This window comes from Notolabrus celidotus, chromosome 15 (genome assembly GCF_009762535.1).
Source record: "Notolabrus celidotus isolate fNotCel1 chromosome 15, fNotCel1.pri, whole genome shotgun sequence".
NCBI classification, from domain to species: domain Eukaryota; kingdom Metazoa; phylum Chordata; class Actinopteri; order Labriformes; family Labridae; genus Notolabrus; species Notolabrus celidotus.
Genome location: NC_048286.1, coordinates 6,408,357 through 6,480,445, shown reverse-complemented (window position 1 = coordinate 6,480,445; position 72,089 = coordinate 6,408,357).

Here is a 72,089-nt window from a genome sequence, read left to right as displayed (position 1 = left end):
CAGCCCTTAGGCTGCTAATTGAATAGACCATGTATACAGTGTTTACTAAACACAACTGTCTGTAATCTGTCAATCATGTTATTGATGATTTGCACCACGGACAGGTTTCATGAAAGACATAATTTTAAGGACCGGCGGGCGGTTGCGGGTTTAAAATAAAACTATACACAGAGCATGATAAACACAAAGTGCATTATAGGACCACTCAACAATAATGGAGAATCAGTGGGAACCCTGAGCTTGTTTCTCTGCAACATGACGGTCCCACCTCAGAGTGATGGAAGACAATGACACAAGAAGTGTGTTCCTTATGTCCAGTCCACTCCATAACTCTGTTCTGGTTGCCGTCACTGCAGAACAACAAGCTTCACAAAGATAGGATGTTGGAAATGGAAGCAGTGTTTTTATTGCTTTTGTGGCAACCTCTGGATATTCTGCCTTGATTTTAATCCAAAACGCTGGCAGGTTTGAAGTTGACTCAAACATACTTTGAAGGCCACCGTCATTTGCAATCTCCAACAGCTGATCCTCTTCCTGCATGGACATGCCTGATGCGGGTTGCGGACCCACTCCTTCCTATTACATGGATCATTTGTGGTTAGGAAGTAACGCTCAAACTCTTTTGAAAGCTGGGATAGGTGATCTTGCATCAGGTGGGAGAATGGGGGGCCAGGCTCAGTCTCTTCCAAAACCCCTGCTAATATTTGAAACATGTCAAATGTCCCTTTGTTAACTCGCCGCCCCCACAGCTCCACTTTGGCTTTGAATGCAGCCACTTTATCCGCCAACTTGAGGACAGTTGTCATTCTCCCCTGAAGTGACAGATTAGGTCCATTGAGCAGGATGAATATGTCACACAAGTAAGCAAGTTTTGCGATCCACTCCTCGTCACTGAATTGTGCTACCAGACGTGACTTTTTTTCTGAAAAAATCTCTGCAGTGGCTCTCGTAATTCAAACAGTGGCACGCAATCTCCTCTTAGAACTTTTTTAGTATCACGTGACTGAAAAATGTACGTGACAAGCACGTCAACAGGAACAGATGGAAGTTATTAAAGAGCATCCGTTTTTTCAAAATGAAACATATTTCAGCGTAAAACGGAAATAAAATAAATTCTTTATTCTTCCTGTGTGGCCCGGTGCCAAATTGGCACAGTGGTTGGGGACCACTGCTATATACAACCAAAGTAAACAAGAAAATCAGTGAGAAGATCAGCTATCTCTAGGGGTGCAACGGATCAAAAAAACGGATCATTTTTCAGATCAGCAAAAAAAAAAAGAAAAAAAGAAAGAAGACAACACAAATACAACTTTGTCCTCAATTTATTTTGTAAAACACTTTTAAACTTTTGCCTATTAAATAAAAACAACATTCAACTCAAAATTTACTGCATGTGCAAAGCACCCCATCTGTGGGCCCAGTCCTGCCTCATTCACTGCATTTCATGGCATGGCAAGTGAAGGAGCAGAGGAACTTCAAAAGTTTCACTCCATTCTTCTTTCAATCGCTGATTTTCCCCATCCACTTTTCTTTGAGCTGCAAACTTGGAACATACCGTTTTGGTGCATTCTAGGGTCCTACAGCTGGCAAAGTGCCAATATGTGAACTGCTCCATAAACGAAAGTGAAAGTTAAACATTGCACTTGCAGCATTGGACTCTAAGTGACCCAGTAACAGCCTGTCTGCGTATCATTGACATGGAGACAAGTCCCGGTAAACACACGGTGACCCGACTAAAACACAGGGTGAAGGAATAACAGTTCGGGGGCCACAAATAGGCGGCCGGATGCGGCCCACTAGCCGCCTATTGAGCGCCTCTGGTCTAGTGGGTGCGCGACGGAATTTCATAACGTGGCTCAAGGACATTCAGCATTCACTGTATTTCACAGGGAAACCAAAATGCTCCCATACATGTGACTTACAAGATGCAGGAGGTTTTTCAAGTTCCTCTGCTCCTTCACTTGCCATGACTACCGCTGCACTTGACGAGTGAGTGTGGATTGAACATGCGGTCATCACGTGAACACGCGCAACTTTTTTTTTTCATCAACCGATCCGCGGACCACGTCCATGCCGAACCGTGGAGAGGCATCCGTACGGGTCACGGATCAACGATGATCCGTTGCACCACTAGCTATCTCCATGAAGTAATTTTTGATTCCTGTAACCACTGCTAACTGGGCTGGTGTCTGATGAGGCTATTCACTGCAAGCTGCCAAACCGTGTCCTTTACATTTCCCCCTGTAAAGATGTACAGCCAGTGATACATTTGACTGTTAAAATAAGCATAAACATGTTGTGTTTCAATTCTTAGATATCATGTGCATAATTTCTCAGATGACGCACTGCTGAAATATAAGCTTAATTCAAACTGAAGCTTACCCCGCTCTGTGGTTGAGATAGCAGTGTTTCTATACTTGTGAGGACCCTGATCAACATATTGTATTAGTCTGACCCTAACCATCTTACCCCCCAACCTGTACCCTAAACTAAATGTAAACCTCTTTTGTACCTTGACCTTAAAACCAAGTCTCCTCTGCAGACATAAAAGAAGCCCATGTTCAATTATGTTAACACAGACCAGCAATTACCCCGCCACCATTGTTATATGATGTAATGCAGTGCAATACATTCACTTTCCAATTAAGAGTGAATCGGTCTCACGGCGGCTACATAAACTAATGTGTTTGGAGACCAGCGGCGGTCTGACAGCAGCAATCGAGGGCAGGTCACTTTAAATCTCCCTGTCCTTTGTGTGGGGATGAGGTGTTGTAGCATCTCCAAGCTATGTCGAGATAGCAGGAAAACGCATGTTATGTGGTCTTAGCTCAGCCCTCATTATTCCACATTATACTTTTATGTCTTTCCTGTGTAGTAAGGATGCTTCTGATAGTTTTTTAAAGTCAATTTGGGCTAAATTGAACTCTGTACCTCTGTTAGAATGGGAAACCCAGCCGGTTTTTAGCATCCATATGACTCACCCAATGAAACTTTGATATGATTAACTCATCCGTCATGATGTCATGGAGTGGGCCACAGAATTTACTCACCTTAAGAGCCTGGGCTCTATAAAAATCCACATGGCTTACCATGTTACACACACACAGTATTCACAGTATTCATCTTGCACAAAAATCACAGTTCAGAACGAAAGAGAAACACACGTACACACACAGAAAGCGGCTGCATGATGATGTCACCCTGCACACTTAATTTCCAGTGGCTTTAAATCCACTCCAGGCCAAGTGGAAATGACTGTGAACATGGAGGAGCATAAGTGGCTTTGTCAAATTGGAGCAGGGAGCAATATGAGCGGAACAACACTCCACTAAACAATATCTGGCACTCCAGAATTATTACAGTAATGTGCCTGTAAAAAGCCACTAGATATTACCTGCTTATTTCAGTGTGTCTGCGAGGAGACAGATAGCAGGCCCTATTGAACGGCTGTGGAACCACCAGGCCTCCATAAACGACCAGCAGCTGGGTAGTTAAACAGGCGCCGTATGGAGGAAATTTTCATCCTGTGTTTATGATCAAGACGGCTCCATAAAGACATTTTTCAAAATTAACTTGGTGTCTGTCAGAGCTCTCCAAACTTCTTCCAGTAACTATCATATTGTGTCAATCTTGCCAACCCGTGTGGATAAAGCTGTCTTGTCTTTTTGATGACCTGTACCTGTAAATAATATTCCTGTGTAATTTATTTTAAGTGTGTTAAGCGTAGAAAATATGATGTGACTGTTCAACTTGGTGCAGTTAATCACTTCATCTGACTCTGATCTGTTGACTGCAGTAATTAAAGGAGACCTGTTTTCCACTTTCATTAATGTCTTAATGGGACATCTATAGAGTAGCGTTGCGTGATTTGCAGCTAAAAATAACTCCTTATCTATCTTTTACAGGCATCCATGAAAACCTTCATTTCAGCACTTTGCGGCCTCAGCCTGAAAAGCTTTGTTTTGTCTGCTTTTCCAGCGATATGGAGTCAGACCAAGTGGCAACCTCCGGTCTCAAAATATGAAGCTGCAGTTCATCGAGGGTCCGCTTGAGCCTGGCTGCAGAAACACCGGCAACCACATACACTCCCATTCATAAAAGACAGTCTTTACAGCAGAAATAAACATGTTTACAGCCGGGTGCAATAAACAGTTTAGGTCTGAGTAGCTAATTTATCTATCGCGGCAGTTCAGGAGATATAATTTTTACGAGTTTGCCCATTTAAAGACATAGCTGACTGGATTGACAGGCGGGCATCCTGTTCTGTTAGCGAGGAGGCTAAAGGCCCGCCTCTTTACCTCACACTAGCTCTGACGAAGTTTGGTTGTGTTGAGCATTTCCAAAATGGCACCTCTTGATGATTGGCTTCAAAACAGCACTTCAGAAACAGATGGGTGACGTCACGGATACTACATCCATTTTTTATACAGTTTGAGTCAGACACATTTTATGTAACCTTTGTTTAACCAGGAAGTCCCATTGAGATTAAAATCTCTTTTTCAAAGAGAGATCTAGCCAAGGTAGCAGCCTCAGAGTTGTTCTCTTCAGCCTTGTTAGTATTCCTGCTGTCCTGTGTCACTGCTGAAGCTGACTGCACACTGGATCAATTATTCCCCTTTCAAGTTTAAGCGTGCAGTAATTCATGCACACCAGATTCATGTGTCTTGTTTATTTAATGTATTTAAATGTATTTAACCAGGAAAACCACACTGAGATTAAGAATCTCTTTTACAAGTGTGTCCTGGTCAAGATCGGCAGCAGCACGTTCCAGTAAAGTTACAGACAAACAACCCAGAATTCTAAATCATGACAACATATCATGGATTTCATTACAGAAAGTCATCAGTCAAAGCTGATGCATCTTCCTCAAATGCCTCCAATCTGCTTTTAAAAACATTTAAAGGGACAAGCTCCCTCAAACCCAGGCTCTCCTGCAGCAGGTTCCAACATTGCCTGCTGTTAAGATGTTACTTACAGCTTGTGGTTCTTAGACTTCTAAATAAATGCTCTTCAAACATGCAAACGTTATATCATCCCTGCAACCTCAAGTTAGGCCACCAAAAGCCAAAAACACTAGACACGCCCCTGTCTGTCTCAAGGTAACCTTTAGTATCTGTCTGTTTCCTCTTATTATTAAGCAATGCTGACAGTAAATTATTAGTTGATTTGCTTATGTTAAGAAGATTCTTTTAGAGAAATGTTTGCAGATATATGGGGCCAGTGAAAGCGCTCATCTTAACGTTCTTTGAAAAAATATGAGTAATGCAGCTCTGACTGTGAGCCATGTATGAAGTAATGCCAAATCAAATGGACAATAAAGGCATCTTAAGTTCCCCTTAATTCAAATGTTTCTGTCATACTCCGCCTGCCTTCTCCCCATTACACACAGAGATGATATTATTGAGTGATGCTTTACCGATAATCTCATCTCAAGGGTTGATTGGAGAAGAAAAGGGCCGAATGCGTATACCTCCACTTTAACAAAGGACATAAAAAGTGGGTCATGTAATCACGCCACTTGATCCAACAGAAGGCCTGATTTAATACGTTCAGCCGGTTATCGACAAAATGTAATATGATCATCAGAAATTCTACATGGTGCAACGTCTGCGAAATCTCATTACTGTCTCGTGTTTCGCCCGGGCTCCCCTCCCCCTCGCTGAAAGACCAACGCAAAAGGGTAATGCCAATAAGAATGAGATAAATTGGATGGTAAAAAAGAAGAAAAATCCATGCGTCCATTAACTCTGAGAGGGAGGGGTGGATGGGTAGTTTTTTTTATATTCTTGGTATAGTGTGGGTGCTGAGCAAGGCTGCAGGGTCATTATCCATATCCTCCCTGAGCTAATTTCTCTCTGCTCACATCGGCGAGCTGCAGCCTCCTCACAGCCATTCACAAAGGTCACATGACCCGGTGGATGCTGCTGGACTTCACACCGCCTCAGAGCTGTGAGTGGAGGTCAATACCAAAATCTTTCACAGTCTGTTTAACATCCTTTGTAATTTTTATCATCATCATTGCTTCAGTTACACATCATAATTTTGCCTCAGGACTTCACCATGTTTATCAAACCAATGAAGTTGCTTTTAGCTGTCCCCACATGAAGTCAAATTCAATTATATTGCAGATTTAATCCGATTCAGACTCCAAGTGTTTCTGAATATTTTCCATGCATTTTCAGGGGGAGCTGCATGTGTGAATGAAAATGGTTTTCGGATGCAATTTTGAATCAATGCAGTGACTTCTACTCCAGAGTCATGTCCGTTTTTAATGCAGTGCCGTCTTGGTTTTCAGCCTTGTCCCTTTTTTTCCCAGAGATTTCTCCAGCTTCTTTGAATCTTTTAATTGTATTATACATTGCAGATGATGAAATACAAATGTAATTCTTATTTTGCAACATTATCCTGAAATTGTTGAACTATTTGCTCACACAGTCTCTCACAGAGTGGTAAACATTGTCCCATCCTTGCCTCAGAAGGACTCAACCTCTCTGGAGTGTCCTTTTTATACCCAGTCATGTTACTAACCTGTTGCAAATTAACCTCATTAGTTTGAAGATGTTCCTCCAGGTGTTTTCTTTTAGCATTTTGCAGCTTTTTCATTGTTTTGTTGTCCTGGTCGCAACGAATTTGAAACCGTTGCTGGCATCAAATTTAAGGTCAAAAGTTTGGACACACCTCATACAATGGTTTTTATGTCTATTAGTTATTTTCAACACTGTAGATTAATACTAAAGACATCAAACTATGAAATAATCTGGTTTTGCCATAATCTGGATTACAACAGTAGTCAAATAGGGCTATCCATTGTGTACTAACCCTACCTCTGAACAACACAACTGATGGTCTCAAACACATTAAGAAGGCAAGTCATTCTAAAATTGAACCCTTGACAAGGCTCATGTTAATTAGAAACCATTCCAGGAGACCACTTCATGAAGCAGACTGAGAGAATACCAAGAGTGTGCAAAGCTGTCATGAAGGAAAAAGGGGGCTACTTTACAGAATCTAAAATATAAAACATATTCTGTTTTGTTTAACACTTTTTGTTCATTAAATAATTCCATATATATTCTTTCATAGTTTTGATGCCTTCAGTATTAATCTACAGTGTTTCAAATAATTAAAATAAAGACCATTGAATGAGGAGGTGTGTCCAAACTTTGGCCTTGCACTGTATTTTTCATAAAACAATAACATTTTTAGTTTCCCCATTTGATGTGTTGTGTTTGCACTATTTTAATTAAACATGGGCTTCAAATTGTTTGAAAACCATCTAAATCTGAAGTGGGGGTCTTATAAACTATGTTGTTATTGCTACTCTCTTTGTTTGCTTGTGGAATTATTCTTTAATAAATAAAAAAATCGGCCCTATGGCGTACCCTGCTTCTTGCCCAATGGCAGCTGGGAATGGCTCAAGCCCCCATATAGGATGGGTGTGACAGACAGTGGATGGATAGATACAATTATTGATATGACAAGAAAAGTATTCAAATCCATCCTTTGTTTACTGGAAGCTGATGAAGTTAGTCGTGTTTGAACTTTTTGATTTCAGTGAACTCTCCAGCTGCTGCATTCTGAATAAGCAGAATTTTATGTACTATCTGCTAAGTCTCTCATTCACTCTGCTGCAATTAAATGAATGAACTAACTTTTCAGGCTGTGACTGTGGCAGGCTGCGTCTTACTTTAGGATAAAAAACATCCTTTGAGATTTGAGACAGTATGTGCTTCTGGAAGTTCTGGAAATTTCTCACAGCTCTAAGCTTACTAAACTTTTGGACGAGGGTTTTCTTCCCAGGCAGGCTGTCTTAACCAGCTGCTCTGTGGAGGTATGGGGATGATGAGCAATTTGAAGGGAGGATATTTGGACACTAAGCTGAGTTGAATTTGGCTTCCAACTCAAACTTCCAACTTCATATTTTCCAGGAAAAAAATACCTACCTTGAAGGTTTTTAAAGCTTGATCTTGTCTTGGTCAAAGACTCTTTGAGAACTATGATGACCTGGATGATTTGGAATCTTTAGGGATGAGAATCATGCTAATAAAGATGTGATCAACCACGATTAACTATTGAACTTGATCGCTATTAAAAGAGGTAATAGTTTGACAGCTCTTGTTAACAATGAAAAATAAATAAAAATGTTGCCCTCTCCTTCCCATATCATCCCTCTGTGGGTTTAAACTCTCATCCAGAGCTCCTCAAAATGAGTGAAAACCAGAATACGATTAATTTCCTGGATCACTGACATTACAAGCAACCAATAGCCATGGGGTCAAAGGTCAGAGTGGCAGCACCCAGACAATACAAAGAAGAAATCCTCCATGCCTGGAATGATTAGTCTCTGTGTTGATCTATAATACTGCTCATTGATAGAAAGGACTCAAATATGCACATAAGGAATTACCTTCTTTCTTCATGTTTGATCCTTTTTTAATTGGAAATGAATTTGTTGTTTCACAGTAGCTACAATAGGTGATACACTCCCATCTGCTCCCACACCGGTCCTGCTCAGATACTAGTTATTTACCACTTTAAAAGGAAGTAATCAAAGCACATAACCTTGAAATAAACAAGCACTCGAGGAGAGTGAAAACCCAGCATTTCTAAGAGGTGTGTACACCTTTTGGAAAAAACTTAATCACATATCTATTTGAAGGAAAACTTAGTGCTAATTTGTTTTTGAATACAGATTTTTCTCTTATAGTTTATTCCACTTTTCTCAAGGGTTTGTAATCAGTAAACTTTCACAGGTTCTTCTGTAAATAAAAACTTGATTGTATAAATTACCTCAGGAAAGTCATTACACACACATACAGATACTTCTTTTATTAGGTTTTTCCACAGAACTGAGCCAATAGCTGCAATTATAATGTTTGATACAGAAACTGTACACCTTTTATGAAATTACCAGTAATGTGGCAAACAAAAAGAGTGAGAAACTGTATATTAATCCTCAAACAGCACAGATATTCTGCAGCAAAGAGAGCCAGTCTGCAGACGTGTGAGCTGCTCACTGAAATGAGAGGTGAGAGCATGCAAAGCAATGTCCACACAGCGTCTTACCTCCAGCCTCCCCTGATATGACTCCCCTGACAATGGCAATGAAAGTGGGCCACAGTGAGCAAACAGATCAGCCTACATCAAACACCCCCTCATATATTACAGACATAAAAAGTCATTATCCTCAGTGGAAATCGATAGCCGGCGTGGTCAAGATGAAGAGACCCCCGTCTGGTTTTCGGGGTCAGCTTACGAAGGAGCACTGCAGCAAATGATATCATTTTTCTATCATTAACTGGCCTCCAGGTCGATGACCATGTTTAAAACCGAGGTATAACGTTACTTATAATGCCTGGTAATGAATGGCGTGCTGGTCGGGATGTGTTCAACATTGATTGAACATGTGGACCGGCCGGAGGAGCAGCAGGGCTCAATAAAGACTGAGGTTTCTATGCCTCTATGTTTCCATTGCATAGCTGCAATATTGAGGTGTGGACACGGCTCCTGAAGTGTGCGCTGTGCTTTATTTGGAGATCTTATTAAAGGTCTCTGTTATTGTTTGTCCAGACTAGCTGTATTTGTCTGCAGTCTAGCCTCCATCAGGAATCAAAACATCAGTTTCTGTCTTTATTGTGAAGCTGCTGAATCTCACTGGGAACTCTCTGTTTCTGCAGATAAAACAAAAAATACTGCTGGTTTATTAGTGGTTAAAAGAAGCCTCATATTTAGAATCGTGACCTTGCATCATAACAATGTATTCACGACACTCCTGGACATTGAAGGTTCATGCTTCACGTGTTAAATTTCTCCCAAAACTTTACACCCACTCTCCTGAGAGTCCTGACTTCTTACCCACAAAAATCTATGTGCGTAAAATATGACAACGGTTTTAATCTTGAGCAGATTTTACCATCAGGGCCTTCTGAAGTTGACACAATTTGTTTTGGTAATAGAAGCAGCTGCTCTGAATTAATAGACATATCTGATGAACATGAAGGGGGCAGTGACTGGATGACAGGTGTTGACGGACGTGATCAGTGCACGATAAGCAACTGGCTGATCTACGGTCAGTAACATGTTTTGAAGCTAATCTACATCACTTACTTTAACTCTCCCTGTCACATTAAAGTTACTAACCATAGACCCTCCTGGAGTCCCTGAGCTCCCTTGTCTCTATTCGTCTCTTCACTATCATCGCTCTCTCTCTCTTATTCTCCTCTATCCCTCTTTCCAACCCCAACTCAGTCTCAGCAGATGTGTGTCTAACATGAGTCTGGTCCTGCTGGAGGTTTCTGCCTGTTAAAGGAAGTTTGTCCTTGCCACTGTAACTTGCTAAATGCTGCAAAGTGCTCTGCTCATGGTGGATTAAGATGAGATAATATCAAGTCCTGTCAGTATGGGGGGACTGGATCTTATCCTGTTTTGATGTTGGGTCTTTGTTAATAATATAACAGTACGGTTTAGACCTGCTCTGTGTGTAAAAGCGTCTTGAGATAACGTTCGCTGTGATTTGGCGCTTTACAAATAAAGATTGTTTGATTGATAAATTGATTGAAATAGAGAAGTAACATCGCTGCATGGAGAGAACATCCTGCTCAGGATAAACCAAATTAGTTGTAAATACAGGATGTCCCAGCTAATACAGGACGACTGGCAACCCTGCATGTGCATCCAGTCTGTTCTGGGTATGTCTGTTTACACTTAACATTAATTCAAAGAGTCTGTTTCATCTGCCATCGTGGATATCTTATTAACAATACATAGTGACTACTGCAGTGTCCTCTTGCCTCAAATCCACAGTGAGGGACATGCTTATAATATTAAGAACAGGCTGTGCTGAAATGTTCTACTAATTTTTAAATGCTCAGCTCATGATTCATCACAGTCCATAGCTGTGTGTGTAAAATACAACTTCACAGACAGACACTGGTGATTACAGTACAGTTTGATAGGATAATATAATTTCACTTGCTCTTTGGTATCTGATTTTGAAAGACCCCAAACACCCAATGATCACATGATTCGCAGCTGCGTTGAAATGCACTTGAGGGTGTTTTTCCAAATCAAGCATACGAAATTACTAAACTGAAGGGGAAGTCCACAAGTTTACATAAGAGGTTCTTTTTACAGCTTTGCTTTCTTTGTGAGAAAAAGGAAAAGGAGCTGCACAAAGTCTGATGAATGTCCTGAGTCTTTAGAGATCAGCTGGGCATAGAGACGACAGAAACAAGTGGTTGGGAACCTCTGTCCCCTGCTCCTCGCCTCTGCTTGAGGTAGGAGCTCCACTGTGGCCTGTATGAGAATAAGCTGACAGATTTTATTTTAAAATTTGGGAAAAAAAACAACAACCAGGGAGCAAAGTGCTTCCAGATGAAGTGACTTAATTTGTGTACTGAGTATTAGTTCTTTATTGACAGAACAGTATTAGGGCCTGTGTACACTGATAGCATGTATTGCTCCGGCAGTGTGCACAACCTCTTCCTCAGAGCGCTTCTCACCAGCACTTACTATTATTAGGTTATGAAAGTTGTCCTGTGGCACTTCCGCTTCCTTTAGTAACCATTGAGTTCCTTTTAAGAATGCTCTGTATGCTTCATATTTGCTTTTATTCAATGAAATTCCAAAGAGAAAATAAATACAACTGATGGAAATCGTGTAGTAGCATGAGCATTAGCAGCCGCTCTACACCTGAAAAAAAAAACAATAGTTGTTCGTTTCTCCTCCGTATTGACCACTGCTACTGTTGTTGACAAAATTGATGCCAGAAGTCCGACCCCTCGGTTTTGATTGGTGCGGCAACAAAAAAAAAACATTTGATGATGATGAGGGCTGAAAACGCCCAACTGCATTGGTTTAATAAAAAATAGGCACTGCTAGTTTAAAATATGCAGTTAATGGACACAGGCCCTTACTATTATACGACAACTGCTACAACATCTTCTGCTGTTATTCCCACTAATGTCAGCATTAGAGCTGTCAGCATTAATATGTTGATCAGGATTAAGGTTAGAATATAACATGTTTATTTTTCTATTTGCACATCATACTTAAGCCGCTGCACTGCTTCTTGCTTCCAGCTGCTGCCATGACAGAAAATAGACACCACTGTTCTTTTGATTGACATATTTCACTTTAAGAAACTCCCAGATGGCTCTGTTAAAAAGTGTGTCTGAATCTAAATATCAACAAGTCTGTGTTGGGCTTTGAGTTTGATCTACCACCTATGAGCTAAGCATACAGGTGCAGCTAACCATACCGATATCAGCAGGCAACTATGTGAGAAAAGCCTGCAGGGCAATATTTTGGAGAGTGGTTGTTTTCTCTGATCGATTCAGTTTCATGCACAGGTCTGTGGCAATTCACAAACTGGAACTCCTGAAAAGTGCTAATGATTTGGCATTGACCAGGGATCACTGGACTTCAGCCAGTTATGAAAATAGTCTTGGAATAATAGCACATCGTACTGATGCTTTCCTACAATGCTGGTGTGACAGTGCTGCATTTGTTTTAATAGTAAATCCAAAAGTCAAGATCATAAAGTAGATTTCATTGCATTTGTTGGATTTCCAAATCAAGACACTCTTAAATTTGCTTTACAAAGTTAATTTGGACTTAAAAACAAGAAAACAGAAAGAAATGTATGATAGGCATAAATATGCATGCACACAGTTGGAGTGAGACAGCAAAGAGTCTACTGTGGAGTTTCTGGAGAAAGGAAAATTACATTCTGTTTCATTGTCCTTTTCATGATGAGCTGAGAAATAATCTTCACAGTAAATTGACTTTCATTTCTTCTCAATTAAACGATTATGAAAAAATCCTGAAAGATGCTTCACTCTGAAGTGGATTCTTTGTGACACAATAAATCTGCAAAACAAAAGCAATACCAAAAGTGGCTGCTGGCTGTAATTGGACAGTACAAAACGTACATTTATCACCACTTAATATGATTGCTTTCCATCAGGGGATTGATCAAAAACGTATTATATCATCAACGCTAAATTTAAACTGTTCGTCATGTGTGGCCTTACAAGATAAGGAGGCAGAACCACTGTACTGGTCCCATGTGCCGAATAAAGGAAAACAAAAACATCACAGGGCGTCTCTTCTTGTGGCACACACACACAGATATATATACACACACAAATAAGCCTGTGGCTGGTGCATCGGCTGACACAAGAGGCCCATATCCGGCCTGCTCTTTGACACAATACATCCATTGCTTCAGTGGAACCGTTCAAAAGGGGCAGAATGGGAAAAAAAAACAAGCCACAGAATGACTTAGCACAACGACACAAGGCGACATGCACTCACTGCTCCATTCTGGCTCGGTGTGTATCATCTCCAAAATTACCCTGAGCGCTGCTGAAAGAAAGCGGTGGCTCGTGAAGATGTATTTCATCAAAATTGCATGGTTTCAGACCCCGTTTTGCCACTTTAGGTACTTTTGTTTGGTGTTTGGAGGGCACAGAGTTTAACCCACTCAGTCCTGAACACAGATGAGAGCACATGTACAGCCTTGAGACATCTCATAATAGCACTTGTGTTCTCTTGTCAGGGGGGATACACAACAAGGTTAAACCAATACTTAAAATGGGTTATGGCATGATGAAGGAATGCTAGGGCGACAAAATATCAGCTGTTTCAACCCAGCAACACCTGAGGTGGGTCCAGGTTATTTGTTCACACTGCAGATGTATCTTCCCTGGTGGTTACTAAGTGCTTAGATTAACAGAAAGACGAGGAGCATGTTTACTTACGCTGCAACTGAACTGCATCCATCATAACCTCTGATGGACATCTGCAAACGGGACAAACTATGCATCTTGTACTCAGATATTACTGCTAATGTCATGGTTTGATTAGTTTAGTTTTTTCCTTGTGTTTCATGCCTTGGTTCCTTAACGGGTTTATTCTGTATTAGTTATCCTTTTTTGCCTCCCTTGTGTGTTTAGTGCTCGGAGGTCCTGACAATAAAAGTTTCTGCCCGGAGGTCCTGCCGACACCATGTTCCATTCTGAGGTCCTGCTGACACCAGTTTCCGCTCGGAGGTCCTGCCGACACCAGTTTCCGCTCGGAGGTCCTGTTGACACCAGTTTCCGCTCGGAGGTCTTTCCAACAGCAGTTTTCGCTTGGGGGTCCCACCCCGTCTCTGGTACCAGATTCCCTGTCTGCTCCCACCCCGACTCTGGCTCCAGGTTCTCCGTCGGCTCCCAGGCAGACACCCCGGTTTCCTCCTTCCGGACCCCCTCCTCCCACCAGACTTTGTGTTCCCCTGTTGACTTGTTTGGTTGGTACCTTTTGTTTATTAAAACCTTTTTATTCTGAAATCTGCACTTGGGTCCTCCTTAAGTCTCTTCCCCATCGTGACAGCTAATGAACTGAGGCAAAGTGTTGAAAAATATTCATGGCCTGCAGAGGACAAGAAAAACACAATAACATAACCTCGACTTTTCTCCATCTAACACTTTGCAGGACGTTAGTTATAAACCAATTTCCTCCGCTGAACAGGGGTTTGGTTATCTCCCTCACCAGTAATGTTTTGAAGCTCCTTCTAGGGGATCTGTGTTCTCCATCTGGCCACCTGGTTGTGTCTGGACAACAATCAAAGAAAGGCACCCAGGGTTATCCTGATCAGATGCCCAAAACACCTCAGTTGGCTTCTTTTAATGCAAAGTAGCAGTGGCTCTAGTCCCAGGTCCCTCAGGAGGTCCAGGGGCTTCGGGTCCCCTCTCGAAGGATGAGTATGCAACCCAGCAGATGAAAGTGATTTCAGGTGCTTGTATGTAAGATCTCATTATTTTTGGTCTGGATGAAATAAATGCATCTTTCTTTACAAACTGGAAGTCACAATTTGAAGAACAGAATCACATCATCTGCAAACAAAAGTGCATGATTGTAAAAAATTAGCATGCTAAGCTAAGATCAGTTAGCTCAGTCTCTCACGCACTCATATGCTGATAGAGACTAAAGCTAACATGCTTACTGTATGAATTCACATAACTGTGCAAAGATCTGTTTCATGACATGTTCATGATCATCCGATGGGTTGAATTTATACATCACATGATGCATTAAAGCTCGGTCCTGAGGGTTTGACTGCATTAAAGTTCTAGCAGCAGCTTTCACAGCAGCCTCAATGAACCAGCCCAGACAGACAAACACTTGGGTTAGTTCAAACAGCTCCAGACACGTGAAGAGAAAGCATCCTTTAAAAGCAAAAATCTAACTCCTATTAACACCATACAGATCTGTTTTTATCTGTCTCCTTATTCTCTCTTTCACACACACACACACACACACACACACACACACACACACACACACACACACACACACACACACACACACACACACACACACACACACACACACACATTTGGTCACACCACGCTCAAACTAGAAAGAATCCATTTAACAGTCTTGTGTCTCACACACAGATTGTTTTGTCTGTACGTGTCATCCAGTTCAGAGGGCGCATTCTTACAGAAAGACACAGCGAGACTTCACTCAGCAGCCCAGTCCTCCTCCTCCTCTCTCTTTCCTTCACACATCCTCCTTCACTCCTCTTTTCTAATCCTACTATCTTCATCTTTCCTCATTTTCTCAACTCTATTATCCTCTACCCATGCAGCTGGACAAATTTGCAACTGTCTCTCTCATGATTTTCTTTACAACCCCCCTCCGTCCTGCGTCGTTTGGTTCACTTCTCCTTCTGGTTGCATGAGAACCCAAGAGGTCAAGAGGTGAGTGATGAATTTTGGCACAGGGCTGTGAAAAGCTTTAAAAGTCAGTGGTGAAATTTCAAAATCAATACTCTAAGGGCAAGGTGGCTGTAGCTGAGGGTTTATGTTTGCATCTCTTGATCTCGGTAAGAACTGGAGCAGCAGCTGGAGCCAGCAGCAGTAACCTTGATTAATTCCTGAGAAAAGTGTATTACTTCACACTCCATCCACATGTTTTTTATGCATGATTTGATTTGCAAATCAAAAAGCACAAACCCCCCAATGCAGGACTTTGCAAAAGAGAGCAAATATTGCGTACTTAAATGTGCCTAAAACTACATTGCATGACAAAATAAAAGCATGTGCAAACGTGGTTTTCATAATGTGTGATTTGCTCAGGCATTGCAGAGCGATTGCAATCACTGCGTCAGTAGCAGCAGTTGGGAGTTTATTTGCAGTGATGATTTTTATATCTGGTGTAGCCACACATGCTGTCACACTCTGAAATAAAGCAGCACAGAAATTTAAATGACTTCCATTTTCTATCTTGGAACATATCTGACACATGACACAAGCATTTCATTCACGCCTCAAAGCTCCCGTCCACATTACATCCTTTTGTCAGAGAAGCAGTCAGACTGTGCAGCCATTGTAGGTCCCCGCTACCCACCCCCTCCCTCTCCCTCTCCACAAGGGCCTGTACAATTTCAGGCAGTGCTTGCAGAAAAATGCCCCCACCATCCTAAATGAAATCACTCTCTCTCTTTCTTTCAGTCTGTGATCCAGCTAACAACTCAGCTCTGCCAGGAAGAGACAGAAAGAGATAAGAAAGACAGACAGGAAGAGAAAGAGGAATAAAAGCCTCAGATGCCCTTCACCCCTCCTCAGCCTGCCAAACACCCCCCCTTTGAAGATCTCCAAACTGTGTTGTGAGTCAGTAACAATCAGAACATTCACAAACGTGGTTGTGCTGCCATCTCTTTCCACTAAGATCTATGATTTGCCAAGCGCTCCCTCTGAGAGCTGCTGCTAGTGGAGCCAAAAACCCCCCTCCTGCCACCTCCTCCCCAACCACTGAGAACACCCCCGGAGTGCTGAGAAATTGCCCCTGCCGTGTCCCCTTCAGATGCGTGTGAATTCCAAATAATGTTCCACAGCCAAATAGCAGTTGGCACAAAGCCTGGATGAAGGGCTGGAGAGGGGCTCGCTCCCACGGAGAGCAGGGAGAGAGGGAGATAGTGCAGAGGACGACACGGGGAGTTAGGATGAGGATTCAACCAAACGCTTTGTTGGACGAGTTTAAACGCACCCCTCAAATCAGTGTTAATCAGGTAGTGCACTGCAGCAGACTCGCTGGATTCTCGTCTGCTCGGTCTGTGCAGGGGTCCAGCAGCCTTTTAACAACCTGCCTCCTCACTCACCTTCAGAGCTCTGTGTTCGAACATAATACGAGTGCTCATGTTCAGAGGTAGACAGCAATAATCTCCAAAGAGGGGGTGAAATAAAAAGCTTCACACCTTCAGTCTAGGAGGTTATAAATGATAATAAAGTATAGTGATTAAAAATGACAGAGGGTAAGAAACAGACGGATAAAATATTACATACGTGATTTTTAATGATCAAAACTCACAGCAGCTGCACTGACGGCTTGAATGAAATCCTGTAATTCCAATCACAAGTGTAAAAATATTAGATTAGCTGCATAAATGCTGCCTTGAATCATTACATACATATTTAACACTGACTTTTAACTTCACTGGTGGCATTAGGTTTAATGAGTGGAGCAGTGAGGCCTGTTTTCAACACAAAATACTAAATGCTAATACAATCAACTTCACAGATTCAAGAGGCGCTGATTTGACTCAGGCAGGCAACACCCTAGACAACTTTTAGATCTGAACCTTGGTAAGCGGGAGTGGATTTAGCCTAGTGGTTAAATCACGCACCCATAAAGTGGACGGTCCAGGTTATACCAGCCTATGCCCCCCTTCCTGCATGTCATTTCCTCACTCTCTCTCACAGTATCCAGTTCTATCCATTGCCCTCTCCTCTCTTAAAAAAGGTGTAAAAGCCCCAAAAATATAACTTAAAAAAACATTTAAAAAAAACTTTGGAGTACACCAAGTGGCAACCTCTGGTTTTAAAATATGAAGCCCATGCGGGAGTGCCATAAACTGCAGTTCATCGAGCGTCCACTTGAGGCTGGCTGCAGAAACCACATACACCTATTCAAAAAAGACAATCTTTACAGCAATAATAAACATGTTTACAGCCTGGTTCAAAAAACCGGTTTAGGTCTAAATAGCTAATAACTCTATCAGCACACACTGGGGTGAATTTTGGGCGCCCTGTAGTTGTTAGCGAAAAGGTCAACTTTTCCTCACACTAGCTCGGATGAAGTTAGGTCGTAACTTCCACGCAGGCCACACACATAAGGACAACTCCGACCATTTTCTCCCAACACAATCCTCTGAGCACGCTATATTATTTCATATGACCACACAACCCAATGATTCCACTGACATCAGGTCTTAGAGAAACTTTTGTGATCACACGTGACTTTAGAAGACAAGCAAACATGGAGAAAGATTGATGCCGTTAGCTGGCTGTCCATGTGTGTTCATGTTTGTGAGCCATGTGAGTATACGACATCTGGTCGATGGTGCTTCCCAATCTGCTCCTCTCATTGGTCATTGCCGGTATCCCATCAGAGGAAGTCCAACCTGGGACTCAAACATGTTTGATATGTATGTCTGGGGGCTTTGACACAGTCAGGAGCAGTAAAATAGTCACGATCACACCATGAACCTGAGGATTATTTTGATAAATAATTATGACAAGCCTTGAATCAGGCCACACTCCATCACATGCATTGAAGAACATCTGGCACTAAATTGGGCCCAAACCTATCCCGTGTCTGTCTCATGTAGAGGCCAGTCATCTTCACGCTGGTTGCTGGTTGGACCCATGGCCTTGACCCTTTGCTGCATGTCTTCCCCACATTTCCCATCTCTCCTCAGCTGTCCTGAAGGAACTGCACTCAGTTCTTTCCATCTTTGTCTCATCACGTTAAGTTATGTTGATATTTCATAATAAAGGTAGCAGTGCTGCAGCCAGAGAAGAAGAGGAAAACCAGTCGTATTGGTGATATTCCAACCAAACATCATTTACTGGCCTTGAATTTATAACAGTCCACTGCCAAAGAGCATTGTGCTGAAGAAATAATAAACAGCCTGTTTGCATTCTGGGTAAGTCTACATCATTGTTGGACTCTATCAAACCCTGAGGGGCTTTGCTCTCCATAGTTCTGAGAGTTAACAGTTTTCGAAGCAGCACTTACCTTAGCTGGAGGGAACACCTAAGGCAGATGTGCAGAGGCCACGTTAGATAACCGTCTGAATGTAAGCAGTAGCGCCTTTTTGACACCGTCAGTTCAGGATGAAGAAGAAAACGGTAAGTCAAATTCAAACAGTATGAACACCCTCTACCCTGATAGCAGCAGACTCACTGACATCAGATGTGGTCTGTGTTTGCTGTGTTTGGTTCAGAGCATCAGGGAGAGCAGGGCTGGTAAACACGAACACGCTGTGTGCAGTTTACTGATGTAATGTAACAGGATTTGGTGACCTCTCCGTCTGGCAGCTGGAGCTGTCAGTATGTGAACGAGAATGCGGCTTGCTGTGATATTCGAGACTCCGGACATAGATCACAAAAATGTCTTCAATATATGACTGCATGAAGTGAAACTTGAAGTGAGGATCTGAAGCCAATCTGTTGACGTTGAACGAGCAGAAACGCCAAACAAGTCATACATTTTTTATTTTATACAAGATTATTTTTAGCTTCAGTCTACATAAAAATATAGATAATCGATAGGAACATATCTTTGGATTTTGAGATGTTAGTTGGTCTTAATCCAACAATTTGAAAAGTACATATTAAGTTAAAGGTACGGATGTGTGCATTAAGTCCATAACACAATTAATCCCGTCACCCTCGCCAGTTGACACCAGAATTACTACTCAATTAAACAGTTTCTATATATATAATAACAATGTTGGCTTATAATTGGGGTATATGTTGTGTCTGAGCTCTCTTGGCACAGCCTCCACTAGTTGGAGCTGTAGCGCCAGTTGATGACAATCACTACCAGTTGATGACAACCACTACCAGTTGTAAACATCACAGTTGACAGGAGGCTTCATGTAACAGCAGGGTTTGTCGTGTTTTGATTTAGAAAATAAAGATAAAGTTGAACGCACCGCTCCGATTGGTTAATTCAACTGGAGCGATGCGTAACAAACACAGGTATGTGGACCTCAACGTGCAGGAGGACTGAAGACTGGTGCTGCTCGCTCTGCTAGCTTTAGCCACATTCAGCAAACCTGTTGGCCAGACACAGGACCACAGAGTCAATGATGCCATGAGATATGAATTATGAATTTTTTTATTTTTTTTCTCTACATTGTTCTTTCTCATGTTTAAACTCGTCAGCTAGTCTGAATTTTAATTTCCAAGTAAAGCTAGGGTTGGTTGTCACGGAAACTAGCATGGATTTGAATGAAGCATGTCCTCAGGACTCCGTCTAAACCGGTCCTCAGCACATCATTTGTGTTTTGCACTACGTCAACTCATGTCTCACTCAGCGGTAAGAAAACACCAAAACATTCTCATAGTGAAAGTTAAAAACACAAACAAACATGAAATGTACGCTTTGCAGGAGGCGGGCAGAACGGCAGGACGGGATTTGATTGGTTTCATAATTTGGCTTCTGATGGCAGGGATTGGTTGGTGTTTTCCCAGGTTTACTCCGGCTGTAGATAGAGGCTTTTTTTCACTCTTTTTTAAGAACATTATGTATTGATTGCCATCAGGACATAAAGATCATTTTAACCAGTATAACTAAAAGTGTATCTAAATCTGACTTCCAACCCCAGCTTTAAACTACTTACAAATTAGTTGCTCCAGAACATCATCTTTGTTTGTTCACTGAGGGCTTCTATACATAATGTAGATAAAATGTTCTCAAAAACAACCATAAATTCTATTTATTCCATTTTACAGTGAAAACAAGTTCATTTAAGTTCTCTTATTGCTTTAAGAAGTTCTCAACCCACCAAACTCTAGAACAAAACTTTTCAGCTTTAGCAGCAAAAGGGTCAGATAGGATCATCACTGGGGATTCCCTTTAATACTGAATATATTGTCGGCTAAAAATAGCTCTTACATCTGTTGGTTTATTTCTTGTAGCAGCTGGCAAGGGAATATTTTGAATTGAAAATATTTGAACAAATGCATTAAAAAAGCATTGCTCTGTTTCCAGTCGGCTGACTTCTACACCACAAAATTGAACTATGAGTGACATTTTGCCCCAACAACAGAACCCAACAACTACATACCTGGCCTCTGGTAGAGGGCCTGAGCTTGAAGGAGACACAAGACCTACAAAATCAATCCTGATGATAGGATGAAGACAACAGTGTCTCTTAGTCTGGCAGGTTTTGACTGAACTTCAATTGAGAAATGATGAAGTACCATTGGTCCATGTAACAAAAGCAAAAAGAAAACTCTCTGGGTATATAATCGTCGTGTTAAGCAGAGCTGACACGTCAAGGCTGATTACAGAGCTTTGTTTGTCTGAGTTATGCGAAATGACAGACAACATTTTCTCATTTTAACTTTCAAAAAGAGAGACATGGAAGCAGCTGTGGATTTAAGATGTGAACTAACCTAACCACCAGTTTCTGCTTTTGTCTCAAATTTCTGCGACTATAATGTAATTCAGAACATTTACTTGTTTTGAATGGTCTCCCTCCTGAGGGCATGCAGCTAAAATGAACCCAAATGTGCATGAAACAAGATGCAACTGCTTTCAGAATTCAATAAACATGTTGTAATAAACCACCCATTGTAGCACTGACTCCCGCGGGGGAACGTCTGCACTGCAGAGAAAGTATAGTGTCCCAAACTCATGTGATGTTTAGGAAACTGCGACTTGCAGCGGTTGAACTCTCACATTGAATTATCTCGGGACATATCGTGTGACTTCCTTGTGGCATTAAAAGGTTGAAAATTGATGCTGACTTATTAATGCAATCGAACAGTCAAGCTGGGGAAAGTGTGTGCGCTGGACTTTGTGTGTTTGTGAGGTGAAAAGTAAAACAGTAAGTGGATTAATCATTGTCACCTGCATTTATCTGTGGTGCTGAGATTTGAATGCAAAGTGCAGTTCTGCAGCCATAGATCTTTTGTTGGAGCAGCTTGGAAGGACCACACAAAGTCCACTTATGACAAATAGGATTCATACATTAACTGTAATTTTATTCACTGCCAAGATTAGAGGAACAGCCACGCTGCTTTAGAGGCTCAGCAGGAGGGACAAATTGCTCATAGATCTTTGGAGCTGTTAAAAAGAGAGGTCGATTTTCTTTTGGCTCAGCATAATTTGGTGCTTTTTTATTTGCTTTGAAAGGAGGGCGACATTTTTAGCTCACACACATTCCTCACATTTAAAAAATTGCTTGTTTATCCAGCAGGGCAGAGCTAGAGGTGGTATTGTGCTCAAGAGAAGACACAGAAAAGTGTTCATTGCAGACTCAAATATCTGTAACAGAAGATTTGACTAACCTTTCATGCTGATCCAGTCATTTTCAAAGCTGCAGGTTATCTATTGTACAAACATTTGTGGTCATAATTTCTGACAAGCCTTTTATATTCCCATTGCGAGTAGTGCCAACAATGCTCTGACAATAAAATGAAATGACTCTGGGCGGATGTATCACTGCCCTGCAGCTGCCACAGACACTGATTGTACGATGTACCTGCCAATCAAGACTCTACCTGCCTGTATTCTACTTGTGTGACTGTGCAATGTTTGCCTGCTCTTTCTCTGCCATTGTTGTCCAACTTTCAATTGTTAATTTCAAAGTGTCATTTTTTTTACATTAATCAACTGTGTTCATGTCAAACAGTCGATTACTATTCAAATGTACTGTATTTCTACCAAGCAGCAACCTCCGATCTAAAAATATGAGGCCAATGCAGAAGGGCTAAAAATGGCAGTTCAATCAGGAGAGACACAATTTGAAGATTAAATGTTATTTATTACAACTTAATGAATAATTAAACTTGACAGAATTCTTTGGCGCAAGGACTCTATGGGGATAAAGTTGTGAGCGTAGGATGTGTGAATTTGGCTGTAGAAGAAATCCCCCTAGAGTCCAGACACTGCTGGTGGTGGTTGATGAATTCCAGGAATTGAAGACTTGTGGAGACGGGGAGGTGGAGGGGTGCGCACCATCAGTGCAAGAAGAAACTAGCTGGAGAGAGAGAAACATTTAAAAAGACAGCAGAAAGTTGATAGGCTGACGATAATGGCGTGCCACTGAGCTATTGGATGACAGTCGCCGCTGATCAACCAATGACAGCTCCGGAGCATGCAGCTGGAAGCGGGTGAGCTATTGAACAAGGGAGAGGAGAGTTAAACAACCGCTGGGATTGCTTTTATAGTCTTCCTGTCTGAACTTTCGCTAGAGCTACATTTCATTGAGGATCCACTTGAGGCTGGCCCCGGAAGTACCGGAAACCACATACACACCAATTCAAAAAAGAGGATCTTTACAGCAGAAATAAACATGTTTACAGCCTGGTACAAAGGACGAGTGTAGTCTGGATAGCTCATTTCTCTATCAGCACACACTGTACGGGGGGTGAATTTTTTTCTAACGCAGCAATTTCGAAGATATTAAGATTAAGAGTTTTCCATTATGAGAGGCACAGCTGACTTGACTGACAGGTGGGAACACTGTAGCTGTTGGCGAGGAGGCTCAAAGCCCGCCTCTTTACCTCACACTAGCTCAGCAGAAGTTATGTTGACATCAACATTTCCAGTATGCTTGCCACAGACGATTGGCCTTAAAACAGCACTTCAGAAACAGATGGGTGATGTCACGGATACTATGTCCATTATTCATACAGTCTATGATTTTTACAGAAATTTGTTCCAGTGTAGTGTAGCACTCTGCCTCACCTGTCATCCTCCATGACTGTGGATACTTCCAAACAAATGTAGCACCGTTTCAAATCAAATCCACTTTAATTGAGTGTGATTTTTCTCTCTCTTCCTCTATTTATATAGCACTTCACACACAGGAAACAGAGTAGTGAAAAAGCAATACAATGAAATTCATACTAACAACGACTGCATCATTAAGAAGAATAATGGACACTGCAATGACCACGGTCAAAGTAATAGTACGCCAACAGTAACAGCAATAGCAATGATATCATCATCATTCCACATCCATCCGTTATCTATACTGGGGGCGCTGGAGCCGATCCCAGCTGTCATTGGGCGGGAGGCAGGAGGTGGGACTCCCTCTTGACAGGTCACCAGTCCATAACAGGAACAAACAACCATTCACACTCACACCAATGGATCATTTAGAGTCACCAATTTACCCAACAAGCATGTTTTTGGACTGCGGGAGGAAGCCGGAGCACCCTGGGAGGGAACCCTTGCATGCACATGGGGGGCCATGGCTGTTTTGGAAACCGCCTGCTACATACTACCTACGAATATTGTGTTGTAGACTGCATTTGGTAGTATGTAGTATGACTGTTCTGTTGGATCTGTGTTGCTGTACGCTGGGTCAGGCGTCACTGGATTTCTGGTTTCGGAAAGCGGAAGTAAAAAACGTCCAAGCTGATAGCGGAACTGCTTCTTTAACATCCCCTTATACTTCATAACAGTTAAGAAGTAGTTTATATTGAATTTAATAATTTTCACAGCACTTAAAAACAAAGTGGCCCCCATCATATACGTTAGCTCTGTGCATTGTCGGAAACAGTATGCGAGAGAGACTGAGAAATTGTCCTGGATCAGTACGACATCTGGGTAGTTTTGGCGTACTGCAGATATTGCTTTTGTTCACATACTACATACTGAATTTTGGCCAAATCAGGTGACTGCTAGTATAGTAGGTGGTTTCGAAAACAGTCCATGCAAACTCCACACAGAAAGGCACCTGCCCAGCCAGGGTTTGAACCAGGAACCATCTTGCTGCAGCACTAACCAATGCAACGTGCAGCCCACAGTTCCAACAGAGGACTGGAAAATAACATACTGTTGAAGCAGCTTCATTTCATGCACAAGGATCACACCAGTTGAGCACTGGCAGCGTAATATAAATTGATTTTGCAAACTTCTTCCTCAGGATGCATTTTTCAGACTCGTATCTGACATCAGCTAGCCCTGACTTTCTGCAAAAACCATGAGTTGCTTTTGCACCAAATAGTTGAATAGAAGGTAAATTTAACATTTGTTTTTACTCTGAGTCAGTTTGAAGGATTAAGTTTAGTTCAGGCAATTAGAAGCCAGTGAGTTTAATTTTCCAGATCCTGACCTTGACTGTTCTTAAAATTCGCCAAGACTATTGTGTCCAAGTAATACTACTGTTTCCATGGTCTGTTGTTCAAAGCTCGGAGTTAATATTCATACTATTTTGAGCCTGCTGTACCAGCCTTTGTTTGAATAAAGTGATGCAACAGTGTAATACATTTTCTTTTGCAAGAGAACACATGGCTCCTCGTGTAGCTCTGCAGTTGCATAATTAGCTCAGAATCGAATCGACAGCATTACAGCATGTTGCTTGTGCTTGACATAACAGCAACATGGAGCGAGCCAAGTTAGCCACTGAACCGGAGAGCTAAAGGGGGAAAAAACAACTATTAGGGCTGAAAGTGGGTCAAGTGGAGGCTGCTGGAGAGGCGTCCAGCAGGACTCCAGATGCAAGGGGGTTGGGGCCGCTGCCTCGGGTTCACTCCTTACAGGCGAAGGTTGACCCTGCAGCATGTAGCTCCAATGAAAACCACATGTGGCCCGGAGAGAAGGTTCACTCCTGAAACCAGATGTGCTCCGGCTCAGGTGTCACTCACTTTGTGATCTATTCCCCTCCGTCTGGCTGACTCACAGCCAAGTGTTCACTCAGCTCCATCTCACTCTCTCGGCTGAGCCTGTCAGACTGCCTCAGTGCCAATGCCACAAGACAGATTCCTGCACTTCTGACTCAATAAATGCAGTGATAAATTAAGGACATGTTCCCAAATTGCTATGTATCTGTTTTCCTTAGCTAGCATTTTAAATAACGGCAAGACTCGACACTCAACATAAATTCTCTTCATGAAAATGCTTGAGGCAAAGGGCATAATGTGATTTCATTTTTCTCTCCAGTTGACTTTTGAACAAACAGAAAATATAAACTGTGTATTTCTAGTTGAATGATTATGATGTCTTCAAATACCAGAAAATATATACCATACATATTTGTACATGGGGATAATTCACATCGGGCAAATTACTGTCATAGATGTGTTCACTTTTAATTAATGTTTGTTTTAAATAAATTCCCAGGTCTACCTGCTGACAGAGGAATGTGACATATGCACTGATTGGTAGCTCAGGATGTTCTTTAGATGCTTTAATCTGACTAACAAACTAAAATCCAAGTTTTGGGGATTTACAATTAGAGACATAGTCTGTTGAATGAATATTCTATGAAGAATGGGATAAATGAATCAGCTGATGATATGATCCACAATGTGTCATAATTGTCAGCCTGTCTCTGCTCTGCTGTGCATGATTTCATTCGCAAACGGGTGGAACACAGGGCTTTGACCAAGAGGAGGGCTTTTCTGAGCCATCATTACATAAGTAACAGATGACAACTAGGGGTTGACTGATATTGTTTTTTTACGGCCGACATTAGCAGTTCATAAGACCAATAACAATAATTGGAATGGATGTGTATTTAGAATAAAATGTGATAATAATAATGTGTGTCATTAATAAACTAGACTACTTTATTACTAGTTGTTACAGATAAATGCAGCAGTAAAGGTCAGTTTTTATCTCTGAAAACTGTACAACTACCACAGTTTATGTATGTATAAACCAGTAGTACAAGTGCTCAGATTTCTCACTTGAGTAAAAGTAGCAGCTGCTGTTGGCAGGATGTTAGGTGAGACAGAGTGGTGGGTGAAAACAGACCTAAAAGGAAAGGCAAAACTGCAGCTGAGCCAAAGAAGCACACTTTTCTAATCAATTCATTTTATCCGCTATAAGTAAAATAAAACACTGATATGCCGAAAATCCAACCCTGATAATTGATCAAGCCGATAATCGGTCGACCCTTACATTGACAAAAAGTCCATCCATCAATCTACGGGGGGCTAGAGCCAATCCCAGCTGACATCAGGCGGAAGGCAGGGTACACCCATGACAGGTTGCCAACCTATCACAGGGCAAACATGGAAAGACAGACAATCATTCACGCACACAGTCACACCTACGGGAAATTTTAAGTGACCAATTAACGTGAGCATGTTTTCGGACTGTGGGAGGAAGCCGGAGTTCCCGGAGAGAACCCACGCATGCACGGGGAGAATGTGCAAACTCCACACAGAAAGCCACCTGCCCGACCGGGGACTTGAACCAGGAACCTTCTCGCTGTGAGGCAACAGCGCTAACCACTGCACCACTTGACAGCCTGACATCGATGAAAGTCAGTAACAAATTTAGTTACCGACAAATTTATTGTGGATGGATGGTTAGTTACTTAGTCCACACATATTTTCATGCATGACATCATTTCCTGTTGCTCCACTGCTGAGGAGTGAGCCATCTTGCATCTTAACTCTCTCTGCTGATAGTTGTTAATGCAACACACCGACTGGCAAGTGACAGGGTTAGGGTTACGCCATTGACCCCGGTTCTGTTTACCTAACCCTAACCCAAGGCTTGGAGTTGGTCCAAAAAGTAAACTATCAAGGACTTTGACACATGCAGAGCTTCTTGGTTACAAAAAGCGTCCTTGCAGAAAAAGCCTAAAGGCAAACAAACAAAAAAACAAACATTAAAAGTAAGGACGCTGCAGTTTAGCATTTCAGTTTGTTTCAGTCTCAGTTGCACAAAGTCCAAAGTAAAGGTCAAAGGGAGACAGTTCAACAGTGTGCATGACAAATGAGGTTAACCATAATAGGGGGTCAGCTCTGATAAAAGCCAAAAGAAACAACCGATACTATAGATCTGCAGCGGCCTGAATCTGACTGGAAACTGATCTTCAAAAGGAATATCCAGCAGCAAAGCATGAAGGATTATTACCGCGTGGGACGGGGTCATTAGTCCTGTAATTTGACTATGTGATGGATACAGAGCATGTTTATTACCGGGACGCTGCAAGCATGGACATGTTATGTAACTTTTGGCAGAGCAGCCCTCTCTTTCACTCTGTCAATGGTCTATTTGATAGTCATTGTGGATGTTTTAAGTCATTACCCCTCTCAAGTCCCATAAACCTTTCAGTCACACTCATGCAGCCTGGAGTTATCAGTGCAGGAGGTGCAGAAGTTCATCAGAGGAGGGCGTGGACTTCTTTTTTATTTTTTATCATCATACACCAATCAGTGGAGTCCCAGGACTATACGCATGAGATTAGTGTCACCTGGGGACTTGTGGTCATTCGGGAATTACCCCCTTACTTCAGTGTTTGATGTGGTGCTTTCACACTGGATAAGCAACATCTGTAACTTACTCATATGTACTTAATGGTGAAGCGCTGCATGACATCCATCTGTTCATGGGGGGTGTTGCGCCACACCTTAAGGCAGCCAATGGGTCTAAGAACAAACCACAACATGACCCAACAGAAAACCCCTTCAACACTCAAACATTCAAATGCCTCTCTCTACTGAAGGTAGCACTTGGGCTCATAACACCCAGGGCCAGGTGTTCCAAACTGGCAATCAGTGATTTCACCTGTGCAGAGAGAACGAAGGGAAAAAGGGACAACACACAGGGAAACATAACGACACTACTGCATACGGCATGTTGGAAATACAGCAAAAGAAGAAGATGTCCATATACAGTGAGCTCCCACAAAGATGTGTGTTAAAAAAAAACAAGTCAAAGAATTTAATGTCATATAAAGTTAAAAGCCCAGCTCAACTTTTCCCCCTCTTATACTGATTTAAAAAATCTGTGCTTGTTGCAACAATAATTGAAGCGCTATGCTCTTTTTAAAATTCTGTATAAAAAAGCAAAGTGGTGCACCTTGTGTTTTGCAGGTGACATTGCCTTAATGTTCACATACTTTTAGCACTGCAAAAACAATGAACCCATTTGCAAGATAGTAAATGTCCCTTACTGCTTGTTGCACAGCATGTCATCCATCAAATCAATCTTTCACATCTGGATCTTTAGATAGACTTCAAATCTGCTCTCTCTGCTAACAAGTCTCCATACTGTGTCGTGAAATGATCCTGAATTTGCACTCAAACTACAGTCAGAACCAAGCAGCAACCTCCGGTCTAAAAATATGTCCAATGCTGAAGTGCTAAAAACTGCAGTTCATCGAGGATCCGCTTAAGGCTGGCTCCAGAAGTACCCAAAACCACATACATACCAATTCAAAAAAGCTGATCTTTACAGCAGAAATAAACATGTTTACAGCCTGGTACAAAAAACAAGTGAAGTCTGGATAGATAATTTCTCCATCGGCACACACTGTACTGGCAATTTCGAAGATATTAAAATTACATGTCTTCTAATGAGAGGCAAAGCTGACTTGATTTAAAGGCAGGAACACTGTAGCTGTTGACTAGGAGGCTCAAAGCCTGCCTCTCAAAACAGCACTTCAGAAACAGATGGGAGACGTTACGGACACTACGTCCATTATTTATACAGTCTATGGTCAGAATCTCCCTTTGGAAAGTCAAACGGAGCCTCCGTCATTTATGACCAGGACAGGGTAGAAAAAGCTGCAGACTACCTTGGTGTGTCCCAAATTATGGTCGGTGATTTCCCCTGTTTTTAAAATGCATTTTGAAGTTAAATTTTTAGCAGCTTTTATGACTTTATTTGGGAAGGATTGGGCTGTAGATAGAGCAGGAAACAAGGAGAGAGAGAGTGTGGAGTGACACGTGGGAAAGAGCCAGCAGGTTGGAATCAAGTTCAAGGATTCAAGGTTTTTTATTTTCATACCAAAACAAGCTGTCGCATGAGGTGGAACGAAATTTTGTTTCTCAGGTCCCCATTAGAAGCCTGAATAAGAAGACATACAATAAAAAAAATAAGACATACATAAATAATAATAAATAGAAAAATATAAATACTGTGCAAAAGTGATGCATCATGTTTTCCCTTCTGAGACCTCCCTTGCTTCTAACATGGAAAACTTCACACTTCATGTGTGAATAAACAACTTAGAAAAATGAAAAGTGGGCTGTCTTGAAGTTTTTCCGAGAATTTCAGGAATGCGTGAAAAGAGCTATGGTGACGGGGACGATGCAAGTCTGCAGCGTAGAAAAAGTATGTCTTTCTGTGGGCTCAAAAGTTGTTATGTGGAAAGTCTTGTGGTACGTGTTCAACAACATGTGAGAAGGGCTTTGAGTTACATCAACTTATGGTGTAGGTTGAATGTTTGTTTTTTAAGCCCATTTCTAATGTGTGTGAGTATGTAAATATGATGACTTGTGGTTGGATGCATGTGCAGCAATGCCTACATTTTTATTTTGATTATGCTTCCAGATTAGATGCTATATGGTCTGTCTTCTCTATTGATTTGATTCCTAAATGTCAGTCACAGCTGTCAGCATCTTCTGTTTATTATCCTCATTGTAAAGCACACTGAACTCACATGCAATAAAATGTGCTTCATAAATAAAAGCACTATTGCCATTGAAAACTTTCATTTCTTTGCAACCTCACTGGCACCTCCCTGATGCTGCAGTGCTTGTTGTAGAGTTTTAATTTTATACCAATTTAGATACAAAAAAAACATTCAGACGTGCAGCTTTTATAGAAAGAAAAGCATTTCTTTTTTAATGTCAGACCTGTGTTTCAGGTCTTAGATTATTTCCTACAAGGCTAAGCTTTACTACAAGCGATTTGATTAGGGATTTAAAAGGATTAAAATTCAGTAAGCAAGTCTGATACGGGATTTAGATTTCTTCTTTTAACCCTTTCATGTCACAGAGAGTATGAAAACATGTTAAATAGATGCAGAGTGTGAAGTTTTACGTTACGTCATGAAAGCTATGTTCAGCAGTCAGGTTATGTCAGCGTAAGAACAGGTAACATAATATGATCTGTTTTAAGAGGTCACAACCAGACATTTACTGAACCCTCATGTCTGTTTTTCCATCACCGAAAGGTTTCTCTCTCTCTTTCTCTCTCTCTTTCTCTCTCCAGTCCCCCTGTTTTTTCCTCTGCACAATTGCACAGGCAGATTGTCCTCCTCTCTGAGCTCTTCCCTGCAGACCTGAGGCATAAATTGAGTGGAAATTTTCTTTCAGTGAGCAGAGTGATGTGGGTCAGGAGAGCGGGTGTGTACTCTGTGTTACATAATACACCTCCAGCAGGTTAGAACAGAGCAGATATGGACTCGTCTTGGCTGAGCCCCAGTCTCACACACTCTCACATAACACACCTTTGCACCTCCTTCTTTGCCTCCCCCCCCCAAAAAAAACCCACCACTCCTAGCACCTCCTCATGCCTGTGTTTTGGCACATACTCTCCTTCTCTGCACTCGCTCCTTTTGGAGAAGAGAAAGATTTCTGCAGAAAATTAGAAAAGCCTGGGTCCGAATCTTATCTTACATTTTTATTTCTGCAGTTTGTCAGGATGAAAGAATGTCTTATGCCAGTAGCTCCCTTGAAAAGTACACAGACATGCATGCATGAAACTTGTAAAAATCAGTGCTGAGGCTTGAGGCTGCAGTTGTCATATCTATTATGTCATGCAAAACTTAAACCTCTTGCTGAATATGTGAGACAGATAAAACCTATACAGACTACAAATAAATTCACAGTCACAGCATCTCAAAGTGCACCAGAACACAAAGACTCAGGTCTGTTTTTATAAACTGTTTCCCAACACCATGCATTTAAGAATAGCCATTATTTATAGGTTTTAGGGCCTGTGTCCACTCACAGCTTCTTTTGTGCTGGCACCACCCACAACCCTATTGTCAGAGCACTTCAAAGTGCTTACTAAAGTAAAAGCAGAAACCACGAGAGTGCATAAATTTGGTGTTGCTCCATTGTTTGTTTCACCAGCAAGGACCACAATATCAGCAGGAAGTAATTTGACGATGATTTATTGATTTAATTGGAACAATGATTCTGAATTTGATGTTAAGCTGCCCCAAACCAGCAACAGTGATAGGATAGAAGGATACAACACAAAATTGGAGACAAATTTACATTTTGGAAAACATTTTTACATTTTATAAAACAAAATTACATCAACAAAACACTTTGACCAAGGCCCCAAAAACTCTGCATTTAAGAAAACAAGTTTACAAAATCAGATACACTTTTCCAATAACAGAATATTTTGAAGTGTCCCAAAACAAATATTCATGGTAGATTCTGACAAAAAAATTTTTGACCAAATACCGGAAGTGATCGAATAAGCGGCTTGTTTTGGCGAAGAGAAAACATACTGTCCTGTCAATCACAGGTCATTCTAATGTGTCCTCTCAAAATAAAAGCCAAACAAACTTTGAAAAAATAGAGATAATCCAATCCGTATTTTCAATTATGAAGATTATGAACAAAGCATATCAGTTTCCACTGACTCATTTCAGACTAATAGTGGAACACTATTTTTTCAAATAGCAGATTTTTTTAAATGTATACATCAGATCAAGCTGTGATTGGCTGGATTAGATTATGAGGTTGTCCACTATTAGTCTAAACTATAATGAGTCAGTGGAAACTGAAATTTGTTAATAATCTCTGATTGAAAATATCCAGAATTATTGCTATTTTTTCAAATTGCATTTGGCTTTTATTATGATAGGAAACATCAGAATGACCTGTGATTGAGAGGACGGTCTGTTTCTCTCCGCAAAAACAAACTGCTCACTCCGTCACTTATGGATCACTTCCAGTATTTGGTACATTACATTTCCGTCAGAATCTGCTGTTTGCAAATTTGTTTTGGGACTGGTAAAAATATTCTACCGCTTGTAAAATTGTCTAACCACTTGTAAAAGTGTTTCTGATTTTGTCAATTTGTTTTCTTCAATCTACATTTTTCGGTCTACCTAAAGTAATTTTAGTTTTATAAAATGTAAAAATGTTTTCCAAAATGTTAATTTGTCTCCAACTTTGTAAAAGTTTCATCCTTTGTAAATCTGCATTGCACTTCCCAGCCTCTGTAATTAGAGGATCCACTGTAGCTCCCTGGCATTATGAAACCCCATAAGAGCCCTCTGTATAGAAAGAAAGGAAGAAATAGAAAGAAAAGGGGAGGGAGAGCGTGGTGCGGAAACTAAATGCTGATTTATACTTCGGCATCGAATCGACGGTGTGGCCTAGACCGGGGGTCCGCGTAGCTCCCGTACCTACGCAGAGGCCTACGCACGTAGCTGACGTTCCCCTCCTCCAAAATGTAACTACCTGTAGAATCGAGGTGGACCGCAAGCCCTGTGATTGGTCCTCTCGCCGGCATTGTGATTCCCACATTTACAACACTTCCGGGATCCCCGTTCATCGGCCGTGTATTTCATCTCCTCCTCTCTATTCTTCATGTAATCATGTCTGTATGATAAACAGCAACAAGTATCAGCTGTAGATTAACATAACACGCTCTGAATTACTGAGGAAAAGTAAACAGAGATCGTATCGGGGCCGGACCAGGCGACCGGCTATCAGAGAGACCACACTGCCCTCAAGCGTTTCGGTGGAGAACTGTTATGCGACACAGACACATCGTATAAATCAGCTTTAAGAACAAAAGGGAAGGCGAGAGATAGGTTTGAATTTATAAAAGTGCCGGAAGAGACTTGGTTGAGGTGTGGTCCTTCTTCTGGAACTTTCCTCTATAGCATCCCGTTGCAATTAAGCTGGCGAAAGGGGATGGATTTCATTTTTCTTCTTCTCCTTCGTCACTGTTTTTTTGGGACAATACTGACATAAACTATCAGTCATTATAACCGCATCCCGTTGACCAGATGGTTTGGTTCGTTTGATTGAAGTGCAGCATGAAAGCGAACCAAACCACATGAAAGTGCAGCAATGTTGGTGTTTCACCCCCCAAACCAACCGAGGCCCCCCAAAGCTACCATTTGTGAAAAGGACCTAAATCTCTGTCCCAGTGGAAGCCCCTTAAAGCAGACTAATTTTACAGTTGTTTAACATATGTGATGTAATAAAACTCTGACACAAACGTTACCTATCCAGCCTTTACCTGGTGCATTCAATGTGTTGCCTAAATGTTCCTCTGCAGGCGTTAAATGTGAACAGATCCTGTGTGTCGCAGCTCCTGTACATGTTTCCTCTTGCTCCATCAATGTTTGGTCGGTGATAGTTTACTTGTCCCCAGCAAAGAGTTCAGTTCAAGGATTTATTGGATCCAGATTCAATTTTTAAACTTTAACCCAGTCCTTGTGTAACCGCTGCGATGTGTTCTTCTATGGAATGTGAACCATGTGCAAGCCAGTCGTATTTTTCAAGATGTGTGAGGAGGCGGGGGGTTAGCACATTTTCATGAGTGGTAGCAAATTCTTTGTAATCCTCCGCATGTGCTTTTGTTGCATAATATGCCATCACAAACACAATTTGCCTTGCGATGTTGATTTAGAGTGTGAATATGGGAAACATATGGCGCCATTGAACACCGCAGTTCTGCTGCTCTTGTTTGTTCGGCCACATACACACACACACAGATGGGACTTGTCGTTTGGAGTGACTTGCCTCTGCAGCTGGCGGCGTGCAGGAATTTACATGCAGGAGAGCGAAAAGTAGAAAATAAAAGGCCGTGATTAAAAGTGGGCTCAGCTGAGGAGCGGGGAGAGATGAGTGCCACCATCAAGCTGTCTGCTAACAAGACACAGAAATTTACATGTGAGGCGTTTAGCTGACGGTCTTATCCACAGAGACTTTCAGGGAGGAGCTCAGTGTCGGGCTCAGAGACGCTTCATGGCTGTTAATGGACAGATTGGCTGTTGTAAGAGTTTGAACTTGTAACCTCAGGCATGCAAGGAAAAGCCCCCTTAACCTCTGAGTTGTCCAGCTCTCTCTGTGTGCTCACCGGCCTTGGATGTCTTTGAATATCTGCCAGAGTGAGAGCAGAAAGAGGAGCAGATAGCCTAGATCAATAAAGGCAAGTTGAATACTCTTTTTGTCTTGAATGTGTACGCAACACCTAATGATGGAATATTTTGAGCACTAATACTCTAAAAACTTGACAACAATATCTGGTGAAATCTAAATGTTGCTCTGTCTTTCTCCAGTCGAACCAGGATTTAGACCATCTCAGTGTAGCAACAATCATTTACAATACATTGTATTTAGCCACATTTAAGCTTCTGTAGAATGAAAAGACGGTCTGTAGCATCCCCGGTTGACTGACGATTTTACTCTTCAACTGATGGTACAAAAAGCTTTATTGATAATAGTTCCTTCCACATTGGAGAACAAAGAGCTAAAAAGAGTTCCAAGAAGAAAAATAGCAATACTTTTTTACACATAAAATAATTATTTAGCCCTCCCTTTACAATTACATGTCCAATTATATCCATAAATGATGTATTTCAAACCTTAAATTATAAATTATGCTTATTATACTAATGAACTGTGATGCCTTTTTAAATAAAATGACAACCTCAAAAAAACAGTGCTTTAACTAATAATAATTAGCTTTTAAAATGATATTACATTGCTCCTTTTAAATTGAAACAATACACAAACTGCATCCTTCAGCCCATACACCACAAACAATACACACCCTGAAACATAATATGCAAAAGTCCATCCTGCTGCAAACCCAAATGATAGCTCACTGCTCCAAAAAACAACTGACTTCAGGGTTGTAGCATCTTTGCTCGCCCAAACACACACACATCAAACTCAACAAAACCAAGAAGAGGTTGTGAAGTCACCTAATATTAATCTGCACAAGAAATGAAATATATAAAAACCATCAACATAGTAAAGTAAGATATGAAAGGTCATTCTTTTTAGATTTCACATGACATTTTTATTGCTTCTGGACTACAAACTTCCGGTAAATACCTTTCAAAATAAATGCATTGATCTTTATAGCTTTACAAAAAAGGACACAAAAAATATGTCAGTTTAAAGCTGGGGTTGGTAATCAGATTTAGATACACTTTTTGTTATACTGGTTATAATGATCTTTATGTCCTGATGGCAATCAATACATAATGTGTTCTTAAAAAAGAGCGAAGAAAAGCTGCTTTCTACAGCCGGAGTAAACCTGGGAAAACACCAACCAATCAGCCTTTTTTGGGTGCCAAAATTTTAAACCATTCAAATCCCGTCCTGCTGTTCTGCCCGCCTCCTGCGCGTACATTTCCCTGGCGTGTACTCCTCGTCCCCATCTCCTGCCTCTGCTTCCCCGGACTCTACTCGCTGCCCCTCTCGCTCGACCTCGGGGCTGTCCCCTCTGACCTGATGAGGTGCTTTGCTCAGGACTGTAGTCCGGATCAGAGTCTAAAAAGCTCTCACCACGGAGGCTCTGACAAGCAGAAGAATTAATGACATCTAGTAAGTCCTACAGAAAATGTAGATGTACTGTTAGCGTCCGTCCAGACACTGTAGGGATGACGAGCCGATTCGTGAACACGTTTAGTTTTAATAACCGGTCACTGTCGGCCGTGATCACAACAACCAACAAAACAACAATCAATGTTTGAATGAATGAAGAACTTCTCCTCTTGTCTCTCCTCTCTCCTGCTCGCACACTCTACACCTCTCCTGATGCCTTCACTGACCGTCAACACTGTAGGAATTAAGAGCATCTACACTGAACATGTTTTACAAACAGTAGAGCTGTTACAGTATTATATATGTGTTATAACTTTTCTCCTGATATTGTGTCACCAGTACAACTGGATAATGCTAGAATGACAGTTGTGAGTACTAACAGCAGCCATGTTTGCTTGTGTTTTTAACTTTCACTATGATAATGTTTTGGTGAGGACCGGTTTTGAATCAGTCACCATCGTATGGTCGCAAGTCAGCGGCGTTCGTGCATGTGAGCGGGGGGGGGGCGTCGTTTTGGAGGAGCTCTGAGGGAGGAGGGGAGGGGTGAGACGGAGTCCTGAGGACATGCTACATTCAAATTCATGCTAGTTTTCCGAGACTACCAACCCTAGCTTTAAGAAAGATAACTTCAAAGTAAAGTTAACAATAACAGTGCACTGAAGTATCCCAATGCATTCTATTTATTGATTTTTTTCCGCTTATTTTTGGGCAGTTTGTCTAAATTTGATAGGGCAGCTTGAGAGAGACATGGAATTTGGGGCGAGAGAGAGCAGGGAACGACAGGCACCAAATCATGCTGGGGCCAGGCATCGATCCTACGACCAGTGAGACGGGGACTGCAGCCTCTGTACATGGGGCGCCTGCTCTACCAGCCGAGCCCAAATGGCCCAAGCCAGTAGAAGCTTCTCAGGGTTTGAAATCCCTACACCTTTGTTCTTGTACAGAAGCTGTGCTTGTATGAGTTTGACATTTGTGTGAGTCTGACTCCCGACTGGAGCTCCGAAGAGGCTTCTGAATAGCCAGGAAGGCTGGCTCAGCAGCATGTTTACTCAACACTGATTCAAATAAAGGTTAGAGCATGCACGTTCTGACTCTGCACCACCATCCTAAACACAGGTATAATGCGTACATCTTTTCTGACCGTCCAGACCTCCTGACCCTCAGCACGGACAAACAAGCGACGGGCTCTTTGAAACGCCAGCTTCAAAGCCGATCCTCGTCTGTTGAGGTGTGAAATATGTGGACCAGCACCACCCACCAGCAGTCCTCCCACCCTCCTCCACAGCGGCGGGTGGCGCTGAGATGCCTTTGACCAGATGTTGGGCTGCTCTAACACTGGAGGTCAAAGTTCGTGGGTGGGTAGCTGAACTCAGGGAGGGCTTGTAGGGGAGGAACCTAATGGCTGTTTGTCTCCAGCTGATGAAGTGCTATACGGTCTGGTTCAACAGACCGCGCCCTCCTGCGACCTTGTGTGGTTTGAATTAGGGCTGCCATGATGGAGGTCCGCTAATTGAATTCCCCCCTCGCTGATAAATAACAGATGATCGATATTTTTAGGGGGTAATTTGTTCTCTGCTAGCATTTCATTGATTGTGTTTACCTTTGTAGGTTCTTTATTTTTATGGCATTATGGTTGATACCTGTCCAGATATTAGAGCTTAACCTGCTTTATATCAGATTACAGCTTTAATTATCACTTCTCCTCTCCTGTAGCAAAGAAATAACAGCCGACTAGCTTTGAATTACTTGGGAGACGACACCCAAAACAGTTTCTGGACGGAAAAAAAATGACCATCCACTTGACTTTATTTGAGATGCTGAACATTTTGGAGGTTTCTCGGGTCAGGAAGAGTACAATATTTAGTTACTGGCTGTAAGGACAATCCAGGAACACACACACACATCCATCTGAAGACGGCTGGTGCTGATCCGTCACGGAACCGGATCTGATAGGTTTCTATTCTGGTCAATGTGTTGACTTCCTCTGGATCTGCTCCATTGCATTCCGGCAGCTTCTCTGATCCAGCAGGTCGGAGCCCTCTGGATCAGAGACGCAGGACTACTCTTTTTGCCTGATACCAGAGCACGACACATTTTATTCTGAAACACAGTGTTTCAGAATAAAACACTGTGTTATCACCAGATCATTTTTCAGTTAACTGCGACAACAAACCAGCATGATGAGCGGAGCCAGGCCTGGAGAAAACCTTGGTCACATGACTCCAGCTGTCCAGCGGTCCTGCTCAGTGCTCTGTTCTAAAAATGCAGCCGGTGGGTGTTGCATGGACGAGCACGGAGCCGGACTGCAGTTGATCGGAGAGGGACTGGACACCAAGGTAGTGACGTTTAGAGTAGACCTGCTCTTCAACAGACTAAAGTAACATTGCACAGCACCATATTAATTACACGTGAGCACAGTGACATGATGGATGTTAAAGTCACAAAAGAAATGAAGAAATGTGTTCCTACACATTTTTTTTTCACGTTTACCCTTTTTCTTCTCTGACTTGTTTTAGAGATTGCACTATGCAAAGTTTCTTTAATCTGCTCCGAACGTCAATACCTTGGTGAAAATTTTCTTCCATACTGGAGCCCTGCAGTGAGCGAGCTGTCTTTCTTTGGCTGTTCAACCCACAGATGCTTAAACTGAAGTCTTTGATTTCAATATCAATTAAGTCAGAGCTTGTTGAATGCACTTTGTTTTGCACTAACGCACACATTTTAATTGCTGAATTTTGCAGGATTTATACACATTTAACGAGTTCTTCGTTATCATTCCGCTCATGTCATGCGTTTTAATCTAATGTACACACACTTTATTATCCAGTTGTGTTAAAACTTGTAAAAGTGATTGATTCTCAACAGCAAAAGCTACTTTAGGGACAACCTGATCACACATCATATCAAATCAATCCCTGGAAAGGAACCCTGGGACATTTCACCTCCGTATTTTAGGGGGGACTATTTTCAGTAGTGGATTGATACACGCTGTGTTCTCGTGAGTATTATAGTGTACATAGGACTCTAAATAAAACTGTAAGTGTATTTATGGTAATGAAGTCGCAGCATGGAGTCTCGCGGATGTATTTTTGATAACAATGGAGCTCTTTGGCACAGAAGAATAAATATATGCTCTCCCAAACAACGTCCTACAGGAGAGCAGGTTAGCAGGTTAGCATGAACACAGGTTGATTGTACTGTGAGATGTCGCAGATCAGATTAGTCTCTCAGAGGTGGAGGTGCAGAGATGGAGGAAGTGGAAAGTTCCTGTAGTTCTGTTGTTGTTTGAGTTTGGAGTTATTCGAAGAGATTTTGTTGGATGGTTTTCACTCTCCAGGAAATCTTTTTGATCTAAGTTTCTACTTGTACGACTTGTTCTGCTCTCTTGTCGCTCTGAGTCTATGGATGTCACTGGATGTTGTTGTGTGTATCTCGGCTCATGTCTGCACAGTATCTATAAAACACTGCATGTGTAGGTTTTTGCTTTTTATGTTGCCAGCTGTGGATGTCCTCTGTTTCTTTATATCCCCCAGAGACTGGAGCCTTTGTTTGGCTGCATTTTTACAGCATATATTTTGGATTGTGTCGTACAGAACAAGGCTTATTCTTTGACCAGGAAGTTATATCCAAGAAAACAATGTCTTCGTATGGAGACAACTTGTAATAATTTAAAACAAAGTTTAAATTATGTATGCAGCTGTATGTGAGCCACTGTAGGCTTGAAGTATTGTTGTTACCAAGTCCCATTCCTCACAGCAGGAGCTCTCTGGGTTTGTGGGTTCACAGTTTACACACTTGCACCACCAGGTAACTTACGATCCCTCCTGCTCTCCAGTCAGCACAGAAGTTTATCCCCGCTCTCCTTCTGATTAGTCAGCAGCAACAGCTACTACTACTATCCATCTCATCTCATCTCACACTCAGCTACAGGGCGCCCCCCTGCCAATCAAGTCACCCATGCCCTCATTTAGGCAAAAGTTGTAATTTTGATATTTTCAAAAATAACAAGTTATGAAAAAAGTCACCCCCATACAGTGTGTACTGAAAAAGAAATGAGATATTCAGACCTAAACCATTTTTTTTAACCAGGCTGTAAACATGTTTATTTCTGCTGCAAAGATTGTCTTCTTCGAATGGGTGTGTATGTGGTTTCCGGTGTTTCTGCAGCCAGCCTCTAGTGGACGCTCGATGAACTGCAGTTTTTAGCACTTCCACATGTGCTTCATATTTTAAGACCAGAGGTTGCCGCTTGTGGAGCACTGACGTGTCATGTACAAAAAAAGTGCTAAAATGGATGGTCTTTATGACAGCAAAGTAAAGTAAAGTACTGAAGAATTTCTGAGTAGACAGATATCAGTGTTTGGGTCAGAGTTTATTGGAATGAGCAAGATTAGGTGATAGAGTTGACCCTGTCTGTGGTGGTTGATAGCCCAGCGTCTGTGCATGTTGGCTGGTTTCTCAACAAAAGGGCTGAGCCAACAATGATCTTCTGTTGCTAATACACTTATTAATGACAAGCACATCTTACAACCACACTTAAAACAAAATTATAAACTATATCACTATGTTTCATTTAGCAACCAGCGGACAGCTCGTAATGAGTGTTTATAAATGAGAACCCGAGCTAATGGAGTATAAGATGCAGCAGACCTAAGTTTGGTGGATACAGGGTCCCAGGAGGACAGCATGTTACCTTGTTGTACACACACAGGAATATTCACCTCAGCACTGATGACTCTGTGCTGTATATGCTCTTTGCCTAAGGAAGCAGATGAAACGTACTGTTTGCATGTTTCCGTCAATTCCACATTGAGAGTGACACGTGTAAAATTGAGCGGATCTGAGATGCAGAATTTATTTCCCATTTATTTTGTCATTACAGCAGATAACGCCCCATAAACTCTCACAGGGGCGGCCGATCCTTCTGCGGTCGTCATAATCAAAAGCCCGCGCTGGCTCCATCCATCTCAGCACTCCATTCAGGCTAACAACATTACTATTCATCATCAGTATTCACACCTGTCCAAATGCGTAACCTCATTGCCTTGAGGGAGGAGAGAAAGGAAGAAAAAAAGAAGTCATCGCCATCTCGCTGAGAAGGGAAGAATCCAATTCTCTTGGCCCGCGTTTCGTACGTGCATTTGTCATACATCAAGCAGACAAGTGAACTCCCTCCTCTCCTCCTTGCACGCAGCTCCTCTCTGACCTGGCTAGCTTTGTCCTGACTCATAAAGAGAGCTAAATGAAAACCATCCCAACTCCCCCCTCCCTCTGTCACTCTTGTCTCTCTGCAACCAAAACTCATTTCCTCTGTGCGGTGTGTCAGTGCGGAAAAAAATACACACAATATCGAAGTCAAAGTCAGGAGGCCCTGCCCCCCATCCTACTCCCATCCAAATGGCTCAGACTAATAGTGAATATTTCTGAAGGAATCCCCTGAATGTGGGAGTGGACCTGCAGATGTGGGAGAGCTGACACCCCCTCAAAAAATCTCCCGACCCACTCCCAAATGTCCCCCTCCACCCGTCCCATGTTTCCCGTTTGGCTTTTTGTTGTGAACACACAAACAGATGCAGACACACATGCACAACTGCATTGGAACAGCTGGGCATTTACACTTGTATGAGTACACACACACACACACACACACAGCTACAAACATGGTAACTGCTCATGGATATATTCTCTCTCTCTCCATGTGTGCAGATCATTCAGGTAAACTAATAACCTCTGTGCTGTCTAGTTGTCACATACACACAGACAAACAAAAACAAACACACTCATACTCATGTGTGCAACCCACAAAAATCTGTCCAGATATGCAAACCACCCGCCTGCTCAACACACACACACACACACCACTGTTGCAAGCCTCTACAATTTGTGCATTCACACACCCACACATGCTGACACATGCACACACAAAAATAAACTCCCTGCCTGCCTGCACTTGATTACACATGTGTACACACACTCACTCACACACACACACGTACACACACACACAAACAAACACACACACACTTGGACATCCCAGAGCCTGGACCCTCTGTTTTTCCATTATGAGGCCTGGCAGCTGAACAGTTCAGCAGCAGAAACATTGCAGCAGTGGGAGACAGAGCCGATGGCCGAGCTCATAAAAGCTTGATCCACAATCTCGCTGAAACACAGTGAGATCTCACTCCCACACACACCAGTCAGGATTACACTCATATGTTGCTACAAGTTTTAGGCAAACTCAGCAAATATTGAACTGCAATCACAGCAGGTTTCCATCACTTAATGCTAATCTAGTGTGGGAGATGTCAGGATTACATACTTAATACTTTTCATTGTTGCATTTTTCAGAAATGTGTGTTATCTCTGAACATGGACATCACCCCTAACTTCTTTAAATTCAACAGATTTGGCTTTGTAGAAAAAGCAGAGAGCAATACCCTTTCAAAAAAATCTGTTTTTCTCTTTGTATTTTATTTTTCTACTTCATTACTAGGAAAGTAAAACATTAAAGCAGAATACGAGGGCCACTTTAAAGCATCTTGTGAAGTTATACTTCTGGATATCAATCTTTTATCGCATCAGCTTCACATTGACCTAAGTATCAGGACTGTGAATAGATTGTGAAAGAACTTGAGTCTGTAATATAGCAAGCCAGGCTACTATGCAGCCTGTGCACACTTCTTCAACCTCTAGTACTCATCCGTTGAGTTTAACTTCACATGATGATCCACGTACTTTGTTCTGATGCAGATGACTGGCTGCCTTTCTCATATCCCTCATATGTTATTTTACATGAGCCTATAGACTAATTATGGCCTTTGGTTACGACTTCTTTCTCGGTTCTTTGGGTTTGGACTTTATACTTGTACATTTACAACTTTAGTTACGTAAAATACAACTTTACAACTTTATTTTCATATGTAAAGAACTTTTGTGTACATTTTTTACTTTTTCCAGTCAATTTACGACTTAATCTCATGAATTTACGAGTTCACTTTTGTAAATGAACATATTTTTTCACAAATTTACAGATTCAATTTTGTAAATTTATTACACTTATCACTTTTTTTCCTTTTTTCTTGGAAATTTACAACAGGTTGTCCTTATAAAGTTATCATTATTTTCTCTTGTGGCCTTATTCCTTTAAAATTGCGAGTTTATTCTTGTAATGACTAAAAAATCTCCTTTTTTGTATTCCCAATGTGGCCCATCCTCGGTCATGACTTTCACACAGATGGCATTTAAGTGCATCTGCTAGTACTTTGCCATATCTGGTATCCACCAAACTTCTGGTGAATGACAATGCATTGCAGGTAACCCTTTTTCAGAAAAAAGTTTTAAGTTAATATTGAATCTCGAAGGGTCAGAATGATGTAACATTGAGGGTCCACAGCACAATTTATTGAGGATTAATTGGTCATTGTATTACCCTGTACTCACATGAAAACACATCTTTCTTGAAAACATCAATAAAGAAGGAAATAAATAACCTTTTTAATCTCAAAATATTAATTTTCAACACGCTATGACCACCTACTTATTACAAACCTATGGCATATATCACAGGCATTTAGGACAAAGCATCACTAAAACAGACAACCTCACAAGTACTTCTTGTCTTATTACATAACCTCTTTCTGACACTTTTGGTTGGCTTTTCAGTAAAGCCTCTCTTAAAGCGTGATTTATAGAAGTAGGGCTTGGATCCAGCAGGCCGGCTGTCTCTCTAATCCCCTCTCCCAGTTTGGTTTCTGGATGGGACCAGAAACGGCGAGTACCACTGCAGAGTGAAAAGGACCGAACAGCATTAGACTGCTTTCAAACACTGCAGGCAACGAAAGTCAATAAGCCTATTTCTTCACACATTATAGAGACAGTCATTAGCAGAGATGTGGACTCAGTTACACCAACTGGTGAATCGTTAAATCTAATTTTTTCATATGTTGTTGCTTATTGCATAAAGGGAAGAGAGAGAGAGATACAAACACCCCTGTGGGGTTTGGGCAGCAACCAATTAGATGAAATGGGATTCCAAGTCTTTGTTGGCTATTTTTCCTCCCTCCCCTGTTTCCTGTCACACCGTAATGTATGAATCATTAATCAACATTCAATAATGTTGAAATTGTATTGTATTTGTTGCCAATGTCCTGTTGCTATAGATCCGGTGTGGACATAACATTTCTATCTGTAGAAAGGTTTTTGAAATGGAGAATATTAATAGCTGTAAAGACAACAATTATAATTTGATATTATAAACACAGGATAACACGGATAAGGCTCATGCTCTGTTGCTCAATAGATGCCAGTGTTGGTCGGTTGGTTGGTCCACTTCTTAAGTCTGAATCATCAACTTTTTGTGTGTAACCATGACATTTGGTAGACATAATTGTATTGTATTAAATCCTGAGGATGCTTTCAACAACCATGGTTTGACTTTATTTCAAACACCACCTGGCAGTTGACAGTTTTTGTTGTGAACAGCAAGAACTAAGCCCCAGATAAAGTTTGTGTTTGGTTCTAACCATCAACATTTAGCATGCTAACATGCTATACATGGTTGGTAAACATTACCTCCTTTGCATTTATCCCTTAGCTCAATGCATCACAGTGCATAAAGGCCATAGAGAGAAGTTTTCGTATGCAGTCAGCAGCAGCATTTTAGGCAAAACTGTGTTGTGCCACTAGCAGTTCAATGCATTCTTCAAATTCTGCTAAATGGGTTTGCTCCTGATGCATGCTCGTGAGTTATTTGGTATGCTGCTATTTTTTAAATCCAAAAGTCTTCAGACAGTTTATTTAGTGGATAGTTTTTCCTTGTGCAGCAAACATTGGTTTTCTCTTGACAAACTTACGAGGCATTAGCACTTATTTCCAACACAAGGCCTGATATTTTTGTCTCAAGGAGTTTACTTTTCTTCTTTTCAATAGTCACAAATAACACAGCTGTGGCAACAAATCTCTTTAAAATGTACATTCACACCAGCCATCCCGTCCAAAACCCACAGACTTAATTGTGTTCATTTTTAAAGACGTATACTGCAAATACAACAGAGTCCCGACTAAACAAAAGCGAGATATTGGAACCAAGTTGTCCCACTGCTGTGCCGGCATCAGAGATAGTAACAGAGGCACCGTGTATTAAGCTTTTGTGCTTCAGCAACACTGTAATGTGAAATGATACACTAGGACACCAATGTAACACCATCATGGGGTATCAGTGTAAAAGTAAAAGGCTTAATGAAGGTGGGACTTCTTTATGGCGCTGTTGTGACCTTACTGTTGTTTTTCGGAACAAATAACTTATGTATATGCACTGACACTACACTACACTGTATCTGGACCTGCAATGAGGTCTGTACACTCCACTGGATTCCTAGTTGGATTACAGAAACTACTTGACATGAGCACTTGCTGTCACATCGACACGAAGAGCATCTCTTCTCTTCTGCTTTTGCAGTTTGTGAAACAAATCCTTGATCCATACACATCCAAATAATTATCACCCTCTGATTGTTTTGACTCCTTATTAGCAGCATATTCATTTCAAAACTACTGCGACTGCATCACTCCCCTGAATATATGCTGCTCCATATGCGAGTGCCATGGCATCCAGTTCTGCCTCCACAGACAGCGTCTCCATGGTGATCCTGGGTAATGAGTAAGCGTGCCACAGCACAATCAGCCGCTTGCTCATTAGTGCATATTTATAAACCCGACCTGGTGGCAGCACACAGTGTTAAACCACCCAGGCTGGCAGAACCCTGTCCATGGCAGAAGCTGAAAGAGAGAGTGGACGAGGAGAGAGGTATGAAAGAGTTACAGGCCCAGTCCGAACCAGCATCCAGTAATGAACAGCAGATTGCTATGGGAACAAGGTCATTCCTGTTATTACCTCGCTGGGCAAACAGTAGGTGAGCAACGGGATTCAAAGCATGGCAGGACATATGTGGTTTTACACTGGCCTAGCTTCCCACTCTCTAATTTTATCTTCAAACTTTAAACAATGTTTTTTTTTAAATGTACATATGGCGTTCTTATATGTTTATGTAACTGAATTAGTCTGTATATGTGAGCCAGTCTTCAGGGGCCTAAGCCTTGTCTCTCCATGAGGTAAATTACAAGAGGAAGTAATTAGATATGTCTATGCCATGCTACACTAGTGATGGCAAGATAGGAAGTTAAGTAGAATGTGTATGTGTTTATTTATATACATTTTCCAATTCCCCCCTCCTTCCTGGCTCTCCCTTGCCTGCTCACCTGCTGTCTGAGTGAGAGGAGCTCCAGATCTCATAAAAGGACAGCCAGCTCACCTGTGTGAGCCCCTTTAAGAGAACAATGGAACTGGCTGCTGGCTGTAGATCGCCAATCTCCACAACTGAGCAACTGTGTCTTTGAGCTGTGAGCTTTCCTTTATTTAAAGTCTGTAGTGTCTTAGTTTGCCTTATTTACAGTTGTTAAGTTTGTTGGAAGGAATAACTATCATGATTTATGTACCTCTGTTTGATCATTTCCAACAGACAAAACCAGTTGAAACAGACATATTCTTTAGACTGGAAGCTCGTCTCATCGTCCTCTGTCCTTGCAGACAGCCCATTGAGTTGGTCAATCCACGTTACACTAGCACCCATAAGGCTGATTTATACTTCTGCGTTGAATCAACTGCGTACCCTACGCCGGGGGTCCGCGTAGCTCCCGTACCGATATCTTGTGCGAACAAGATAATCACTTGTTCCCACAAGATATGCATGTTGTGTGCACAAGTTATTCTATAGTTCACACAAGATAATAACTTGTTCACAGAAGATAATGATAGAGTGGAAACAGGATAACTTGTGCACACAAGTTTATAATCACAATTGAATTAGCTCTAAAGTTGTTTTAGTAATATTCAAAGTAAAGGTTTTAATGCCTTTACTCTATGCAGATGATAAACTGATCTGATGTGCACATGTTATTATCTTGTGCGCACAAGGTACGATTTTTTCACTTTAGGGAATTTCGGGGGCTTTGTAATTTTCAGCTTTTCTAAATGCAATCGTTTAAAAAGTGGTAATATTAAACATGTCACCCTCTGATAGATTCACCTTTTTTCAAAAGTAGGTAGAAACCCAAACCCACATACTCAAGTGAACTCAACCTGGTTTAGCTAGGCTAGGGGTTGATAGTTGCCTCATACTTCTACATCGGGAAACAAGTTAACACCATAGTTATATGTAAATGGCTGTTTATGGAAAGCACACATTGCCAGCATGATGAAAACCAATTGGTTTGTTGACTAGAGTTTTTAAGCCATAGTTGTGTCATTTTGGTTGCCGCCATCTTGTACTTTGTTGCCATATTTTGAAGAGAGTGTTTAATGAGGATTAACAGTTCAAAATGTTGCCTTCAATAAGATTAGACTTCCATTTCTATTTCTAGTGGGAGTGTGAGAACAAGACTGGAGGAGAGGGATAGGTTTGATTTCATGAGAATGCCGGAAGAGGTGCAGTTGAGGTGTGGCCCTGTTCCTGAAACTTTGCCAAATAGCATCACTATCAGAGTTGAATCTTACATTTTGTCTTGTTGGCTGAATTTTAAAAAGTCCCATTATCCATGATCTGAAATTTAGTGGAAAGCTTCCTATCAGAAGAATGACAAATTTGATCATCACTCACGAGTGTCCACAAACTTTTGGCTATGAACTTGCTTCTTCACAAAGTGAATGTGGGTGTTTTTCAGACAAATTAAATGTTGTCCTGACTGAGACGTTTCTATAATGTGTCTAGGAATCCAGAAATCAAACACACCATGAAAATTATATAACCGAGGGTGGGCGAGTATTGTTTGCGAAATCAAATCTCTCACCCCCTGCGCCATAACTTTACGATAATGGAAATTGTCAGAGGTTAGTAAATGGGGACGGCAAAGCAATTTGGTGCCACGTGTCCCTCCATCCACAACCCAACCTCAACCCCCCGCCCCCTCCAACCACCCCTAAACAATCAGCCAGGGTAATGAAAGTGATAATGGTAATCTTTACGGCCCACCATGCCAGCCCAAGACACCAGCGACCCCCCGACACTGATTTAATTAGCTTTCTTCTCCTTCTCCTCCTGCCTGTCTCTCATCAGCCTCGACCCTATAAACTATTAATGGCCTCTTAGGCAATTTAGCTTGATCACTCAAACTGGTCTGCATTCAGCTCGCCTGAAAATGTTTGAAGAGATTAGCAGGAGGGGAAAATGCTCGCCTGCAAAATAAAAAAAAGAAAGAATAAACCACATTGGGAATGGGAGGGGTTGGGGGGTGATTAATCTCCATCAAAAGGAGCTTTATCATAGTCTGGGCACCCAGCGAGAGGAGAGGATCGGTTATTTTTTCCTTTTTTAATGATGATTCAACTAGTGCTTGGCAGTGAGGCTCTCATGCCAAATCGTGTAAGTGATACATTTGTTGAGCTTGTGTAATGAGGTTTGATTCAAGGTAAAAAAAAAACACAGCAGTGTTGAGGAATGTTATTTAAAACACTAATGTACTGCAGTGGAAAGACCTTACACATAACTACCAGCTCTGGTGATGTTTGTGTGGAGCTTGTAATCACTATTTGTAGTTAATATTGGGTAGGTTCCATTCAAAACCCAGATATTTGAGAAACTGTAATGTGGATTTAATGTAGTTATTTTGGGATTTGTTGAAAAGTTCAAACATTGAGTTTAAAAGGTTTCCATCCAAATGCAGCAAAGAGCGCAGGCAGGCCAGAGTCCTCTTCTACAGAGCCATGCTATTTTAATATGTGGAGAATGTGATTTGGCATTATCTTTCTTCAATGCATCAGCAAGCAGCATATGTTGCTCCAAGACATGTATTTATTGTTAAAGGTGACATATCATGCAAAATCGACTTTTTAATGGTTCTCTACCTGAAATATGTGTCCCTGGCATGTCTACAAACCCCCCGGGAATGAAAAAAATCCATTCTGCCCCTGTTCTGATTTCTCCACCTTTCTGTAAATGTGTGTGAAACGAGCCGTTTCAGACTTCCGTGTTTTTGTTACGTAACAACAATATCCAGTCTGTCACGGAGTCAGAGCTCAGAGCTTGTTCAGCCCATAGACTGTATAAAATAATACTCAACCCCTCCTCCATTTTTCATTACCTGCACACGTGTGGTAACAAGGAGCCTAGGAGGGAGGCATGCTAGTTGTAGTCTGTCTTAATAAACACAAAGGTTGGTTTTACTCCCCACGTCTGCAGATTTGAAGATCTAGTGGATGATTTTTATTTATCATGGATAAGTGCTAGCGCTAGTTAGCATAGCCACATAGCTACATGTTAGTAGCTGTGTACCAAGACACACGTCGACATACTGATAAATAAAACAACAAGAAATACTAAATCTGTGACCAATCCTTCAGAAAGGTCCTGCTGCAGGCGCCTCTCCATCAGGATCAGATTCTGGATCAGATTCAGAGGGTTGAAGTAGCGCGGTCTGTAAGCAGTGTGTCTATTCAGCCAACATGTAAACATTAGATCAACGTGCTGGAGAGACGAGGCCACACCCACTTCCTGAGGGGGCGTGGTCAGAGGGAAAACACTGTTCTGAGGAGGACTGAAGAAGAGGGCTTTTCAGGCATGCCAAAATCTGATTTCAAAGTGTTTTTTTGAGCATAAACTTTAAAGACATGTTTTGGGTACCTCTTAAACCTATATATATTGATGAAAAGAGCGTGATATGTCACCTTTAAGCATTAAGGGGCACTCAATGTATCCCCATACCATCATGCATGCTGGCTTTTGAACCGTGGGCTGATGACAAGGTAGGCTGTCCCTCTACGTTTAGAGTGAAACACATGGTGTGCAGGATTTCCCAAAAAAATTTAAAATTTTATTTTCAGACCACATGACAGTTTTCACTTCTCCTCTGTCCATCTAAATGAGCTCAGGCCCAGTGTTTATGGATCATGTTCATATAAAGTTATCTCTTTGCATGGTTCAGTTTTAACCTGCGGTTGTGGATCCATTGAAAAACGGTGTTCTCAGACAAGTAATTTGGAGCGCATGCAGTGATTTCCACTGCAGAGGGCTGTCTGTTTTTAATGCAGTGCTGCCTGAGGGCCCAGAGATCATAACCATCCTGTGCTGCTGTAATGTCTTGTCCTATTTGTACACAGATTCTCTGAATATTTTAATGATATTATAAATGATGAAATCCCCAAAGTCTTAGATTATTCCAAATTGTTGAACTATATGCTCACCCAGTCTCTCGCAGAGTGGTGAATCTTTCCCACCCCTACTTCTGAGAGACTCAGCCTCTGTGTTATGCCCTTTATAAACCCACTCATGTTATTAACCTGTTTAAAATGTACCTAATTGGTAATTAAATGTCCCCCCCATGTGTTTTTTCCCCTGTATTTTACACAACTTATTCAGTGTTTTCGCTGTCCCAACTTGTCTGAAACAGGTTGCTGGCATCATTTTAAATTAAATTTTTTTTTTTTTTTTACCCCAAATATTTTTTTTTCATATAATTTGATGTGTTGTCTTTGTTTGCATTAAATATGGTGTTTGAATTATTTGCAAACCATCAAAATCTTAATCAACAATTCTTAGTGTCCCATCTTTTGTTGAATTTGGGCAACAGTACATAAAGGATGGCTGCAGTTTTCATGCTAAATAGCCTCTTACTGGTGTTATCTTATCAGTCAAATTTGACTGGTTCAGGGGTCAGTGCATTGCTCAGAGAAACATCAACATTAAACTGGCAGTGGGTGTTTCTTTTCCCACACGTTCCAGGAAATTAAGCAGACAATCTTCCGGTCAAAAGGACCACTTTGTTGCTCCTCAGAAAATCTAACCATCTATTCTCCATGTCATGTCCACCCCCTTGGGATATGTCCCATAAATGAATGAATGACTCACTCGCTCCCATACTGTGGCCATAGGCTGAGCTCATTGTCCTCATCAGCTTGATGGGACAAGTAAGGAGACGGCAGGAAGTGGTTGATGAACTGTGGGTGAAATGATCTATTTAATACACTTATATTCATTCATCAACCTTTATTTAAATATTGCATGCACACATTTAACAACTGTTTCAAAATGAATGTAAACAGAGAAAATGGCACATTTTACTGTTTGAAGTAAAAGGAAAGGTTGCGTTCTAAGAGCAGGGTACATTGTCGATCTGTTAATCACAGTGGTACATTGACATGCTGGGGGACTTCTAAGTTTTATGAGTTTATATTATTACAATTATATCAAGTAATTTAAAGACTACTGGACCAGTTTAACAAGGAACTAACAGTTGATGAAATAGAACACATTAAAGGGACGGTGAAGGTTATTTTAGGGATGGGAATATACTTACAGAAAGCTTAAGCATGCTTTGTAACCCATGTGTCAGCTTTGCTTTTACGCTGGAATTAAAGCCCAAGTGAATGTCATATGTTTGAGCCATCCATTTCCACCTTACATTACCCCAAGTTGACTTTTGTGCTCCTCCATTTCCACCCACGATCACCTCAAGCTGACTTTTGTGCTCTCTTAGCTACTTCATCTGGCTTTGTCAGGTGACGGGCAAATGTCCAAGCTGCAGTTTTTGACTAGTTGAGATATTACACTGGCTGCCAATGTGAAAATGAAACCTTACCTCTTTAGATTCCAGTCAGATGACATAATATTTATAATATGAGACCATCTTAATACCATGATCAGCTAGACCCTGTCCACGAAATCTCTGGCTCCACAGATTTGTATTTTTTTTGTCTGGTTTGCCTGAAGGACCGATTTACAATCAAAGAGTGATGCTTGCATTTTATAAAAGTCTCGTCAGTCATATCTATAAGGTACCAAATTTAACAAAAGTTATGCCTGGAAAGACAGACTCTGCAGAAAGAGTAGGTCTTGACCATATTCTTTATTGTTAAATCAGATCTGAACATACATCAACCTCGAGCAAACAGCTGGCAACAGTGGCAAGGAGGAAAAACTTCCTTTAAAATCAGACAGAAACCTCAAGCAGAACCAAACTCATTAGTAAACAGTGAGTCTGGTTCTGCCTGAGGTTTCTGCCGCTTCAGGTAGGACTACCAAACCACTATCATTCATCTGACAGACAACTCGCAACAACATGAGAGTCCTCTGAGGAAGACTGCAGGAAGCTTTTGGTGGAAACATATGAAGGTAAAAAGAATACACTGGTTTAGTTACAAGAACTGTTAATTTAAATTTACAATGTCAGCAAGTTAATATTATTGGACGAGGGACTATGCATGGTTGACTCTTCAGTTCGTTCTAGATGAGTAAAGTCGAACATTAAATTATAAGATAGTGCTGTAAGAAAGGAAGCCATATGAAACACTGACATGCTGTAGCCGTGCAAAGGCCTCAGGCACAAAATATCTCCTATTGTCAAAGTTTCCTGCTCTGCCCTTTATCTGACTGCAGATCAATGCAACAACATCTCATATTTTGTAACGGGCCGGTAAACCGTCAGATTGGAAACAGGTTTTTTTTTTGCCTCAACCATTTCTGCCAAAGGGCATGCACATACATGCACACCCACAATGGATGACCAGTGTTCCTAGTAATGGAGCACATTTGAGTCACTGTTACAGCAACCATTATATACATGCATGATGGAGCATGTTAGTCAGCCCTGCATCAGTAGTAGCGGAGCGAGCCGTGTTTTCTGCTCGACAGGAAACATCTTTTTGCTTGAGGTGAGGCTTTTAAGAAGATCTATATAGTAATACTTTCACAGTTTAAAGGCAGAGCATAAATAAATCCCCCAAACATATCAAATCAGAGTCAATTCTTACGATTGTTTTCGCAGTGATTGACTTCTGTCCCTCTCTAGCTCGGCTGCAGCCTCTCTAAGAAGTTCATCCTGGCTGCTCTCTGTATATCACCTGAGGCAGTTTCCAGTAATTCAATCAATACCATCAATTTCAATGTTTACCCTTCTGTGTTCAGCTCTGGTTTCAATCCAATATGTCCAAAATTAGGCCAACATGTCCATCTGTTGTTGAGTTAACATTTATGGATGCCACATCTTATTTTTCAGGGGGTTTGTTCTTAAGTTTATGGTGACTGAGAGAGCAGTGCAAATGCTCAACCTTCTGCATCAAGTTTCAGCTTAATGTGCAATAAACAAGACTAGTTATTAAAGTGTATGGGCATCTGTTGTGGATCTACAGATAATAAAAAGCATCTCATGAGGTGGTGGAAATCTCTTTTTATACTGTGATATCCTTATTGCAAAAACCCTCTAACAACTATTTACCATCAAAGATTACCCGATAATAAAACAAACAATCTTCTTGACTCGGTTCAAAGCTCTTACTCACGCAGCATGTATGCAAAATGCTAATGGGCTACTTTACTATCTATTAACATGGTGACCTCCACAGAGCAATGTGCCTGGGGACATTAACAGCGGGCCATTTGACAATAATGGGACCTTTAATCTGAGTTTGAGCCAAACGCATGAATGACATTTCCCAGTCAGTGTTCCCATTCACAAACAGCGGGGGACCAATCACAGCAAGGCAGAGTTCAATTAGATAGAAAGGAAGCACATCTGCTGAGGGTGAGGGGGTTTTACATTAACAGCTGAACACGAGACACAACGCTCATTTTCTTCAACCTTTAGTTGAGTTGAAGTCAAGTATCACACTTAACCGTGGCTTTAAACAGAGGAGAAAATAATACGCCTCGTGAACTTCAAATTGCTTTTATACTTTCAGAATGTAGCGTTAGGTGTCAAGATTTAAAACAAACATAACGGTTACTGATTTTCTCGGGTTGCTACAACTGCTACTGTAAAGGGGATAAATGCTTGGCCATTTTAAATAGACTAACATAAAGGCATGAAAAACTGCAACAGTAGGAACAACAAGACGGATCTGGTCCAGATAGGACGACATCTCGGGACAGTTGTGGGCCGTAGTTAGCCATTTGGTGATGCCAAAATTTGACATTTATTAAAACTCCTGTGAGGAACTCTTCGGTTCTTGTTGATTTTGGCGCCCTCTGTGGACAAAGCAGTCTTTGCTGATAGTGCCCTATGTTCATGAAATTAGTGTCTTGTCAAAAAAATGTATTGTGCTCTCTTTAAACAGTCAACTGGATCACTTCCTGAAAATATTTGCTGTTAGACGTGAGAAAATGCTACTACCCCCTACAGTGGTTTCAGACATTAAGAATATAACTGCATAGAAATAGGAACTGTTTGTTGATGGTCCTTGATGCATGTTTAGGTCATAAAGATGCATCAGCATTAATATCAGGCTGTTACATATCCATCTAAACACTCTATACTGGAGCTTTAATTCAAACAAAAAAAAAAAGGGGGGGGGGGGGGGGGGGGGGGACTTCTGATTGTAACAGAGTTCAATGGATGGAAGCTGGTAAGAAAATATCTTGAGATAAAAACAACAAGGCCCAGAGAGCAGGTGAAAACACAGGTAGCACCATGAGGTGCAAGGGTTGAAGAAACGAGCTGGCAAAGAAGCAGAGGAGAGGTGAAGACAAAGACTATATAGACTGGGGGTAATCAGAGACAGGTGAGGCTAATCAGACGGACACAGGTGAAAACAATAAGGGTGAGGCACACAATCACAAAGGTGGTAGAAAAAAAAAAACAAAGGAAAGAAGTAAGACAAGAAAGTAACAAAGTCAAGAAATAATGAGAACTAAGCGATGGGAATAATGAAAATACATCATCAAACAAGAATAATACATGACACCTTCAGGTGTTTCGAGAAAACATGGACAATAATGATGTGAAAGTTTGGCACACAGCTTTCCTTTCCATTTTTATAACAATATGGATTCTTTCCAATTCCCAATTTCCAAAAACACTTAATTAAAGTCTTCACTCATGGATTCACAGACTTTAGGCACGTTCCTGGTCAAAGTGGGAGTGTTAGTGCTGTCCCACTGTCTCATCGTCAAGTGTGTGAGCTTTCTGATGCCCACTTTATAATGCCAAATTAACCACTTTCCGTGAGTCCAAATTTATGCAAACTGTGCCGTTAGATTTAACCAAAGTTCATTGCAAACGTGCCGCGAAGACGTGACTGTCCAACTGTAAATTTAAAAACATGAAAGATGGTTTTTTTTGTATTATTTACATGAAGTTTTTTTTCAGTTCAATACTCAAAAATAACATGAATCTCCTTCTGACTTGTATTAGTTTGTTCACTTATATAAACATTTTACTGTGAGACAAATACATACTGGAGATCTTCATTTATTATTTATTATTCTATTGTGACATATGATGTAATGGAAATGTGTCCCACTCCTCATCTTTATACCATCTCAAGCCTGACGCCATTGAAGTCTGTGCTCGGGCTTTAGGGTGGACACTGGGATTGGGTAAGTATCTGAGGTTTAGGTGTGGTACCATGAGCAGTCACAGCTATGAAAACCTAAGGAATGTAATAAAAACTCAAGTTTTATTAAAACCAAATACAACACAGAAGCATCACTCACAGGGAATGAATCCCAGGTTGTAAATGCAAGCGGAGACAGAAGAGCACTTGAGTTTCGTTCTGAACAGACAAGAATGACAAGGATCGTTGAAATGCCAGCTTGAATTGTCACGACTCACTGAGACATATTTTATGGAGTAGTTTTATTTTGCCAATTAATTTTATGACGAATTCTTCAAATTTTCTTGAAGAAGTAAAAGCCTGTAGACAGATACAGATGTTTGGAACAACTCGTTACATCAGACCCAGTACAGTAAATACAGAAATATGCGCCTGTCATGAGAGCGACACTGGAGATACACGCTGCCTCGACATGTTATGTCATATCTTTAAACTTGATCCCATGGTACGAACATTCCCCAAGTTTGCACGTGTGAAACAGGAGACTGTACAGAGCATGCTGGTGTCATGTGAAGATCATTTATATGGTTGTGCTTTGCACTAGAACAGACAGGCTGCTGAATTTTTAAATGTCATCCTCAAACATACCAAATACAAAGGAATGTAACTTCTATTTTCTTTCTGTGTGGAGCAGAGGAATTTAAATGCAACATGTTTGGTTTTGACATGCCTAAAGAGGCCGTCAAATTCATACCCCAGCACCTCCAATCCATTTAATTAAAAGCTTATATAAAGTCAACTTTCATTATTGAGTCAAACACAGTGAGATGTAGTGTCTTCTGTTTCTGGTGTCATTGGTTGTTTCTGTGTGATGGGATGGAAGAATAATGGAGGTCTGTATTTTAGTTTCACTGAATCAAGGCCAAAGTATTTCTTCTAAGACCGTCAGATGAAGATGTGAAGTGATGTTTAACTAAATGCTGAAAAAGTGGAGATCAGAAAAAGTGCATATCCATTTCCTGTATTTTTCTTTCACACAAAATTTAAAGGGATATTTCAGTGTTTTTGAAGTAGGGTTGTATGAGTTTTATGTCACTACAAATGTTACTAGCCAAAGTGGATGGCCTCTTTAATGAGAAACTGCAGGCAGAAACAGCATGCAAGCTAGACTATGGTTTTCAGCAGACAGGGTCAGTCCTGCCTCATAATTTGGTCAATTTTGAAAGATTCCGACCCGACCACTCATCTTGGTTTAGGTGTATGCTCCACTTGTGATTTTTTACAGCACCTACACCACAAGGTAAGTGAGAATCTCTCCGCCACGGGTTAGAATCTTAAAATTGGCTAAATAATTTTGCAGAATTTACCACATCTTTAGAAATCTGTAGCCTAGCTTGCGTGCTGTTTCTGACAGAAATATCCCTTTAAATAGTTATTATAACAACATTTTGTATGATTTTGCTGCCAAATCACTCAGGGCAAAAGGTGACCAGAGGTGGGCACCTTTACTCAAAAATGTAACTCTGTTCACCATTTATTCACACACAAAGACATTAACTTTGATGGCAGCTAGTCCAGTGGTCCATAGCTAGACTGCAGACAGACCACCATAGTGCCCTCTTCCTGACTTCAACCATGTATTTTCTACTTATTTTGTCCTCTGTACATACTTTTATTATCATTATTCTCATTGTATTTGTATTTATATCTTATTAATTACTTTCTTCTATCAATATTATTTGATATTCTTACTTATTGTGTATAGGAGCAACTGTAATGACTGAATTTACCCCAGGGATAAATCCATTATTTCTGATTCTGATTCTGATACTTCCAATCTACTTAGGCTGTTCTTGCTCAAGTTGTCTGCCATCCATCTTACCATGTACGAACAGGGTTTAGATCCTCCTTCATTCTCAGGTCAACAAACTTACTGTGGGTAAACCCAGCACAACCTTCAATGCCACTTTGCCTTTCTCCTGTTTTTCAAATTACTGTCCACATTAAAAGTTAATCAAAAAAAAAGTAACAGACAAATAATGATTATCAGATTGAGAGACCTGTGCTCAGCTCTGAAAGTGAGTCAAGAGTAAGCAAACATGGCGGACTGCGGACACAAAGAATTAGCAGTGATAGTTTTTGGACTTCATACTGTCTGTTGATTGTTATAGTCGTAATGTTAGCTCTAATCACAAACTGACATAAAGTCAGAGACAGTTTAAACACTTATGGATGGAACCATTCGTTGTATATAAAAAATGCCTGTGTCCATCTCATCATCGTGCTTTTATGAATTCATGTTTTCATTCAGGCTCGTCCCTTCATAACGGGTTATCCGATCGTAAATATTGAACACGTTTAATATTTCTTATTCCAAATTGGTGTGGCCCTGAACATCTTAGGAGTTATCATTTACTGAAACTGTATCATGTGATGCTGTCTGCCTTTAACAGGACACTTTTTTTTTTTACATAAAAAATGTATATTCTCAATGAGCCTTTACTCTGATTTAATAATAAAACAATAAAAAGTATAGTTTGTGTTCTGTTTTGTGCCATTAAATAGTGTAGCAGTTTTCCCTCAAATACAAATACAAATCTTAAGAGACCATGCTGCTTCAACAAGTATTAAATAAAATATGTTGATATTGATCTTCCTCGTCTAACTATCAATGCATTGCTGCCTGTATTCAATCATGCAGTTCTTTTTCAGCCAAGGACCTGCCCCTGCAAATTAATCATGTCCAACAGGCTCTCCATATTTCCACTTTACAGCCTGTTTAACAAAAAGTCTGACAGCCAGTTAAATCCTGAGCTCTGTTTGGGAGTCATAGGTCAGGTTGTTATAACCTTTAGGTCACAGCTGTCCATGAAACCCTCTGCCTTTGACTGTCCTTCCATCGGATCAGGTCATTTGTCCCTATATTTAAAACACATTCAATACAGCAGCCATTTGGTCCCCTAATGCACTCAGTCTTTCCTGAAAAATACCCGGCAGTCGCCTTCTAACCGAGAGGCTATTGCTGATTACAAAATCCATGAAGAAAAGCATTTCTCTCGCCTGCGTCTGAACCGGTATTGATTGAACAAGGGGCCAGTTGTTTGAAATGATCAGGATGATTACATGACCCTGATCATGCTGCAATATTGCATAGTTTGTGATTTGTGGAAAATCCATCAGCCTACACGTTTTTACAACATAATATTGGATTTAGGCTGCGCCCTCGTATCGGCAATGGGAGAAGGAGGGGCAGAGTGAGTTCACAGTGAAAAATGATGTATGGCACAATGATTGCATTTTCAAACAGCGGTTCATCCGGCCTTTGATGATACTGAAATATATCTCAGTTCATTTCTCATAACTGCTGGACTCCCAAATGTGTTGTTTGACCATAAACAAACAAAATGCCCCATAGTGTGTTTTGCTAAATGGGGTGAATTACCATTAGGAAATAGCCTCCCAGACAACAGTATTGAGTAGTATTAAGGCGTTAATGCGACAATACATCATACGAGCAGAAGAGCTACACCTGCTTGTGCCACATTTACAACGCTCACACAATGTTTCTCTCACAAAGGCGTCTCATTTAGCATCTTGCTTCTGTGTTTGTTTTGTGCCTGCAAGCTCCCTGTGTGATTTCTCTCTCACGCTTGCAAATTACCCTGAGAATTAAACATTTACTTATTGCTGTCCTTACTCAAAATGACTGTGAATGAAGTGATTTCACGGGTTGCAGACAACTTTCCAATATCAGGAAAACTTGTGCTTGGGCTGTCCTTATGTTCTTGTCTTAACATTCTGATAAACATTAATACTAGGGTTGTCAATGTCAATGTGCTGATCACTATGCAATCAAGGTCCAAAACTCACTGCTTTTTTAAAATCTGTGCTATTTTGTCACTTTCAACATCCTGTAAACCGTTGTAAGATGTTCCTGCATCTTACTGTCACCTTGAAGATAAATAATGACACCACTGAGCTTATGAATGGCACATTTCTCTCACAGACAGCTCACTTGACAAGTCAAAAGTAATATGCACTTTGCATCCAACAGAATTACAACTAGATGAAGCTACCACCTATGAGCTAAGCATACAGGTGCAGCTAATCAGACTGATGTCAGCAGCAACTGCATCACAAAAGCTAGCCAAGCACTGTTTAGGGGTCTGCTAGACCTGCAGATGAAACATAAGCAAAGAAGTTAACTGCATGGCGGCCATAGACTGCATAATTAATGGACGTAGTACCCGTGACATCACCCATCTGTTTTTGAGGCAATGTTTTGAAGCAAATCGTCAGTGGGAGCCATATTGAAAATATGGAACACGACGTAACTGCTATCGAACTAGAGTGAAGTAAAGAGACTGGCTTTGAGACTCCTAGCCAACAGCTACAGTGTTCCAGCCTGTCAATCAAGTCAGCTGTGCCTCTCATAATGGAAAACTAGTAATCTTAATATCTTCAAAACTCCTGCATTATGAAAAAAAACATTCCCAGTACAGTGTGTTGCTGATCTAGAAATGAGCTATTCAGACTTAACTAATTTTTTGAACCAGGTTGTAAACATGTTTATTCCTGCTGCACAGATCTTCTTCTTTGAATGGGTGTGTATGTGGTTTCCAGTACTTCCGGAGCCAGCCTCAAGTGGATCCTCAATGAACTGCAGCTTTTAACACTTCCGTATTTGTTTCAATTCTCACGGCCGGCAGTTGCTGCTTGGTGGTAGCTGACTGCAGGCCAGTCAACACTGGCATGTTGTGACCAGTCACATACCTTTCTGTCATAGGGAACAATAGTTTCATGCATGTAGAACCTGTATGAAACAGAGGAAGTAACCAAACTGGAAATCACTGGACGTCAGTGAGTAATCAGAATTATGTACACTGGTGAGAATTGCTTTGTACTGTTAGTATGGACCTAAACTGCTCTTTTAAACATGATTAAAAACTGAATGAGTCACAATTAACTATTGAAATTCTGGCATGGATTGGGATTAAAATTGAATTATCTGACAGCCCTGATTAGTATATAATATATATGTCAGAGTGAATTTATATTATCAGGGGTTTTATTCTTAACCCGGTAACATAGTGGAACAACCAATATGTGTGCTTTCTCCAGCTCCAAACAGATGTAGCAAACCAGTATGGTGAAAACATGGAGGAGACTCTTAAAAAAACAAGACATTGTATTCCCAAGAGCTGCATCACTGTGTCCTGACTCAATGCTCATGTCTAGTTTGAATGTGGATATGAAATATCTAACATGACACCTGGCTTGTAAAGTTATACCACGCAAACATGATGACAAGCTATATTTTTCATCTTTTAAATTTCCACACGGTGCATGATGGGAAATAACCTCGACAGGGATCTTGTTGAGGTCTTGTAAATAGTGACCCTGGTCCTGTTAAAACTCGTAGCCTGCATCAAACATGTAACATATGAGAGAGTCAGACTTTGTAATCTCCAAAATATCTTTCTAAGTCATGCTCGTCTGGGAACGTCAAAAAAGCATTAAAGAAAATAAAAGTATTCACTTCCAGTTTATTGAATTACGCACAATAAAACTGGTAAGTGGAGATCTTTTTTAGAGCTAGTGCAGGAAAAGAAGATGAATTGAGAGAGAAGTACACAGATATACGAGAGTACGATCTTGACCTGCTCTTATTGTGAAGTGTCTTAAGATAAAATTTGTTCTGAAACAGCTTCATATAAATAAAGATTGACAGACATTTGAGTAACTCTGAATGCATTCCTCTTTTCTCATTGTAATGCTGGCATTAGCAAGCTTTGGGTTAATTCTAACTCTTTTCCTTTGTGACCCCAACACTGCAGCCAGCTCACCAACCACTTTGTATGTCCCTGCTTTCTTTCCTGTGTTGTTTCAAAGCAAAAGAAAAAAAAAGTGGTTTCTGCGTGGTTTCACTTCCCATCATCAGACGACCCTGACACTAAAACGCTAGCTAAGTGCATTCCCAGCTCTACAGCAACACAAAAGCCAGCAGTGTAGAAAACACAGTAAATGTATTGCCTTGTACGTCTGAAAGCCTGGGAATGCAAAGAAAATGTTTGTGATTCTTTGTTCCCATGGAGCAGTGAAAGACAACTTGAACAGAAAATGCTGAGTACAAGAAACATCGCCTGCTCTCTCAGGCCAACTCAAGTCATGCTGGTGATTCTCTGGAAACCAGTTGTTCTGCTAATGCTCTCTGAAGTTAAAAAGGAAAGAACCACTTCCTCTAGTAAACTCCTGAGTGGTGATGATGACGGACCAATTAGCCTGACTCATTAGCTTTCGGAGAGCATTAGAAAATAAAGCTGTGGCAGGATGGACTCCGCTCTGAGTGTTTTTGCATTATTGATTGAGAATTAATGGCGGAAGCAGCTGTCATTAAAAGGGTAAGGGATGGCTCCAGAAGACCTTAGTAATGGCAATCTGGGCCATTTAAGAGTCAGCTAGATGGCTGTTAACCACTTAAGGGTTGGAGCGCAGCATGAGGTGGAGTGACGGGAGGTTAGAAAGAGCTGTGGCTGACAGGATGCAAGCTTGGATAGTTGATAGTGTGGACAGAGATTATTTTGTTCTTCTTTATCATGGTCAAATGTAGAGGAGATATAAATTCATCGTATGCTAAACTTCCTGATTCTTTAATTCTTTCTGCGCTTGGATTAATATTTTATGTTGCATAAAAAAATAAGTACTGTATCATGACTGCTCACAGGTCTTTGGTGTTTTTTCAAACAATAGCTTACAACTTAACTAGAGTCCCCTGTGAGCTCAATTTAGCACTTCAAATTCTAATTATGTTTTGATAGATTTAAGTCAAACTCTGGTCTCGTCAGGGCTCTGATGAAGCAGGTGCTGTGGCAGGCGCATGGTGGGATTATGAGATGATGGGTCCCTGGGCACAGATGCCTTAAATCCCCCTCGTGCCTGGCAACCCTGTCTCCGGAGTAAGTGGGCTTATATTGCATAAGAGCACTTGAGCTAAATGTCCTACTCTAGGTTCATTTCACTCTGTAGAAATAAATAAAATACCCTTTTCAAGACTAATGCAGGACTTTTGTTATTCTCTGATTCATTAACAGGATGAATGAGTGAACCCTTTGACTCTTTGATAAGAAATACCAGAGAATCAAGTCAATAATGAGTCTGTACACAGGAGGTTGATAAAATAATAGCTTTAAACCACTCTTTTATAACTCTATTGTCTGCAGATTACAGCTGGTCCAGATTCCAGAGAAGTTCCATGTGGCATAGTTTCCCAAGCACACCTGCTTCACTGACCAGGTATTTATCAGATATGTAGCTACTTCAAATAAAATGTTCTCAAGATTATCCTGAATTTACTAACCCATGCATGACCTTTGTGCAAAACTGGGTTTTTACTTAACTTTGTGTTAAATCCTGTCCCTAGAATCAGTATAACTCGGGCTAAAGGATAATGTAAGGCAAAGCAGCTTTATTTTTATAGCGCATTTCATACACAAGGGCAACTCAATGTGCTTCACATTAAAACATTAAAAGCATTGGAGACATTCAGACAGGCATAAAAGGACATAATTAAAATGACAAATATAATAAAACAGAAAAGAAAAGGAAAATTAGAAATATATTAAAAATAAAATTAAAATTTTAATTTAAAGTGGGTTAAAATAATCTAAGATAGGAAGGCAGTGGCAAATAAATAAGTCTTAATCTTTGATTTAAAAGAGGAGAGAGTTGGAGCAGACCTGCAGCTTTCAGGGAGTGTGTTCCAGATATATGGTGCATGATCACTAAACGCTGCTTCACCATTTTTCGTTCTGACTCTTGGGACTGAAGCAGACCAGTACCTGATGACCTCAGAGGTCGAGGTGGTTCATAAAGTAGTAGCAGATCAGCAATGTATTTTGGGCCTAAACCATTCAGTGCTTTATAAACCATCAGCAGGATTTTAAAGTCTATTCTCTGACCAACAGGAAGCCAGTGTAGGGATCTAAGAACTGGAGTGATGTGGTCTACTTTTTTCCTGTAAAACCAAATAAAACCGAAACAACTGATTTATCCTTAAAGAGGGGGTATTAGGTTCATTTTCTTGCTTTGTATTGTCCCTTTCATACATTTGTTGTAGCTTTACATGAATTACAGCTCAAAAAACTCTATTTCTCTCGTTCCGGTGTCTTTGAAAAAAACTAGTTTCAGCTTCTTTATCTTGCTACTGTCCCTTTAAGGCTCCCCTCCCTAAATACCATCTGTCTTCTGATTGGTCAGCTCTTTGTGATGCCAAAAAAGTCTCCACTTTGGTTTGGAAAGTGTTCTGTTTATAAGGAGATTCGCTAATTGGTGATGTCACATTTAACACAAGTAAAATGGGTCCCCCTGGAACAGTTTTTGTTGTCCAACTGATCAAATCACAACACAACTCCAACCAATAGCACTCAGGCTTTTCCACGTCTGTCCCTGCATACTGATTAATGTACCCTATGAGAGCATATTGACACACTGTCTCTCAACATCGCTACCCTACATCGTTACCTAAGGGAGGGGAACTTTGCAATTTTCAAACAGACTTTTGACTCAACTTGACAGTGGACCTGATGAGTTAAATCTCCTGCGAGTCGAAAAACTAATGCTAATGCAAACTAGCCACATAGCCTCACAGTGTCTTGGGATGTTTGCGGCTATTCAGCTGGGGATGTGGCACAGATGGAAAGGATGGGGGACTACATTACATGCATGTTTAAGAAGTGTACCTGTTTACCCGAACAGGTCAGGCTTTGTTGTGGGGGTAACGGAAAGAGTGAATGGGACATGATAGATGGAGAGCTACTACAGGAAGGAACTTTTTGGAAAGGAACTGCACTAAAGAGCTCCGGCCACTTCCCCCATTAGTGTGGTAGGGTTTAAACACATTTAGACATTTCTTTGGACTCTTGAACTTTGATGAATAAGTCAAATTTATACCTGGAAATATCATGGTATCAAAAATTTTGCCAACCCTCCTCTAAAATTTGAGCCACGTCATGAACTGATTCCAGCCCCCAAAGCTAAAGAGAATGTTAAGAGGCATCCCTCTCCATTTTCCTCTTGATATATGTAGAGAAAAAAATTAGTAACATCAGGATGAGAGCGCACAGCGTAGCTCTGTGCAGTAAAGAGTGGAGATGTTGACAGCTCAGCTTAGACAGATGCAAAATAGTTGCAGAGCTGCAAGCTTTGTGAGCGTTCGTTTTAATTGAATCCACCCTTAAATGTATAACAATGGACAAAATAGTCATTTACACTAAGTTATTAGAGTTATCAACACTTCAATAACTTATTGCAGCACTGTATGCCAACTTTTGTTTGAGTGTAAGCGGTTTTGATACTTTCTCCTATGATAGACTACATTACTGGGACTTCATACCACGTACCTTTTCAACACCTATTTGTCAGTTATTTGTGAGCTATTATGTTTTCTGTTGTATCCATTCAAACAGTATTATGCTCACCATTATCCTCCTGTAGCCAATGATGGGAGGTCTGTTTTCATAAGGTTAAACTCAGCACCCAGTGGACTCCACCTTTGACTAATCTATTAAAAGCAAAGCTGAAAGCACAATGACAATAACGCTCTGTAATTTAAGTGTTACTCATTTACCAGCAACTGCTTTTTTTCACAGAGCTGCCCAAGTCCCATCAGGTTTAAACCCTAGTCGTGTTTTTGTCTTGGTGTATGGCTCAGCTAGCTGCAGCACCACCCACACATTGCTGCAACATTGAATTGCTCAACCAGTTCAAAGGGGGCCAGTGGGCGGTGGGTTTGTGTTACAGGTGTGTGTTTTGTTTCAAACGGCATGGCAGCAGTGTGCACAGTGAGGTATAAAGGCTGCATTGAGTCAGTGACCGGCCCCATTGAGAAACAGGAAAAACAAAAACAGGCAGATACTTGCAGAAGGGGAGGGCTCCGTGAGCAGAGGAATGCAAGTGTAGTAAGACTCAATTTATAGACGCTGGCCTGTGAGGACATGCCTACTCACACACACACACACACACACACACACACACACACACACACACACACACACACACACACACACACACACACACACACACACACACACACACACACACACACTGCACACACACACACATCTCACTGGCAAACCTGTCAGCATGGGTGTGCACACATCATCAGTACATGCACATAGTAAAACGTCAAACTTGCATTCATATATTACCATCCCCTTCTCTGCACACAAAAACATGTACTTACACAAACACACTCACACTGACAGACACATGCATGTTTGGTGTTCTGCGTCCTTGCTAAACAAAGTGTTGGCTTTTACAGCATCTGCATTGCTGACATTTTCTTGCTCATACCGGCAGAATGGCTGTCATTTACTCCTCCATAATTACACAGCTGGCTGAAGATGTGAGGCTGTCATCTTTATTGTGTGGGTTCCGGATACCAGCAGGTACCTGTGTGAGGAGCAAACAAACTTACTCTGGAATGAAGGCAACCTCAATGTCAACTACAATAAAATAGGTCATAATAACACACCGGCCTGTTCAGACAGTTGTCCGTCAATTAACCTATTTGTCAGTGCCAAAAACAATCACATAATAACGTGTGACATCTCTAGACAAACAAAGGTTAATGAAAGCTCAGACACTGGGTGTTATGAGAAGCTAATATAAAAGCTGACATGTCTGCCATCAGGGTTTGTTTACTTCTCCTACTTTGGCCTCTTTAATGCTTATCAGTTTAATTTTCCATTTAAAATTTTACAAATGAAGTGCGGGGACCTCAAGTTTTCATTATGCATATTAAGACTTCTGATTCTGTTTTTTTTTTTTACTTGCAGGGAGCTGGATTTTAAAACAGAACCCTTAAAAATAATGTCCTCTCTGACAGGACGAGGGCCTGACCTCCCCATCAGAATCAGGCTCTTAACACAGGCATGGTTACAGCTGAAACATTAATATTACTTAACTGGAAGTCTCCAGTGTCCATGTGTTGCAGAAGATGGCTCAATGAACTTTATATTGCTCTGATGGAATAAATTTGCTTTGATAGACATAATTCATATAATTATTTTCTAAACATGTGGACGCCATTTCGGACATTGTTTGATGAGACTTAACTGTGTAACCCGGAATCTTTGCTGCTATGTCAATGTTAACTTCCAAGATGCACTCTCCTTTATTCTGTATAATCCATCTGTGCCCCATCAGTTTATTATTATTATTATTATTATTATTATTATTATTATTATTATTATTATTATTATTATTATTATTAACTTACTGTCTCTTCTTTTATGATTATTTATATGTTTTTGTTTATTTTCTGTTTGCATTCCTTTATTTATTTAATTATCTATTTTAAGTTTGCATTCCTTTATTTACTGATTTATTAATTTTAAGTTTGCATTCCTTTACTTATGTATTTGTTTATGTATTTTAAGTTTGTGTTCCTTTTTTATTTAAAGTTTGTGTTCCTTTAATTTATTTATTTCAAGTTTGCATTCTTTTATTTATTTATTTATATTATATTTTAAGTATGTGTTCCTCAATTTATTTATTTTTTTGAAGTTTGTGGTTCTTTATTTATTTATTCATTTATTTTAAGTACGTTTTCCCTTTCTTATTTGTTAATTTATTTTATTTTTAAGTATGCGTTCCTGTATTTATTTATTTTAAGTTTGCCTTACTTTACTTATTAATTAATTTATTTTAAGTAATAATCCCTGTTAAACCCGGGTATCTTTTGGAAGGGGCAACCTCTTGAGTGTATTGTGTATGTGTGTGTATATGTTAAGAAAAAAAAAAGTTACTGATAAAAAATTCTTAAATATATATATTTAAATACTGTATATATCTATATTCATTCTGATTCCACTTTTGTGACAGGGATAAACCTTAATTTTGGACTTTCATTGGCCCGTTGGACTCACCTGCTTTACAGCACCAACATCTTAGAACATCTAAAATATCTATTTCTTAACAGACCTCTGCTTATGAACCTGTCCAGTCATTTAACACACACATCAGCATCCTAAGAATGTGATCCTACTAGAGGGTTTTTAAACTGTCAGAGCACATACAAAATTATTTTGAAGCATAACATCAAACTGGCGTCCTAGATTTAGAAGAACAAAAACGACATCAACCCTTGAGGTAAACATAAATAACAGTCATCTGTAATCTTTCTGCCAAATGTCTTCATGGTCTTTAGTGCTCTGTCGAATCTTTGTTAGGCCTTGATTTATTTGGCCCCCACTCCTCCATAAAAATCTCTGTTATTTTAAGTACCAAGGGTCTCCCATTGACAGATACCTGTCATTATATGCAGCCGAACATCGGAGTGCACAGCCATCCGCAACGCATGATGAATTCCTCATTGACACACCTACGCCCGTCACATTGTAAGGACAAATGCAGCAGTATGTGATCACTCCATAGATTGAGTAATGGCTGATGAGTAACGTCCACACTTCTCACTCCCACGCACAACACACACACACAAACACAAAACAAACACGGATCATCCCTCTACTGCTCTGTTCTCGTCCTCTCTGCTCCTTCACCTCCCTCGCCCCTAATTTACAACAACCCCTCCATCCTTCACCTGCCTCCCCCACCATCCCTCACTTATTCCTAATCTCTCAACAACCCCCACCCCCGTCCCCGACCAGTGGGTGCGCCCTCCAATCAATTAGTTCATGTTCTGTAATGACAGCAGCTGTGGCTTGGCGGGGCTTCTTTGCGTTGAAGAGTGTTTAACTGCCTGCAAAAAAGTCTCCGGATGGGATGCCTCCCGTTCACTCGCCCCGGGGAAGGGTAGATGGAAGCCTGCATATGTTCATCTGTCTCTGTGCTTTTATTTTTACAGCATCTGGTCTGTGTCAGGGCCGGCTGGCCTAACAAGCCAGATCAGATGGAAAGGGAGGGAGCAGCAGGATGGGACCACTTTTAAGAAATGTTCCTCTAAAAGTTCAGATAAAACTTTCTACTCTTGAGGGCTTAAAGGAGAACTATCAAGCTGATCTATAACACATATATACCTTTTTTAAAATGTTTGATGTGCACACTAAACATCAGCAAAGATTCATAACACTGAGATACATGGATGTTCATATAATTGTTTTCCGGGCTCCCTGAACGGCTTGTTTTGCAAATTTTGCAAGAACCTGACGTGAGGCTCTGCCGTCCTATTTTGAAGGACAAACCCACCTGTAAGCTCATTCAGATTTCCCCCTCTCACTTTATATCTCTTATACTTTATTAAGTTTGTATATTTATCTCTTGTTTTTATATATCAACACTCTTTTTGAGTGTTATTGCATAGCCTTGTGGAACAGTTGTTGGATATCACTGCATCATCTACACGAGCTGTGAGAATTGCAAGTCCCACACGCTGTCCAACTTGCAAATTTTAGTGGCAATGTTTTGTTACTAGACCTTCGTCAGGCAAACAGTTTGCAAAGACAGGCAGAACAGCTTATATCGGGTGTGGCTACCAGTCTGCACCTAATAAGTATCACGGCATCTGGTGTGCAGAAATCAACGCAATAGAAAAAGAGACGACCCTTTAACTAATTGAATGAAAAAACAACTGAAAAAAGACAATAAATCAAGCAAAACATTGTAAATTAAACAATTTGAATAAACAAAAACAGAAGTTTATCTGTTCATCAAAAGTTTAAAGTAGGAACTTAATAACTTGTCACCGAACTAAGTGAAGTGCAAGCTGTGAGAAAAGTAATACACAAGCTGTGTCTGACTTTATATCAGTGGAAAAGTCAAAACAAAGTTTTTCAGACAGAGGCTGAAAAGTGCTGTATTGAGGATTTTCATGGACGCCGGTGTGAGATAAATAAGGAGATTTTGAGCTGAAAATCATGCAATGCTACTCTAAAGGTCTCCCAGACCGACATATTGAAAGGTGAAAATGAGTAAAACAAGTTTCTTTTGAATAAAAACAGAAAATGAAGCATGATGCAGTTTGATTCATTTTGATTCAAGGGTTAAACCTGAATGTTGAGCCTAGCATCAGCAAGCGTGGGACCTAGGACCTGCTGGCTGTGGCTGAGGTGACACTTTTCAGTTGCTGTTTGGTCCTCACATTAAGTATGCATGACAAAAAGTATGCAGATATCTACACTACTGTTCAAAAGTTTGGGGTCACCCAGACAATTTTGTGTTTTTCATGAAAACTCACACTTTTATTTATCAAATGAGTTACAAAATGAATAGAAAATATAGTCAAGACATTGAGAATGTTAGAAATAATGATTTTTGTTGAAATAATAATTTTGTCCTTCAAACTTTGCTTTCATCAAAGAATGCTCCCTTTGCAGCAATAACAGCATTGCAGACCTTTGGCATTCTAGCTGTTTAGTTGTTGAGGGAATCTGAAGAAATTTCACCCCACACTTTCTGAAGCACCTCCCACAAGTTGGATTGGCTTGATGGGCACTTCTTGCGTACCATACGGTCAAGCTGCTCCCACAACAGCTCAATGGGGTTGAGATCTGGTGACTGCGCTGTCCACTCCATTACAGACAGAATACCAGCTGCCTGCTTCTTCCCTAAATAGTTCTTGCATAATCTGGAAGTGTGCTTTGGGTCATTGTCCTGTTGTAAGAGGAAATTGGCTCCAATCAAGCGCTGTCCACAGGGTATGGCATGGGGTTGCAAAATTGAGTGATAGCCTTCATTATTCAAAATCCCTTTTATTTTTTACAAATCTCCCACTTTACCTGCACCAAAGCAGCCCCAGACCATCACATTACCTCCACCATGCTTGACAGATGGCGTCAGGCACTCTTCCAGCATCTTTTCACTTGTTCTGTATCTCACTAATGCTCTTCTGTGTGATCCAAACACCTCAAACTTTGATTCGTCTGTCCATAACACTTTTTTCCAATCTTCCTCTGTCCAATGTCTGTGTTTTTTTGCACTTTTCCTTTTATTGGCCAGTCTCAGATATGGCGTTTTCTTTGCCACTCTGCCAAGAAGGCCAGCATCCCGGAGTCGCCTCTTCACTGTAGACATTGACACTGGCGTTTTGCGGGTACCATTTAATGAAGCTGCCAGTTCAGGACCTGTAAGGCGTCTATTTCTCAAACTAGAGACTCTACTGTACTTGTCTTCTTGTTCAGTTGTGCACCGGGGCCTCTCACTTCTCTTTCTACTCTGGTTAGAGCCTGTTTGTGCTGTTCTCTGAAGGGAGTAGTACACATAGTTGTAGGAAATGTTCAGTTTCTTGGCAATTTCTCGCATGGAATAGCCTTCATTTCTAAGAACAAGAATAGACTGTGGAGTTTCATATGAAAGTTCTCTTTTTCTGGCCATTTTGAGAGTATAATCGAACCCACAAATGTGATGCTCCAGATACTCAACTAGCTCGAAGAAAGGCCAGTTTTATAGCTTCTCTAACCAGCAAAACCGTTTTCAGCTGTGCTAACGTAACTGCACAAGGGTTTTCAAGGTGTTTCTAATCACCCATTAGCTTTCTAAAGCGATTAGCAAACACAATGTACCATTAGAACACTGGAGTGATGGTTGCTGGATATGGGTCTCTATACACCTATGTAGATATTCCATTAAAAAACAGACGTTTGCAGCTAGAATAGTCATTTACCACATTAACAATGTATAGAGTGTATTTCTGATTAATTTAATGTTATCTTCATTGAAAAAAACTGTGCTTTTCTTTCAAAAATAAGGACATTTCTAAGTGACCCCAAACTTTTGAACGGTAGTGTATCTAACATGGATCTTATCCTGTCTTGATGTTGGGTCTTTGTTAATAATAGAACATAGAGTACGGTCTAGACCTGCTCTGTTTATAACGCATCTTGAAATAACATTTGTTGTGATATAAATAAAGATTGATTGATTGACAGCAGTTAACAAAAATGGATCTAAATGTGATTTGGACTTACGTTCAAAAAAAGGAGTTGCCTTGAGGACACATGCCTCATCTGCAGACCCTCTTTGTGAGTCAGTGTTGAAGTTGTTATTGTTTTCTTACATCACATTTTGGAGATGTGTAAACTACAGATTTATGAACAAATGTTTTTTTCTACTCTTATTATTCTATCAATATGTGTGATTGAAGTTGGACTGTGCCAATCATTTTAAATACATTATGATTCTGATGGAGTACCACAGACAGTCTGTGTATACTCTGAGGACAGATACAGCCCTCTGCGTCTCACTCCAGCAGCAGAAACACATCTGAACTCCGGTCACAGCACCACAACATTCCCCCATTTTCACCATCTTCAGCTCCTCTCTGTCATCCTGCCTCTGCAGAGATAGGTTGATCCATCATGCACACACACACATATACATTTTCAAACACACACACCTCCACACACACACACCAAAAGCAGACTCGCCCACAAGAATGTCATTCCAGGGATAGCTTGATCCGTCACAGACGCGCCTACACATACAGACACAGAGACAGACGTGCTCACACATGG